Source organism: Haliotis rufescens, unplaced genomic scaffold (genome assembly GCF_023055435.1).
Source record: "Haliotis rufescens isolate VD_foot unplaced genomic scaffold, xgHalRufe1.0.p SCAF_11, whole genome shotgun sequence".
NCBI lineage: Eukaryota > Metazoa > Mollusca > Gastropoda > Lepetellida > Haliotidae > Haliotis > Haliotis rufescens.
The window spans coordinates 41,489,574-41,561,662 of NW_025963791.1; the positions used below are offsets into that span (position 1 = coordinate 41,489,574).

Below are 72,089 nucleotides of genomic sequence, written 5' to 3' on the forward strand. Positions count from 1 at the left end.
TGAAAGTTCAATGTGTTTGTTGTTATTCCCTACAGTGCTTTTGGTTGCCAATTTTGTTTTGGCCTCTCAGCACTGCTAAGCACCTTCCCAAGTTGCTGACTTTCGCTCTTCAGCGCTGTGTCACAGCGGGGTGTTGTATAGCGCAGCAATGGACAGCGATGGATAACACTAGGCCTAAGCAATGCGACTCAGAACTCTTTGTAGCCTGTGTTTATTGTGAGTTGCCTGAGTGATGCTTGTAGAATGTCCTCTGCTGCTGTTGCACGCTTGCCAAGGTCATTTATAATGTTTTTAGAATTATACTGTTGAGTGTAAATAGGCTGACACCTACACGATCCATGGCATAATCCTATTGAGTTTAACACAATAATACTTCAAACACGTCAAAAGTTGAAACGTATGAATTTAATATCATACAATGGTCCACCTTTAGAATTCAGGCGTTCGTCCCACAAAATTATCGTAGTGCTAAGGCTATCACAACTCACATAATTTAACTTAGACTAACGACTGTCGTTGCGCTAGAGTACGATCGCCTTGTGGAACGGGGCCTTGCACCTCAAAGTTTACAATGACGTCACAATACCCGATGACGTAATTTGTTGAATTTTGTTGCAAGTTCCATCGGCGAAACAATGCCATGTGACGTCAGCCTAGCAACAAGGTTGCTGGGGTCATCGAGTGTGCATAAGCTCCTCCCAGTGATCTATCATCTCCACACACAATGTCGTTGAATACGCCAAGGGATGTTGAGAGCTTTCAATATTTGTTCGTGAAACGTGTTCCGAGAGTACATAAGCACGCGTTTTGGTATTACACAATGTGTAATAAAGCTGTATGTTTATTAAACGGGTGATCTCTTCACGGGCAAGTAATAAATTGCAGTATTAAAGGATAAACATGATAAAGGTTGATATGTACTCATGTTTTGTAAACAAGTGGCAGCACAAATATTGGTAAAACAGAACACGCTCTTTTTTTCGTATTGGAAGTATCCTTGAACCATGCAAACTGCTTTAAGCCGACTGGAGACCTGAGTGTACTGATTGCCGTAATCTACGTACATATTTGCATATTTATGTTCCATATGTGTATGATTTTGCATTAAATGCAGTCAGTATTTGCATCCAGTTGGATGCAGTCAATCAGGTGTAGAAGACTGGAAATCGTCACCAGATACAGATTCCGCAGTCTGTTGATAATGCTGTTATTCACACAGTCTCATAGCAACATTTCTTTGAGCAATAGCCCTCTATTCTTCAATACTCCACTGTAGTCACTTATTAAACAGTCGACTCGTGAAAATTTCGGGGTAGAATAGGTCTTCAGCAACCCATGCTTGCCGTAAAAGGTGACCCTGCTTGTCATAAGAGGCGACTAACAGGATCGGGTGGTCAGGCTCGCTGACTTGGTTGATGCATGTCATTGATCCCAATTGCGTGGATAGATGCTCATGATATTAATCACTGGATTGTCTGGTCCAGACTCGTTTATTTACAGACCGCCGTCATATATGATATAACTGGAATATTACTGAGTGTGGCGTTAAACAACAAACAAAGAAATATTAAACAGTCATGAGTATCAATATATTCTTTACCCATCATTGTGACCCAACACAATCACACAAGACTTACACAGAATTGGGTTGGGGGATATATTTTTGAGAAGCCCTGGTTGGTAGGAGGGAAAAAATAATATAAGGACATTTCAGATTTCTTTTTTTGTTCTTAAGCTAGAGTGTTTGTGAAGCAGGTCTTGTCTGCCTTACAGCTCAACATACTGTATGCACAATTCTGTTGCAGTACAATGTACACGTCAGTTTTCAGATCATTCAGATGGTGGGGAACAAAACAATTGTGCTTTTCAGATCATGTTTTTTCTACATTTCTTTTTAGCATCAACAGATCTTTTATGTTTGGCCTTATATCAGTGTATTGTTTGACACATAACTAGTTTTAAGAAGTATACCCACTGACAAAAGAAACGCAACTACTATACATATTGGTTAATATATGAAGAATTACTCATATTCAAGATATATTAGATTGGTTCACTGCACAAACAAATATACTGTTATGTTGTGTGAACTGACGCTCATGAACGCATCACATATGATGTCATAGATCCATGACTCGAGATTAGCGTGTAAAGTTTGGAGTGAGTATAGTTTTACGCCGCTTTTAGCAATATTCCAGCAATATCACGGCGGGTGTAAAGTTTGGAAATCTCATGCAACATATAGCAATAAGAATAAAGACACTGTGGTAACACTTGTCTGATTGTTAGGTTGGAGTGAGTATGGTTTTACGCCGCTTTTAGCAATATTCCAGCAATATCACGGCGGGGGACACCAGAAATTGGCTTCACACTTTGTAACAATGTCGGGAATCGAACCCTGGTCTTCGGCATGACAAGCGAACACTTTAACCACTAGGTTACCCGACCACCCAACTTTTGGTCACATTTGAATAATTTAAGCTTGAACATTTAACTGTAGCCAATAATCAGAAAGTTATGAAACAGAGAATATTAGAAAAATACAGAGACAGATTTTCTGTCAAATAAGAAAATAAGAAAAATAAGAAAGGTATTTATCCTCGTAGTGGGGCATAATAATGTTGGACCTGCCTCATATATCATACCCAGACAATATGATCGTTGCTCCTGATATTGACCACAGGTTTGCCTGGCCCCGACCAGAATATTGTGACTGCTGCATTCAACAACATTCCTCAACTCCTCAAGAGAATGAAACAACAAGAATGTGGAAAGATATTTTATTTTTTAGCTTGAGGCCATCAAGCCATAATTTATTACATTTTGTAGAGTAACATCTACAGCAAAAATACAATCCAACATGGTGGTACAAGCAATAAAAAGAAAAATACAATTATAAATAAACAAACCTGGTAATGGCTTTCATTCCTTGACTAGATATACATACAGGATCTACTACAGAAAGCAGTCTACACTGTTTGGGGTGTCATCAATGCAGGTGTCCATGAACCATCCTGCAATCATACCATACACACCATTTCTGTCTTGCATCGATACACGAAATGTGTATTGAAGACACAGTCTTATTATGAACTGTGTTTGTCAAACGTGTACAACTTCACCAATGAACACAAACTTCAGTATCAATAATTCAAGTTTAAATTCAGATTTTTATTACCAATATTAGAAGGTATTAGTGCAGTAGTACACAAAGTTTTCAAAATCTGCACGATAATGTTTCAACTTTTTTTATGTTGCTAGACATCTTCCTGAGGTAAGGGAGTTAACTGACTTTAAAAGTCAAGTTTCCACCCTTGTCGAACCAGGATGGAACTTCCAGGCTCGATTGTAGAGCCACCAGTGACTTTTATGAGTTATGTACCTTCTTTGTCCCCACTACTGACCAATCAGATTCCACCTCTCCTATCTCTTGCACTGGCTTCAAACAAAATGACGGCGCCCAGTCAAGACGACTTCATCGATAATAAAAATCTTTATTGTAATAAAACAAGTTTTACCTCGTGAAGTGCATCAAATCACTTGAGCACCTTATAAATGAAAAGATTAGGAAAATATGTTCATGCCCAGTTGGCGGTACACATGCTCTGCAAATCCTGCAATCGAACGAATTCGGCACAGCCATTGCCATGTTGTTTATTAACTGGAGGTCAATTTCGTTACAGGATTTTGATTGGACTATGAATAGATTCGTTAGTCCAGCCAAAATATAACTCCATAATTCCAGCCTAGTTCGACAAGGGTGGAAACTGGACTAGTAAAGTCAGTAAGCTCCCTTACCTCGGGAAGATTGGTTGCTAGATACTGATATTGATGATGTGAATGGTGATGTACGTGTAGGACTATCATGACACCCCTGACATTCAGTATCAGTTCAGTATAACAGTTCAATGTTTCACTTCATCAAGACATGACAAACCCTCAACAGGAAGTTACATAATTTGTACTAGGAGCAAACTTTGGTACCCAATCTTAAAATGAAAGATGCACAGGCTTTTCAGCCAGTCACGTGTTGCCATTCCAAAACAATTAAGTCTTATTACATTCCTAATTTTGTCAATACAATCTGTTTATTTCATAGTCACTTTCTACCTTCCCTGACCCTGATGTGAAAATGTCGATCAAACCCCCCAAAAAACCCCACACAAACGTAGATGCCACAGGATTTAGAACTGATGGTTTAACATATCTACAACCATTTGTCTCCATTCAGGACATTATGTTTATGTTTGTTTTCGAGATTCAGGAATTAGACATATGGTGCTCCAAATGCTTTGCTTGGTTGTATAGAAAATTTTGAATTGACTAAGAAACCTTATGTGACTTCCTGTGAAGAGTTATCTGAATGGAAAGAAGGATAGAATCGGAATAAAAAATCTAATTTTAGTGAGATACGATAACTAAAAAGATTAACTAATATCTATGTCTTTTTAGTGTTCGAATTAGCTGCCAGTCCATTATTCTTACATGATAAATATTTTAAGAAAACTGGTAATTGTTCCAGTTTTTTTCTTCCTGCTGTCAATATGATAACAAAATATTTGTGAACCTTTTTCAATCTATGGTAAATAGCCATTTTAAGATCTCTTATTCCTTATAAGTTGGCTTACAATGTTTTTGCCTATTATTTAATGTAGGTAGCCAAAATTAATTTTAATTATTTTCAAATCCCAGATTAGTACTGCTACAAACAAGTTTTAACATTGCAAGATACCAAAAGATATGTTATTGGGTGTTTTGTTAGAATAAATATTTTCATATGAATTATTCACCATTTCGTACAAACAGCGGTGATAAATTCTCGTGGTTTCTTTCATTTCATCTAATTGTAAAACAGAGTTGAACAATTTGGGTGTCAAAAGTCATTGTTGGTCTTGTAACCAACTAAAATATGACCAGCATGCATCAAATACAACAACGGTACAAAAGGAGAAGCATTATCAGTTGTAAAAAATAGTGTTCAGCAATCAAGTCAGACCAGACACTTCCATCTTTCCAGACAGTCTGTTTTACCTTATAGTTCTTACATTATTGGAGAGAGAGGGCACGGTTGGCCCAGTCCTCTAAGGAGCTGCAATTGTCTGTGCAGAGTTGTGTCCCTTAGCCACACCAGAAACCTATAATTGTGAGTTCAAATCCCGGTTCGCCCCGATTATGTTTCTAGGTTTGTCAGCAGCATACCTGTGCTCGTGGGTTTTACGAAAGTGGTAAATGTCTGAGACCAACATCACTTTTGTCCCTCATTAAGCTGACACGCCGTGATATACCTGAATACACTTGAAAATGGCTAAAAACCCAAACTCACTCACGACTGGACACATGTTGCTGTGGAATACTACTACTGGAGAGTCTCCACCTCAACAGTAACTATGGCAACTGGAGCTAATTCGAACACTGAATGTAATGGATGATATACCACACTACTTTTCTAACTACATATATTTGAGTTAATGATTTCTTTGACCAAACTAATCACTACAACTAAATCCAATATATTGCCAAACATACGCCTACAAAATCCAGCAGAGAATGCCAGTTACATGGCCGCTCCAACTGCTACTCAATCATACCGACTGAAGTCACACCAACAACCTCCCTCCAGACACACGTCTGTCTCAACATGTCACAGGTGCTTCTACTGACACAAAAATCTCAATCTTCCATTAGATATTGAATACATATTCACACAGCTCCTGTGCATCCAAGATATCATTGTACATGCTGACATCCTGCTCCTTGTTTTACAATAATCTGAACAAAGAATCAACTTTCAAACAAAATGAAAGAAGAACCAAAGGGGCAAATAAAGCACAGAGCCAAACAATGGCCGTCTGTCCAGCTCTGCTCGCGGATTACTGGTAACAAAGAAGCAGCCTTTGAAATTCATGCTAGAGACTACTAAATGATGTGGAGGACAAGTAAAAATCCAATGATGCTTGCCCTCATCAAGAAGTAGCAATTGAAGGCTATAACTTAGACTAACATCTAGTCTCTGAAATGAACATATCAAACAGAAAAAAACAGTTGTTAAATTATCTTAATAAATATAATAAAAAGGAGCCCAGAGACCTTCAATTTCAGATACAGCAGTAATCTAGACTTGCCAAACATTATAGACTTGCATGGGCTGTATTGATATATTTGTATCGGGGTCTGTAAGACACACTAGGCTATAACTCTGAACCAGTTCTCAATGCTTAATTTTGCTACAAATCTGAACTGAATAGAACTGAGAGAAAATGTAAACAGTAAACATTTTTGTTTTGTTCAAGTAGCACTAGCGAAAAAAGGTTTATCTGAGTCCCTGGACAAATTTCAAAGGCTGGGAACGAGTGAGGTTTCGTTTGGATGGGATTGCAAAAAAACATGACATAAATGTGAGTGAGTCATCACGGACGCCAGAACTGCCACCGCGGCAAGTATCACATAGAGACGGAACTTATACTTCATACAGCTTTACAAATATGGTTATGATTCATATTCAAGTATTCATAAACTCTTTATATCACATATTGAAGAAGCAATACATGTACTGACACACACATTAGGATAGTTAGTGTTATTATTCCACCTTGCAAAATATCCATAACCATTTACTCAACAAACTATCACAAAGTTAATATTGCCAGTATAAAGAAAACAGTGAAACAAGTACTGGGAAATACAATAAGAGTATTTTGAAATTAGTAGAAGTAGCAATGGCTGTACATTCCTAATATTCTTTTGAAGAACTAATACACATCTTACATTTACACAACCTCAACACCAATACCATTGGGGACTGATACAGGTTCACTCATCACAGGGGAGGAAAACTGAATCAAGTCTTTCACAAACCAGAGGAATAATGGTAAACATTGCGACATAGAGCTGTTACTCTGAAGATTTTGTCATCAACTTCCTTTTCTACAATTTTCACGTCTTTCCTGCAAACCCAGTTAAATCATCCCAGTCTTATCCCAAGACAACCCCTTTTTGAAAAGATTTCTGAATTAGTTTCCAGATATAAACTAAACACCGCTAAACAGAGGTACCATACTCGCCATAATAAGCAGCCTGAGTGCTTAGAAAATGATAAAGGGGGTGCTTCTTAAAACCTTACAAGTCAAATTTGTGTCAGTGATCGTGCGGTAGAGAACAAACCTCGTGCAAACATTGATGAAACTAAAACATTTTTGATAATAGACACCAGGCAAATATACTCCCCTCCTGCATTGCTGTTTATTGTAAGACATGATGTAATACGCATGACAAAATAAAGACTGGCATACGATAGTGTTCGGTCTTGGTATGGGGCACTTACAAAAACTATCCTGAAAAGGTGGTCTTGAAGTTGGTCAGTTTGAAGCAGGACGCCTAATATGGCGAATACAGCATTCAACAAAACTACCAGTTCCTCCTCCTTCACTAGGGTGTGGCGCTAGCCCTGACACATGACGAGAGGCACTAGAAGACATGCAACACTAGCTATTGAGTTCATGGAATGACTTTGTCCGTGTGACGCGAGACACGTGAGCATCGTAGAGAATACTGTTGACCCGGAAGTAGTGTGGGTTCTCTCCCTCTTTCAGTTCCGGGTCATAGCCAGCGATGTCCTCCATGTTGATGGGGCACTGATCACAGACTGCACCAACATTATCTGAACTGTGTAATATATCATTATTGTTCGTTCTTGCCTCTTCTGGATTCAGCGATGGCCGTGTTTGATGGTTGGGGACTGAACACCCAGGAATGGACAACTGGCTCTGATTGGCTCCAGGACCACAGACTAGATGTTGATTGACTAGTTGAGCTTGTTGCCATGGCAACAGATGAGGATCACAGTTTGCAGAGGACGTTCCTTCTCCACTGAAGCCCTGAACATGTACAAGGAATACCTTTACTTCAACTTCAAGAGATCATCTTTGGATTATGCATAAACATGTCAACAATCTTTCCAAGTCTTGTGTTTGTCACAAACATAAGAAGTAATAATCTATGGAAGAAAGTACCATTGAATTTTCAACATACCATATACAAAATTTATAGCCAGAATATCAGATGATAAATCCTAAAGTTAATAAAAGGCCTTAAGTATATGGAGGATTTTGAACTTTTTAACAAAATGTTTCCATAATCTGCACAAAACAATTGTACCTCATACAAGTGTCTATGTAACGGAGTCTAGAATTTTCCCCCATATCAACTATTTGCGCAAACCTGAGTCGTATCTCCTTTAGCTAACCCTTCCTCCTGACTTCGTCTGGCCGATCTGAAACAAACCATCACCAGGTCAGCAGAATAACTCACATTATCGTCATGCATTCAATGGCTAGTTCTCCTTTTTTCATGATACATATGTCCCAGATAATAATACTCTCCATTCTTTAATGCAGAACCCAACATTTCCCATTTGTTTTTACATAAGCACACACTTCATGGAAACTACCGGTAAGGGAACAAGTACTTACTCAATATGGAGTTTGTTGATGCGTTTTGATATTGGAAGGCAGTCATCGCAGTCTTCCTCTAGGTCACTGCGAGGACGTTTTCGACAAACACTGAAGCGGAAAGTGATGGATGTATACAAGCTGCTACATCACGATGTGGAAACAAAGGGCTGGCATTAACAACAATTACAATCAGGTTGACAAACACAACTGAGATGTATGAAATGAAATATGCACATGATGTTTCAGCAAAATGGGCTGGGTACACCTTACAGTAAACTGGAACCTGGAGCCAAGGTACAGGTAATTGCTCATAGTGACTGACATACAGAGTCTGGGCTAAAACTTCCACAGACAAACAGCATGAAGCTGTCTACATATGTTTTAGTAGATTTTCAATCTTATTAAAAACAGATTTTTTACTCCAATGTAAACTTCTCTGTGTAAAGATTTACAAAACCTTCATATGTCTCTACCATGAGTGAACTCCAACGCCCCAATCTAAATAAAGGTTGTGGTTTCATCTCTTGACCACCGCGATTTGGAAATTTTCATTTTAACAAAAGAACACCCTCACAAACAAATATTCCCTTCATAGAAACAGTGTGTGCAAAATATCCACAACATTTGTGGCATGTCTGCTGAACTGCTGCTCATGTTTGTTTTGAAGATTAAAAATCAGATATACTTCACCTGATGTGACCTCCTATGTAGGGTTTGTGAGTGAGTTATATCTTAAGTCACGTTAGCAATATTTCAGACATAATGTGACTTGAACAGGTTATACAATATTATTAAAAACTGTCCACAAAAGACAGTACAATAACTAGCAAGATATCACAGATTGACTTAAAACTAGTTGGAAAACATTAAAAATAACTGATTATTGGGCAACAACACGATATAAAATGGGGCCATAGATCGCCAGCAACAAATGTAAAGACACCATACTAGGGACCGAGGGGACTTACGGTACCTCTGCTACCACTGCTACCTGTATGGTTCCCCAGCAGGATTCACATCTTTCCCTAGTTACTGGCGATTGTTGCCAGTTAAGCAAGAGATTAAACATGAACAAATATTCTGCAGTTAAAATTGACGTAGACATAAATATAGTTGAGTGAGGTGGTCTTACATACCCTCACAGGGGGAGAAGGGTTTGTGAAAGAGGTTTCATAATATAGCACTGGAATCAAGTCAGGGATTATTTCCTTCTCAACTAGGTATAATACAGCGCACAGTATTAGGCTGCAAAGTTCAACCAACTCTCAGAAATTCTACACTTCAGGTCCTCAGATTTGAATTTATTTCAACTATGAATCATAAACATACTAATCATTGTTTTCTGTATTCCTGTAGGATTTCTCAGTTTACTGATGGATACAGGCATCTCACACTGCATATCTCAGTGTCTGTTTCCTTGGCTTCTTTTTTAAAATGACCCTACCTTTTTGTCACAGGTGGGTCCAAAGGTCCTAACTATAATAAACATATGTCTTTTGTAACAAGAAAGAAATGGGGCTACCAAATCCCCTGCCAATTTAATAGAACACCCAAAGAAACTTTAGCATATTTACTCCATAAATATTCTCTTGTCTTTGAAAACCAAATCAATAAGCAACAATTTGAAACATGAATGTGCCATTGTCCTCAAAACAACAAATATAGTGTTCCAAAATACATACATTGCAGTCAGGGAAAAGTCCTGTCATAAAATAACGTAACTTCAACGTCATATGATACATAAACGACTGAAGTGTAAAGACAAACAAATCACAATAGACTGTGTCTGGGTCGAATCTAACAGTCACAGCAAAAGTTGTTTCTCCGAAGTTGATGGATGAGATATCTACCGAAACATTTGATGCAACTTGGAAATATTGGTTAAAATATATGACACATTGATTGAGTTACCTAGCAGCTGCCATTATAGCTGGAAAGGTTCACACCAAGTGTGTTTTCATGAGTATGCATAATTGTAAATCTTAGACGGAAGTGGCAACTGTCTGAAACCAAGGGAGGTTACTCTAATTTTATTAGCAGAATTGAGGCCAATTTAAGGTTATGAATGAAGAAACGCATTGTGTTCTAAGCTCACATCAAGGCTCACGTTTTATTGTCGTTCGTCCATCCATACATAATTTTTTAAATTCTCGAGATTTATCAAGCAACTTAAAGTTATTAACTGTACATGTATTACCAAAGTATATAATGTGCATAATAATATTTAACTAACATAACCGGTTAACGGCCTCGATCACGTAGTTGGTTACATATTACGAATATTGCTTTAATACTGGTTTTAGAAAATAAAAACTATACTACTATAGAAAATATCATCTCAAAATACAAACAAGGGTATCAACAACTGTGATGCATTGTTTCGAAATGATATTGTGAGGCTCTGCATGGGTTGCTTAATAACGAACATGGCTGGTAGGGGGTCGGCTTGGGGTGTGGAAACTATGTTACATAATTCAAACCTAAATTATGAATAAATAATTCCAAAATTCTAGATACCTTACGCAGTTCAAATCTCTTGTATTTAGGATAAATGTACAAACATCAACGCGTCATTATGTTTTGACAACAATTTTTAGAACTTATCTTTGTGCATTCATCCCACCTAGTGTTGTGTAAACACAATCATGACACACACACACACACACACACACACACACACATTGAAATCCTGTCAGTCGGACAGTCAATCTCGCGTTCGGCTATTTCCGTCAAGCGCCCCCTGTTAACAGATTGTCGGACAGTGACAACAGTCAATATAATTCCAAATGGAACCTGTCTCTTAGACAGTGGCGTAACTTATATATTGGCAAAACAACAACTGCCTACACAAATTGTTTCTACATGCCTTTCGCGGCAATCCATAGGTCTCTCCGCAAGAGTAACTGCCCTTTCTCAAAGGGATGCTACTCTAACCCTAGTCTATGAGACGTCACTTTTGTTTAGAGTCTGCCTGTCTTGTCATAACGTTACGAAGTGCAGTCAGATGGTACATACAGCGAAAAAAGCGAAACAAGGTAACAATCTGACATATTTCGACCAAACCCAACATCCAAGTCGCAGAGGTCTACAAGCACCGATCTGGAAATTGATCCCGCTAGACTAGTGTCCTTGCTAAATTGTTTTGCAATTTATATCTCCACAGTTGCCAAAACTTGTAAAACGCCCTAGCTAAGTCACATTTAGACATTGATGTTCAATACAGTAGACTATTCTTTTGATAATGATAGCCATTATCCCAGTAGGTTCTCCAGATTTCCGGTGGTTAATTCTGACTCGATCGCCGAATGTCAAGGCCAACGCCATGTTTCTTTGAAAACAATGAAAGTAGTCCCTACTTGACCTTTGATATTTGCATCTCCGCGAATGTTCCCATGTCTAACAATATTACGTCAAAAGCTAGGTAAGTGATTTGTCAGTCGGACAGTCAGTCTCACGTTCGGCTATTTCCGCCAAACGCCCCTGTTGGCGGATTGTCGGACAGTGACAACAGTCAATATAGTTCCAAATATTGGCAAAACAACAACTGCCTACACAAATTGTTTCAACATGCCTTTCGCGGCAATCCATCAGTCTGTCCGCAAGAGTAACTGCCCAAGCTCCTTTCCAGCGCGTGACACCTTCGTTACGCTCTCGGTAACATCGCTGCCACCAGTGTGGGCGCGGCCATTACAAGAATCTTGAAATTTGCCCTCTAACCCCAAATGCAGTCACGTTCATACTTTTGTTCATGTGTTTGTGAATGCCATCATTGTTCATTTTGAAAAGGTTTACGACTGACCATGTTTTCCAGATGAATTTACTTTGTTGCTTGTATAATCAGATTGGTTCGAGATTGCAGACTAACGGAAAATCAACCAACTTCTCCCTTACATTCTTACTTTATCAATTACATGATAGTTTTAATGAAATAGAAATTCAAATTGACAAACAAAGAAAGTAATTTAGCAGGGGTAAGTGTATTAAGTGTCACAACTTACAGTGTCACTTAAAATTGTTTGTAACTATAACGGTCAATCCGTTGCGAGTTCAACTCCAAGCATGGTTGTAGTCATCTATCACTGTGGGGAGTTTTGAGCTCCGCGAACGGACTATCGCTGTGAGGAGCTGGAGTAACTGTCCTTTATCAAAGGGAAGCTACTCTAACCCTAATCTATGAGACGTCACTTTTGTTTAGAGTCTGCCTGTCTTGTCATAACGTTACGAAATGCAGTCAGATGTACATACAGCGAAAAAAACGAAACAAGGTAACAATTCGGACATATTTCGACCAAATCCAACTGTTCTAGTTTGGGGATAAGGTTCCAAGCCGCAGAGGACTACAATCACCGATCTGAAAACCGATCCCGCTAGGCTAGTGTCCTTGCTAAATTGTTTCGCAATTTATAATCTCCAAAGTTGCCAAAACTTGTAAAATGTCCTAGCTACGTCACATTTAGACAACGGTTTTCAGTATAGTAGACTATTCTTTTGATAATGATAGCAATTATCCCAGTAGTTTCCCCAGATTCCCAATGGTTAATTCTGACTCGATCCCCAAATGTCAAGGGCAACGCCATGTTTCTTGGAAAACACAGAAAGTAGTCCCTACTTGACCATTGATATTTGCATCTCTATCTGCAAAAGACCCCAACGGATATCGTTTTTATCCGTTGGCTTTATCCTGTCGAGAAAACCTACCCATTATATAATATGATATCGGTTTGGAATCATCACGTTTGTGTTATGCCTTCTGTTTTGAACATAAATACATGCTAGCAATGGTGCTTTCATTCATGAATGTTCATAAACTGTCATTGTTATAAAATTGTCAAATGTCAAATGAAATATTGTTATAATATTACACGTATAAAAACAGAAACCTAAGTACTTGTTTGTTGTCTTTTTCACTGAAACTAGAGGATGCCATTACTATGACTGAGGGATTAGATTTTAGAATGGTTGTGCAATCAACCGTAGTAATTGTTCTTTTAGCGGTTCTGCGTTTTGGGAGTTCTGCATTATGACAGGATACCGAAAATACAAACTTATCTTGATAATACTAATTAATGATTTTAGATTAAAATCCACCACCAAATAAATTCAAATAGAATTGTATGTCATCTCTGCTGCTTCTACATAATTAATTGTTAGATAGAGGTTCAAATCCAAATTAGAGGTAGCAGAAGACCTACACTACTTAAAGGCAATTAAGGTCGGGCTAATCGCCACAGGTTGGCACATTACAATTTTTGTTCCTAACATGATATTTACGATACGTATACACTCACGGCAAATAATCGCTAGGTTGGTGTAATTTGTACAAACGACATCAATAAACCATCTCAATGTTTGCGATAATATTATGCTGATAACCGCGAAAGAGTGTCTCTTATATATCTTGTCGACCTAAATTAAGGACCCACCAATAATAGCATTTAAATAAGAAGACTGTATATGCTCAAACGTTGTTGTTTTTTACTTCACTCGTATACATGACAGACATTGAATCGCGTATTAGAGCTACTTCATTAGCCAACATCACGTGGGCATCCCTAAAGAAGCCTTGCAAAATATTATCGAGTGTTACAAGAAAAACAGTGGTTGATCGCAAGAGCAGCGATCCATGCAATCAGGACTCGATGACATACAGGCGAAAACAGTGACCTGTCGATGTTCATTTGTCCTCTCTTACAACAAGCATGATGCACTGGTGACCTTTTCTTATTCCAGAATTCCAAAATTCCATTGAGAACCTCAGAAAACTCTCAAGATGACTACGGTGCAATGTAGAATATATCATTACCGTTTTTCATGAAGAATTTAAATTAGGCAAGACTTATTGTGAGTGAGTGGGCTGGGTTTAACGCCGCTTTTAACAGCATGTCAGCTTGATGTGGGAGGAAAGTCCGAAGTGATGCAGGTCTTAGACCACTACCAAGAAACCAACGTAAACGGATACGGTGACAAACCCAGAAATATAATCTATTTGAACCTGGAGTATAACCAATCACAGTTTTCTGGCATGTCCGGTGACTCAGTACATTGTCCTTGTCCACCAATGATGATTAATGTTGTTTTTGTGACTGGAAATAATTCTAATTAATGTCTGAGGTTTAATCAAAATATGTTTCATACCCGCATATGAAACGGACTCTTTAACGTTTTAACTAAGAACCTTGAAGTGTGTCAGATATTCACAAGGATTTTTAACTCAGCTTGTATTGTCTTTCGTCAATGGCGTTTATGTATCTCCGACAGTAAACATGTATATACTACTCGACGTCTCTGCCAGTGACAAACATTGTTTGGTTACGAATTGGCACTGCCTTTCCTTGATTCATTTATAATTTGTACATCATGTACAGCACAAATGCAGCAATGTAGTTCAAGTTACAGCGAATAGGAGGATCATACACAATTCAAAGTTTGCTAAGGATCACCACTTTGAATATAAAAGATAATACGTCAAATTGTGTGCATCTGTTGTAATAGTCGAAGACAATATTGCGTGAAGACATGTTTAATTAACAAGTCCGCTGTCACAGACGTCGTCTCACGCTCCCAATAAGTGTCTGGATGGTTGCCAAGGGAAGATTGTTTCACTCTTCAGTAAGAGCATTGCCGAGTTCATGTAGAGTTGCCGGAAGGTCAGGGCGTCTTGAGAGGGCGATCTGCAGCTCGTTCCACACGTTCTATCGGGTTGAGGTCTGGTGACCGGGCTGGCCACTCCATGCGGACAGTGGTCTCCTGCCGTAACAATTCCACACTCGGGAAATGACGCTATTTCAGTCCTCGAGTGTTCTGGCAACCTGTGACAGTGGAGTGGTCATGTATGTGACTATCGCTCATCTCAAGGACTCTCCGCTGCCCTCGCTCACAACGATACGGCCTTGGAGGCAGTGTGCGTTAATATAACCACCTGACTGAACTTCGTTTCTGTTCAGTAGCATTCCACTGTGACACAAATGAACGCATACATACGACGACTCACTTGATCTGCAGGGCGCATTTCGTCACAGTGGTACAGTGAACACTTCTAGAATCTTAACATATTTCAAAACTAAATTCTGTCGTTCCCTTAATTTTGTTAAGTCTACATGCAAATTGAATTGATATTATTATTCCACACTCTACACCTTAGTTTCCTTCTTGTGTCTTGTTGACAATGTACCAAGATGGAGTGTTATTCATGTACTGATTATGTAATCATCTGATTATACGACCCCGACCTGAAAGGGATGGAGGTATATAGTTATACCAAAGACGTATCTATATACAGTTTTGAGTGTGACCACTATCTATACCAATAGGGGAGGTACAGTGCGATGTTTGATTTCAATATTTGGATTTTCTGAAAACAAATACTGCTATTTTTCATTTTTTTTACTCAGACATTTGTGCGACCTATAACTTGAAAACGACTGCATTGATCCTTTAAGATTAAGGGAACAATTTCCATACTAATAGAAGAGGTGCAGTGCAAATAACGATTTTGATATGGGGATTTTCTGAGAAAATATGAATGTTTACGTTTTGAACTTAGAATGGTTTTTTTCTTCAATATTTTTAAGACCTATAACTTGAAAACTACTACATGGATTTTTTTCAAATTTAAGAAACACTTTATATACTTATAGGAGAGATGCAGTGCAAAGTCTGATTTCGATAAGTGGATTTTCTGAACAATATTGTTCTTCAGCTGATGTTGGAGTCGAGGTCGTGGGTATGAGTGAGTCGAGGTCGTGGGTATGAGTGAGTCCTGCTCATTGTTGGCCTTGTTTCTATACATTTAATGAATATACAACATGAACAAATATACGTCCAATTCTATATATTTGTTTCATTTACAATACACAACAAATATGTATAAAAGTAATACAAATGCTTCTTCTTGAGTCATGTCAATACCTTCAGGGTAAACTCAACAAATCTCTAAGGCCGGCAATCTGTTGACAGCCCTTGAAAGGTATGAAGCTCAAAAATGAAAGATAAACAAATGACAAGCCATTTCTGGGAGTGTGTGAGAGGTATTGCTCCACTCTCAGGAGGGAACATCAGAAAACGGTTTTACACTGTAGACCTATGTGTAGCATCAAATCCAGGTCCTTGGTATAATGAGAGATCATTTAACCACTGGGCTGCCCTGCGCACAAACACAGCTTTGTACAGGGACAAGCCAGATATGCCATTAAAGGATACATCAGACACATTCTCACTGTTAAAAGAAACGCGAATACCATACATGTTGGTTCATATGTGAAGAATTACTCATATTTAGGAGATATTAGATTGGTTCAATGGACAAACAAACATTGTTATGGTGTGTGAACTGACGCTCTTAAACGCATCACATGACGTCATAGATCCTTGACTTGAGATGCACCATTTGTCTCGTGGGGGATTAGCCTGTAAACTTTGGAAATCACGTGCAGCATATCGTGATAAGAATAAAGATACTGTGGTATCACTTGACTGATGGTTAGTTTTGTCATTAAGCGGTACACACTGGAAACATGTCTTCTTAACATACATACTTCTCTCTATGTTTCTATGGTTTGCGTTTCTTTTGGCAGTGAGTATACAATAAATAGAGGCCAAAAATATAAGATATTCTTCAAATGGATATCACATAAACATGAATTTCAAAAACATACAAGTACAAGTATGTTAACAATTCTGTGACCGTTAACTAAACTTGAAAGTAACAGAAAAATAAAACTATACTAAATCTGAGGGACTGGTTCAGCATGTGCGTTTGTTGTTTAACACCGCACTCAGCAATATTCCAGCTATATAACAGCACCTAGTAAATAATCAAATCTTGAGCAGATAATCCAGTGATTTCTGTAACGAGCAACAATCCATGCCGGGCTTGTTGACATGCCATCAACCAAGTCACTGAGTCTCACCACCTGATCCCTAGAGTTGCCTCTTACGACCAGCATACGTTGCAAGGGCTGATTTCTAACCGGAATCCCCATGGGTTGATTTGGCTCAGAATGTACAATCATGACATAAGTAAATGTGAAGGATGCAAACATGTTTATCTGTTAAATTCTGACATAATAAATATCCAATCATATCCTAGTTTCAGAAAGCCATAGTTTCAAACACCTGTAAGTATACATAATGAGTGTTCGACACCATTGTTCATTACCAACTGGTCCACAGCATATTCCAGACTAGTGGTTTGTGTAAAATATCTAGATATTGGGGAAAAAACAAGCAATCCCTCTATACTTAACTAGTCTTGAACTGTTGCAGGCTAGCAGCTGTGCTTAAGCCTGATAATACAGTAGCATTTGCTTTAGGATTGTGGCTTAACCTGCCGCCCCCAAACAAGCACACACACCTATAACAAGCATATACACAGAGTTTCCTATTTGGTCATGTTAGAATCATGTTAATGGTGACAGGGGTCTTCTTGTCCTTGATGTTTTGGGCCACAGAAACAGTGTTGCAGCACATTAGTATGTGTAATAAACACTGATTTTGGACACTAGAAAGTTTGGATCAGGTCTTCTGAGTGCTAGATTTAGACACTTTCATATACTGTTAGCAGAATATTACATATGTTATGAAAGAGCATTAAACAGTGTGATAGCACAGGTTTTCTCCTGGCTCCGAAATTGAGAAATTATACTTTTCAAAAATTGGGATTTTTTTTTTTAATTCAGCAACATTTTTTAATTGCATGCAATAAAATAATGCACAACTACGAATAAATCTTTTTATTCATTTCTGTGATCAGTCACCTTTGCAAAGTTAAAATAATTAATATTAGTAGTTTATAATTTCAAATTGGACATTTATTGTAGACCTTGGCCAAATATTGTCCTCTGTGATTATCTAGATCAATCACTGCATGTGTTCATGAATATGGCTGCCCAGTAGTGCAAAAACCAATACTTATGGTCAGATGGTATTTCAACTCAACTATTGACATACATGTATTGATATGCATGGTCCTGTGACAAATGCGTCACAAAGCCTGTTTAACATATGGTCGTGTTACCACTCATCTCATGCTCTCTCACACGCAGACACACATGCATGTGCACAAGCATATGCACCTGCACATACTTGTGCACATGCGCACACACACACACAGGCACATACCTGCACACACACATACACACGAGTATCATCCCATATCATTAAAATCAGATCTTACTTTTCGCTAACGCTAAACAAAGACCTGAGAACCACCTCTTACAGATCACATCAAGACAAACTTTCATTTGACAAAGCAGAACTTCGTTTACCAGATCAGGAAAGTGACTGTCGGAATGTGTTTCCTAATCATGCAACCTCAAAAAGGTTAACATTGGGTATTCTGAACGACAGTCTATCTCTTGCTTCACTGGGATAAATATTTTAAGGGAAGAGACTTTGCATAGCCCATGGGAAGTATTGCCTTACAACCTTGACCATATATTAGACATTCCAGAAAATTCTTTAGTTCAGTTTTCAAATTTTGAATCAAGAATTTTGTTAACATATTTTTCAAGTGAAGTCTGGAATGGAAGTCACCAGTTTGAAACTAATGCTGTAAGCTGCTCTCTGATTGGCTAATGTCAACTTCTTCTTAGCTGCTCTCTGATTGGCTAATGTCAACTTCTTATTAGCTGCTCTCTGATTAGCTAATGTCAACTTCTTCTTAGTGATTTCATTGGTCAAAGTTGTGAAAGGTTGTTACGATGTGACCTGTAATGATCTTTGTTTAGCAGTAGTGAGCACTAGGATCTGCCTTTAATGAGATTGGCATCATCCTGGGTGCTGGTCACTCTTCTGTAATGTCATGCTGGTAAAGTCTGCAAGGAGGGAGCTGATGTTGTCCACCTGTTCTCGTGTTGACGTTCGTTGTAGCTGCTGACACAGTTCATCTACTTGCTCCGACTCCGACTTTAATCCTGATATATCCAAGTAGGTCTTCATCATCTCGGACACCTGAAATATTGGTTCATACATGAGCAGTCACTACATACACGTATACAACTCCATCAGTGTGGTAGGATACCCATTTGTAAATAGAAACATAGTGAACTTAGTAGGCCAAAAAAACTTAATGCTTTCTTTATTGAATTAGTTTGTTAAGGACAGCAACAGTTTAAACATTCAATCTTTCAAATTAGTCGGGAGACACATGGGCAAAGGGCAAGTGCACACAAATCAATTTTATTCCATGGTTTCAAATTATTCTTCAATAATGGAACTGTACTTTTTCAATTACAGTGTACATGAGGACAGAGAGAAGTTATTGCTCTTGTTTAGAGTGAGTGAGTGAGAGAGAGAGTGAGTGAGAGTGAGAGTGAGTGAGTGAGTGAGTGAGTGAGTGAGTGAGTGAGTGAGTGAGTGAGAGAGTGAGTGAGTGAGTGAGTGAGTGAGTGAGTGAGGGTGAGTGAGTGAGTGAGTGAGTGAGTTAGTGAGAGTGAGTGAGTGAGAGAGTGAGAGAGTGAGTGAGTGAGTGAGTGAGAGAGTGAGAGTGAGTGAGTGAGAGAGTGAGAGTGAGTGAGTGAGTGAGTGAGTGAGTGAGTGAGTGAGTGAGAGTGAGCGAGTGTGGTCTTACACTGCTTTAAGCAATATTCCAGCAACACACATTCTACCAACTTGGGGTATCGAACCCGGGTCTTAGGAGTGACGAGCGAAGGCTTTCGTTTACATTGAGAAATACTTTAATGTAGGGGATGATATTTCATATCACAGCTAACTGTAGACGACAGCCCAAAGTGGCAAAGGTCTTGGATGTTTACGACCTTGGTGAAACCAGTATGCATGGGCATGGGTCTGAGTCAGTGATATGGAACCACAATCAGCAGATCCTGCAATGGTCATGGTGAACAACAAGGCCTTAGACCAGTGTGCCCCCTTTTCAAGGGGAATATAGACAAAAATTAGACACACCCTTTTAGAGTCATCTTTGCCAATATTACATTCACTTACTAGCAACAAAACAGTACTGTTTACACATTACACTGAATACATCCATCAACCTTGAAAACAAATGAACCTTCCCTACATGCACAACTTCATCTCGGATCTGCTTGGAAGAATAGGTCTTGTTCTCGGCCAAGCACTTCAGCTTGGCTTTTGCCAGTGTCACTGGCGTTGTGCCATATTTGTTCACGAGCTCCAGGTCTGGACCTTAGACAGGAAAACATTTTAGTAAAAACTTTGTACTTTCAACAAGAAAAAGGTGAGGTGAAATGGGGTTTAATGCCCCATTCAAGATTATTGCACTTACATAGCAACATGCATGACGGTTTTATACTGCTAGCCCACTTAGATACCGTACTGCAGTTGTAAAGTGGATTCCTCCATACAGGCACAGGATAATGACTTTGAGCCAACCAGTACCTGTTTTATTCCCTTAATGCCCCAAACCAGGCAGGGTAACAATAAGCAACATCTTTTAACGTCTTTTGGTATGATGAAGCCAGGGTTTGAAGCAATAACCTTCCACTCTCCTGGCAGATGCTCTATCCACTAGACCAGGGAGAGGGTCTCCGGGCAGATGCTCTATCCAATAGATCAGGGAGAGGGTCTCTGGACAGATGCTCTATCCACTAGATCACGGAGAGGGTCTCCGGACAGATGCTCTATCCACTAGACCAGGGAGAGGGTCTCCGGGCAGATGTTCTATCCACTAGACCAGGGAGAGGGTCTCCGGGCAGATGCTCTATCCACTAGACCAGGGAGAGGGTCTCCGGGCAGATGCTCTATCCACTAGACCAGGGAGAGGGTCTCCGAGCAGATGCTCTATCCACTAGACCAGGGAGAGGGTCTCCGGGTAGATGCTCTATCCACTAGACCACGGAGACGGTCTCCGGACAGATGCTCTATCCACTAGACCACGGAGACGGTCTCTGGGCAGATGCTCTATCCACTAGACCAGGGAGACGGTCTCCGGACAGATGCTCTATCCACTAGACCAGGGAGAGGGTCTCCCGACAGATGCTCTATCCACTAGACCACGGAGAGGGTCTCTGGACAGATGCTCTATCCACTAGACCAGGGAGACGGTCTCCGGACAGATGCCCTATCCACTAGACCAGGGAGAGCGTCTCCCGGCAGATGCTCTATCCACTAGACCACGGAGAGGGTCTCCGGACAGATGCTCTATGCACTAGACCATGGAGAGGGTCCCCGGGCAGATGCTCTATCCACTAGACCAGGGAGAGGGTCTCCGGGCAGATGCTCTATCCACTAGACCAGGGAGAGGGTCTCCGGGCAGACGCTCTATCCACTAGACCAGGGAGAGGGTCTCCGAGCAGATGCTCTATCCACTAGACCAGGGAGAGGGTCTCCGGGTTGATGCTCTATCCACTAGACCATGGAGACGGTCTCCGGACAGATGCTCTATCCACTAGACCACGGAGACGGTCTCTGGGCAGATGCATTATCCACTAGACCAGGGAGACGGTCTCCGGGCAGATGCTCTATCCACTAGACCACGGAGGCGGTCTCAACCAGAACAAAGGTATTTGACTACATCTTTATCATTATCATCATTTGCCATTCCATACATGGTGAGATCAATGTTCTACTTAACATACTTAACTAAGACTGGAAGCAGAGTGTTTTCAAATTGATTTAAGTCTATTAAATCTATTAAAGGTAGCTTTATTTAAGGCTTGGCAACAAGCTGTCTGATGGCTTGAAATAAAGACAATGTATAAATTGAGCCTAAAGGTGTGATATGCATCCTGTGACTCAACTGGATACTCACCTGCCTTGAGGAGGAGTGAGACGACTGGCACCTGGCAGGTACAGGCAGCTGGAAGAACAAGAGGCTGTCAGTTTCAAACAACAAGAAGACATCCAAAATATTTGTCCCTACATTTTTAGAACTAGCCACTAAATGTTAAAATAAATATTCAAATATTCATGCAGTAATCAAAATTAACCTATCTTGTTATAATTTCAGTGGTGAAATAGACACACTATATTGGACCTATATTGTCCTTGAATCTCAGTGGGGAACAGACACAGGCTATATGGGGACCTATCTTGTCCTTGAATCTCAGTGGGGGACAGACACAGGCTATATTGGACCTATCTTGTCCTGGAATCTCAATGGGGAGACAAAGTGCAGGCTATATGGGGACCTATCGTGTCCTGGAATCTCAATGGGGAGACAAAGCACAGGCTATATGGGGACCTATCTTGTCCTGGAATCTCAATGGGGAGACAGACACATGCTATATGGGGACCTATCTTGTCCTGGAATCTCAATAGGGAGACAAAGCACAGGCTATATGGGGACCTATCTTGTCCTGGAATCTCAATGGGGAGACAAAGCACAGGCTATATGGGGACCTATCTTGTCCTGGAATCTCAATAGGGAGACAAAGCACAGGCTATATGGGGACCTATCTTGTCCTGGAATCTCAATGGGGAGACAAAGGACAGGCTATATGGGGACCTATCTTGTCCTGGAATCTCAATGGGGAGACAAAGCACAGGCTATATGGGGACCTATCTTGTCCTGGAATCTCAATGGGGAGACAAAGTACAGGCTATATGGGGACCTATCTTGTCCTGGAATCTCAATGGGGAGACAAAGCACAGGCTATATGGGGACCTATCTTGTCCTGGAATCTCAATGGGGAGACAAAGCACAGGCTATATGGGGACCTTTGCAGTCTCGCACAGGGTTTACTGAGGACTGATTCTAGTTTATACAGTGATCCTTCGACTGTTTGTTTAAAAAAGATTTAGATTTCAATGACAACTTGTACCTGTCTTCAAACCATAACACAGTTAAATGCATTTGGGATATGATAGCCCTTTAACTCCTGCTCATGCATAGAAGCGTCATCATGTGACATAGTACAGTGGTTTATCATGACACATATTGACAGCAATGATCATGAGGATGCCTGCCTTACGTACAATGGTGTCATTATGATGCCTTTCTAAGTACAATGGTATCATTTTGACGCCTACCTGAGTACCATGGTATTGCAATGCCTACCTGAGTACAATGGTATCATTGTGATGTCTATCTGAGTACAATGGTATCATTGTGACGCCTACCTCAGTACCATGGTATTGCAATGCCTACCTGAGTACAATGGTATCATTGTGATGCCTATCTGTGTACAATGGTATCATTATGATGCCTATCTGACTACAACGGTATCATTGTGATGCCTATCTGAGTACAATGGTATCATTGTGATGCCTATCTGACTACAACGGTATCATTGTGATGCCTATCTGAGTACAATGGCATCATTGTGATGCCTATCTGAGAACAATGGTCTCATTGTGATGCCTACCTCAGTACAATGTTATCATTGTGATGCCTATCTGAGTACAATGGCATCATTGTGATGCCTACCTAAATACAATGGTATCATTGTGATGCCTATCTGAGTACAATGGCATCATTGTGATGCCTATCTGAGTACAATGGTCTCATTGTGATGCCTACCTCAGTACAATGGCATCATTGTGATGCCTATCTGAGTAAAATGGCATCATTGTGATGCCTACCTAAATACAATGGTATCATTGTGATGCCTACCTCAGTACAATGGCATCATTATGATGTCTATCTGAGTACAATGGTATCATTGTGATGCCTACCTCAGTACCATGGTATTGCAATGCCTACCTGAGTACAACGGTATCATTGTGATGCCTATCTGAGTACAATGGTATCATTGTGATGCCTATCTGAGTACAATGGTCTCATTGTGATGCCTACCTCAATACAATGGCATCATTGTGATGCCTATCTGAGTACAATGGCATCATTGTGATGCCTACCTAAATACAATGGTATCATTGTGATGCCTATCTGAATACAATGGTATCATTGTGATGCCTACCTGAGTAAAATGGCATCATTGTGATGCCTATCTGAGTACAATGGTATCATTATGATGTCTATCTGAGTACAACAGTATCATTGTGATGCCTATCTGAGTAAAATGGTATCATTGTGATGCCTATCAGAGGACATTGGTATCATTATGATGTCTATCTGAGTACAATGGTATCATTGTGATGCCTACCTGAGTAAAATGGTATCATTATGACAACTACCTCAGTGCAATGATATCATTGTGATGCCTATCTGAGTACAATAGTATCATTATGATGCCTACCTGAGTACAATAGTATCATTGTGATGCCTATCTGAGTACAATGGCTTCATTATGACAACTACCTCAGTGCAATGATATCATTGCGATGCCTACCTACATGCAATGTCATGTTATGGCTCCTACCTAGGTGCAGTGGAGTGTTTCCCAGTATGTCCTTCTGGTTGACGTCTGCTCCTTTGTCCAGCAACACCTTCACAATCAGCTCGTGACCCTGACAGGAAGCAAAGTGAAGGGCAGTCCTCCTCTTCTCATCATGGCAGCATGGATCAACCCCATTGTCTAGCAACTCAATCACTGTACACAAAGAATCCTAATCTCACTCACAAGACAGAAAACAAACATTTAAACATTTCAATTCCTTCTGAAAAGAAGTGTTAATTTCTTATGGTACCCAATAAGGTCATTTCTGTTCTTCCTATAAACATATAATAGTCACAAGTGGCATGTAGACACTATCTTGGCCAGTAGAAAATATACAAGAAGGTGTCCACTTACATTTGTAACAAACACTCAACAACACTTTGGACATTCAATATCAGCGTTGACAATATTCATGAATTCCAAAATACATACCTGTACTATATTCATTTTTTGAAGCTGCGTTTCTTAATTTTTTCTCATCTGAAAAAAAATAACATAGGTAAACAAATATACTTAAACTCTTATTTTTCCATAAATACAGGATTGCCCATTATCTATCGGTGTCATCAAGGAAAGCACTTGCCATCTTATCATGCTTGATGATAAAACATTGAGCAGTAGAGTGTGGGCACTGAAAACGTCTTACCTTTTTCACAATTATGATTTTCAAATTAGCAATTTGTGATAGTTTATTGCATCTAAGACTAATTTCTAAATTCCATTCTAAAGTCACTAATATATAACAATCTTTTAACAACTTTTAAGTTTTACTGCTTATTTTTACATTAAATTGTGTGCAAGCTAGGACATAACACAGTTCTGACAAAATAGGATAACTTAAGATTGTAGTTTTATATCTTTAATGTGGAAGGACAGATATTTGAATGAAAGTCTAAAAGGAAACAGCTTAAACAAACAAGTATCAGATCATAATCAGGGGGAATCTGAACAGAATCTGACCATGAATATTTCTTCCAGTGGTCCTTCCAGTTTGATGCATCTTCATGCGTTTCCGACGATGTGTTTGTGATACTCGGATCTTTCCGGTGGCCTTCCTCTGCTGAGAGTTGGTGCATGAATGGGAAAGAGGCACCAGGCACATGAACTGAAGCCCAGCAGGGGGCTCCGGGTTCCAGCTGGTGAAGTCAAACTTGGGCAGGTCAAACCCTGCTACCTGCAAACAGCAATTCCATAATAACAAACAAGAAATGGTGCCATTATAGAATCAGTCAGTTTCGTAAAAACTATATGTCTTAAGACAAAATATTTAGCATTGGAAAATACACTTTTACGTATACATAATACATATTAACGATCCTTAAGGTTAGTTTGGGTTAGGGTAGGTTACCCCCAACTCTACCCTTAGCCCTTTGATACTTGAATGAAAATAGTGGTGAACATATTCTATTGCAGCTCCAAACAGAACTTATAAACCAATTTCAAGGGTCCCTTGGAGTTCGTTATGACCATGTTTTGGTGGATTAAGAGACAGGGCCTCCAAGTCGTGGTGGTCATGGCTGCATTCCACTGAATTCTGACACATCATAAATTTGGATATTGACACTCTATACAAGAAGCCAACATCCAAAGAGCAGCACAGCAATGTGGTTACTTCAGCTAAAACCATAAATGGCATGGAGTAAGCAGTCAGGATTTGGTGAAAACATGAAAAATGAGATGACAAAAATCATATCTTAACAGTACTTCAGATATATAAAATATTTGGGTTAGGGGTAACTTCAGGAACTAAAAAGAACTTTTGACAATCCTAGCTGGCAGACACTGACAGCTATTTTGAGCACTGTCAGCTATTTTGAGCACTGTCATTCACTTTCTGTATCTTCAGTTTCGTCACACTGTCAGTTCCCGAACACAAATTAGTTACCGTATATTCGCCTTCAGTACTGGTTCCATCACTTTCGCTTTCGTCAGTATCTTTGTTCATTCCTGCTAATAACTAACTGGTTCTAAATTTAATAATAATATTGTAGCCCCAGGTCTTCGGAATAGTTGTCACATATATGAACAGCGCTTATCTCCCCTTGAATTCTTTTGTCGCTTACAAAAATAAAGCGAACTAAATGTATGTAATAAGCTGTTACTATGCAAAAATGGTACACAATGTGAACATAAGTCTATACGACTCGGTAGTTCTATTGTTCAAATGCAACCTATCTGCTGTTATGTATAAGAAATAAATTTGAATTGATGTAAGGAACACCCGGAAGTTTACATTCTGAAGTTGACACGTGTTTTCGTGCAATCACGTTGTTGAAAGATTTATGGGTCTGGGACTTTGACGTTATGTTCAGTTTCTGAATAATGTTATATACGTTCCAACTTTTGTTTTGGTTTCCGTTTATATTGGTATTTCTATACCTACTACTAAATTATGTTGTTAAAGGGAAAAAAGCAGCTTGCGTTGTTGTACTTGGGGACATCGGACGTAGCCCACGGATTCAGTACCATGCAATATCACTCGCAAAGGAAGGATACATGGTGGACATCGTGGGCTATGGAGGTAGATCACAAACAGATCATTTGTTTTTGCTTATATTTGACTTCGATTCTATCATGTCTATCATTATGTGTTTGTCGATCCATATAACTATCGATTAATTCAATTAAATCATAATGTATAGATTTTGCATTAAAACGAACATTTATAATGATTTTGAGTTTCATATTTTAAGTATGTTTGCAAGATTTACCTTGCAGTTTATGAACACAATAAAAATATATAAATCGTCTGTTACCAGTTTGAGCGTAAGGCAGATCACAGGACCATGTAATTAATAATAATAATAAACAAATTCGCAAAAAACTCGTAGACAAGCACTTTGGCCTTGTCTGCAAGTTTGTTTGTTATTAGTATTCGTTACATGGTCCTGTGGGTTGATGCATATTTCATAGCTAGGAATGCCAACATAACATGTAGGTGGCCTAGGGGCATAATCATGATAATTGGACCGCTTTGGCAGATTATGCAGTGGATTCTTTTGGGAAAAAACAATTCCCCTGGACACTTTGGGTAAAATTTCTGATGTACCCTTTCATTAGTAGACCCTTTGGGTATTATAAACTCTAGGACATGGACTGATTGTTATCTAAAATGTTCTGAAAGGTTTGTTTTTTTCAAATTTGGTCATGATATAGAAGCATGTCCCAGCCAAAGTTGATAAAAACTGAACATGTCCTAATAGTAGTACCAATCATCTCTTGCAAAATACTGCTTTCACTTCAGTATACTGCAGTATATATGTTACAGGAAACAAGTATAATCAGTGATTAAGTCTAATGACTGAAAATTTCAGTGATTATGTCTAATAACTGATTCACTCGGTGGTTATGTCTAATTACTGAAATCTTCAGTAATTAGACATAATCACTGAAATGAACCAAGGGATTTTATACTTGTTTACTGAAAGCATATTCCTGCCTTGTTTTTATAATGTGTGCTAGTTTTGAAATTAGATTAGCTATCAAAGTAAATACAACCTCCTGTAACCAGATACCTTACACAAAAATCACAGAAATAAGCTTAAACAGTTCAATCTTTTATTTCATAAAATGGTATGACGTGAATGGTATGACAAATAGCAGTCAGATGGACACTCAGGAATGTTTGTTTGCACATGAAAGACTTGAATGACATCTAGAATTACATTGCATCTTGGCCTTAAAACATTTGCAGCGATTGGTCTGACACCGTTTAGTTCCAACACAATTACACCTTACAAAGCCTTGACCACCACAGACTGAGTCAAGTTGAACCGCTTGACGCAAAGAGAGTGTTCAATCGGTATTGAAATCGTCAGCATTATACAGTTTGGTTTGGTTCAGTAATTAGACATAACCACCGAGTGAATCAGTTATTAAAATAATCACTGAAATGTCCAGTTATTAGACTTAATCAATGATTATACTTGTTTCCTGTAACATATGTTTTGATTTCTATGGACAACTAGCGAAGCCTTCTCAAATGTTGTTACAACACATGATTCTGTTTGTTTACAGGAGATTGGCTTAGGACAAGATTATGAAGCCTTCTCACAAGTTATTATAAAAAGGCAGGGATATGCTTTCAGTAAACAAGTATAAAATCCCTTGGTTCATTTCAGTGATTATGTCTAATTACTGAAGATTTCAGTAATTAGACATAACCACCGAGTGAATCAGTTATTAGACATAATCACTGAAATTTCCAGTTATTAGACTTAATCACTGATTATACTTGTTTCCTGTAACATATATACTGCAGTATTACTACATTATGTATGTAGCTCAGTACTTGTAACTTCATTTTTTTAAACATGAAGGTTCGGATCCACATAAACAAGTAACAGATGAAAAGAACATATCAGTTCACACAATGATGGAACCTCCCGCTCTATTCAGAGGTAAGGCATGCCTTTGTCATTCTCATCATCATGATATGCATATGTGCTGCAGTGATACTATTGATCTTGTCATTGTTTCCATGATGAGTTTGAAAGTAATGAGTGAGTTAAAATTATATATAGCAAAGGCAATGTAAGAGAGCAATCTAGCAAGTAGTTCCTGCTTTTCTTCATATGAAGACAGTCAGTAAGCCAATTATGCATTAAAAGAAATAGATAGAAGGATATTTGTGACAATTCGTTCCACAAGACTTACCAATGATAGAGTGCCATGAATATGTCGAAGCTGACATATTGCACTAATTTGCAAAGTTTACAAAACATAATACAGAGTATTCGAAGAACTGTATAAATCCTGCTTTTTCACTGTGGATGTGACCCATGAAGATATGGATTAGAATAACGCAATTTGTCTACTGCATCCCATGCTTGTCGTAAGAGGCGACTAACGGGATTGGTTGTCAGACTCACTGACTTGGTCGATTCATGTATCGTATCCCAATTGCATAAATCGATACTCATGATGTCTATCACTGTATTGTCTGGTCCAGACTTGATTATTTACAATATTGCAGACAGCTGTCACATAGCTGGAATATTGCAGAGTGCAGCGTTTAACAATAAGCAAACAAACTGTGGATGCTCACTGGATGAACCATTATGACATGGAATTTGTTTCTTTCAGTGTTTCCAAGAATCATAGGCTATTTTCTGAAAGTCATCTGGCAGTCAGGTGTTCTAGGATTTACTCTTCTCTTGTTGCCCAAGTCTGGATATACACTGCTTCAGGTAAACAGCTTACCCATCGTTGTTTGCTTGGACAACACACGTACTATATGTTAATCTATTATCTGGTTCCACATGTCTTGAACTCAGTTAACTGTAACGTCAGTGAACACATTCAGTGAAAGTACATTTGTTATGGTAAGGGTGTAAACAACTACATTTTTTAATCAAATTGATTACATTACTCTTGTCATGCAGGGTCATGGAACTGTAGTTTATATTGGTTGGAATATTTAAGGAATAACTTAAATATTTGTTTTGCATTTTGTGTTATAAATAATATTAATGAAAATTCTTATATATATTAGTCAACACCTATATCCACACAGACTGCTTATTACATCAAAAACATAAGATAACTGTAGATAACAACATGGAATCCGTGACAATGTTCAGCCCAATAAAGCAATACAAACCATGGCTGATATATTATCAGCCAATCAGGAGACTGTAGTCTGTTAGTGGGCATGGCCTATTTTATGTTAGTTTTATTGAAACATAAATGCACAGGAAAATACTTGGTTTGCCAATCACATGCCATGAAATCACTTGCGAGTTACTTATTGTACTATGAATCATAATACTTCAAACTTAGTCTTTTCAATTTGCCATTTAAAGTGACAGTTTGATGGTTACTTTGCAATCAGAAGTCAGGTTAGTGAAAGTAGATTCCTTCTGAGTAGCAAGACCCGTTGAAACTAACTTGCCAACATCGGATAAGTTTTCTAAAACATGGAGCTTTCTCACTTCTCATATTTTAGATGGAACAGTGCCGTCAGTCTTGAGATGGACAGGTTACTATCTATGGCACACAACTTTTCATGGTACTGATTACTGATAACGACAATACGACTGAATATCTACCCGAGGCAAGGGAGTTAACAGACTGTAATGCTCCAGTTTCCACCCTTGCCGAACTAGGTTTCTTGGTTTGATTGTAGCGCAACCAGTGGCTATTATGAGTTATGTCCCTTCTATGTACCCCTTATTGACCAGTCAGAGTCCACCTCTCATATCACTTGCATTTGCTTCAAACAAAATGGTGTCACCACATGAAGGATTCTGATCGATAATCAAGATCTATATTGTAGTAACATGGGTCTTACTTCGCGTATTGCATCAAATCATGAAAAGATGTGGAAAATATCTGTAGACGCTATTTTGACGGATACATGCTTTGCAAATCCTGCAGCCGACCGAAATGTGCACGGTAGTTTACGAACCGGATGTCGATTTGGATTGAAGAATGCATAGAGTCGTTAGTCAGGTCAAAATGTAACTCCATAATTCCAGCCTATTTCTGCAAGGGTGGAAACTGAACTTTTATAGTCGGTTAACTCCCTTGCCTAGGGAAGATGACAGCTGAATAACCCATAGCCCTCCAGCAGCATCTGTGGAATGCTGTCTGTGATGTCTCTGAAGGTTTGGTGTAACAACTTATGGACAGACACTGTTCATGGAGATAACAGTCATTCTTCTGTTATGGTATGGCAGCCTACAGTCGGTTCTTGAGATGAGGTGTGTGTTTAACTGTTCTTCCTAGAACCCCCCGGCCATCCCAACTATTGCCGTCTGCTGGCTGGTGTCGCTGCTGAGATCCAGCCACCTGGTGGTGGACTGGCATAACTATGGGTACACCATCCTCAGCCTTAGTCTGGGCAGGTCCCATCCACTGGTGGCCTTCTCCAAGTGGTGAGCAGGTTTGGTTGTTTTCGACTTACATTCATGTCAAATGTGGCAGTCTTTTGTTCAAGTTGGAAACATTTCAAATTTGCATGATTTAGGCTACAACTTGTTGTTAGGTATTAAGTGACCACAATCTTTTTTTATTAATGTAGTTAGCACACAAGGTTAAAACTTCCATTAAGCACATTTTTACACCCAAACACAACATGGCTGCTTGAATGACAGATTTCCCCAAAGTCATTTCCTTTAACGTGTTAGAGCAATAGGTTGTCTTTTGTTATTTCTTAGTAGTCTTTATGTATAATAATGGGAAAGATCAGTTATATCTATATTTCTCTTACAATTATATCCAGTGTTTGACATAGAAAATAATTGCCAGGCTGCCATCAGGACTTTAGAAGCTGTAGGCCCGGACTGAACTCTCCAGGCCCTCATTTAGAAAACTGCAGCTTACTGTGACAGAGAAATACGCACACAAATTTACTGCAGGACATAAGGACCCAGGCTTGTTGTCAAGCAAGACAAGGTGACAACGGTATAAGGATCTATACCGAAACGTCACTTTTCACAGTATTAAAGAAGTTGTTATCCATAATATTGTGTCTATCTTGTCATCCGTCAACTTCTAAGTAATGCCTATCAAACAATTTAACAGACACGAGATGTACATGTACCTGCCACAGGCTTACGGACAGGTGCTTATTTCAAACACTGGTTATCTCTATAGGTTTTACTGGCAATCGAATTGGGATTACACTTTAGAATAAAACAATCCTTTCTTTGTCTCAGGTATGAAAGATTCTTTGGAAGATTTGCACACTCCAATCTGTGTGTGACGGACGCCATGAGGAAGGACCTCCACGATAACTGGGGTGTGAAGTGAGTGGGGGGAATCTCCGAGTGTGGGATGCTGGTTGTGAGGGCCACTGCCATAAATTTACAAATCTGCATAAAAAAAGTGTAATCAATTTATGATGTAAGGATCTTTAGAAATTGAGTACTGGAATTATTAATTTGTGAATGGATGTCTGTTTTTGCATAATAATTGGTAAATTACAGTATCTATAAAATATGTATTATAATCCATTGGTAAACTAAACCTTTGTGCGTATTCATTTCCTTCGAAATTCACTCTAGCCTCACTCTAACTGACAGGAAATGTAAACAAGCTAAACATTTAAGTTACTCAAGGAGGACTAGCTTCAAACTCTGAGGATGAGTGAAATAAGGTTTATACTAGTTTACACTAGTCCTCTGGACTGGTATTAAAAAGGGCCATTAACACCAGGCTTGATAACCCGTTGATGAAGGTCTGTGTAATTCTCACAGAGCAGTGACGCTGTATGATCGAGCACCACAGAGATTCCAAGCAACCTCTGTCTCCACTAAGCATGACCTCTTCTCCAGACTGTGTCGAGAATACCCTGTATTTGCTGCGGAGTAAGTAAAATGTCCGTTTCCAGATGTGAATGAGATTTTGCGAATGCTGATGTTCCTAGGTTGAAGAGTGACACTTTTATCCATGTTAACACAGTTAACACATATTCCAATTTACTTTCCCAAATTGTCTGTTTTCAATTACCGTTTGACAAACAAGAAGACCTGACTGGGCTCTGTCTAGTCTTTATGTGGCAGTAGCATAACACAAAGATAAAAATAGTTTGCTTTGTTATGAAAATTATAAAGGGATTAAGAGATGAGCGTTCATCTAATATCAATATTTATCATTTAACTTAAGCATTTATCCATGACATAAGCTTATGACATAAAAACATGTATGTCATACCCCAATGACATAAGTATGCAAATTAGATATGCAAATTAGATAACCGGAAGAGCGAGCGGTTTGATTTGAAACTATATATTATAAGTTAAGTTACACCAGAGATATAATCAGATTACACAGAATCGTTGTTGTTACCGTTATTAAAGTTTCAATTATTCTGCAAAAGTCTGTTCAAGTATTTTGTTTAAAATAATCCGAGGAACTTTTTTTCTCAGCGAATTGTTTATTTTGGTTTACATGGCTATGGAAAACATGTATCACTACGCACGATCTATACGTAAGATTTCGACAAGTTGCTGATGTTAATGTTTAATGCAATTATTCCTTAATTTGGAAGCAAAAATGTGAAAATGATAAATAGAATTCATCACTCGTGTTTTTTAATATGGGAAATATCAACCTCGTCCCGTTAATCGGTATTTGCCTCGCCAAAGCCTCGGCAAATACCGATTAACTAAGACTCGGTTGATATTTCCCATATTAAAAAATACTCGTGATGAATCCTCTATGAACATTATTGATTAACAAATTTCAGGAAAGCCTTAACATATTCAACCAGTCACAACTGAAACAACTCGACTGACAAATGACAATGTGCAAAGAAATTCTTAGAAAACACATGGAGATCATAAGTCAGTCATTGCACTGTGCAGGTCACCAGAGGGTCCAGTATTTACCAGCAGAGGCGAGTTGGGTGTGGAGGAGCGGAGGTCAAGGCCGGCACTTCTTGTCAGTAGTACGAGCTGGACAGGTGAGTAGCTGTACCTGCCCATGTGTGTTTGTTGCCAGGGTTTGGGGGAAATATTATTTTTTGACTGACTGTTGAACTGCGATATATTTTAACCATCGCTGTGTCAGAATCTGTCAATACCTATGATTGTGGGCTCGCTTTCCCGTGCTTGTAGGTTTCACCAAAGTGGTAAACTTCTGAGACCTGCATCACTTCAAGCTTTCCTCCCAAATTATGCTGTCAAGCTGTGATATAATTGGAATACTGTTCAAAGCACTGTTAAACCAAACTCACTCACTCTCATAATCTCTCAAAATTAAGACATCAGATATCAGCTTAATGAAGTTTTACTTCGACCTTTGTTTATTGCATGCCAAGTTTATTGCTCATAAAGGAAGTATGTTATAATGGTGTGATATTTCTTATTGCAGAGGATGAAGATTTTGGTATCCTGCTCAGTGCTTTAGAAAGTAAGTCATTACCTTACTTTATCATACTTTATCTCCTATCGTGATTCAATAAATATGCAAATGAGGTAACCTAGAAGAAACTACTTCTAGAAAACTTCATACAACCTGCCTTGATAAACTATTGCTGAATGCTATCCATTCATTGAGACAGGGATGTGCATATTTCCTCAAGAAACATAGATGCAAAGTCAGTTGTTACTATATCCTAAATAGGGCAGTTCATGCTAACATTGTATTCATAGGTGGTTTCTAAATTTACAGCAGTAAGTGAAAATTGATTATAATAATGTCATTATTATCCCTTGTCCGTCCGTCCGTCAAATTTTCGCAAAACTATTTAAGTCAGAGAAATAAAATTTTACACAATGAGTTAGAAAATTGGTGTAAATATATTTTTAACAGAGTTGTGGCCCTTGCTCCATGTTTTTTAACTTTGTGGAAACTGCATGAAATGGGGACAAGTTTTCTCAGAAACAACTGAAGTTACATGAATGAAAGCTTGCATGCTTATCTAAAACATACTTGTCAAAACTGTGTTTGAAAAATGGTGCTGTAAATTTTGTGTGTGCAGAGTTATGGCCCTTGCTGCATGCTTTTCAACTAAGTGCATAGTGTCTGCCATTAATTGTTTTCCAGAGAAGGCCCGTGTATTGTGTGTATTAATTTCACATGGAATCATTTTTTTCTGATGACAGCCCAAGTGCCTTTCTCTTCTTAAGGCTTTATAGGATTCGTTTTTTTATAGTTTATATTCACTATTTTAATGATGGGCATAGTTTTCTTGTTTAATAAAGAGACTACGCTTGTGTGTTTGGTATCATAACATCCGATATTCAAAATATATAGATGAGGAACTTAAGAACAACCTGAGAAAAGTTACGATATTGAAACAATTTGGCTAATATCCATGTTTTAAGAAAAATATATTTGCTTAATGTTTCCAAATACATTTAAAAAACCCTCCCAAGTAATTAGTCATTAGGGGAATCCAGAAAGCATGAAGTTGGCAAATACTCCAGAACTGTTATTTGCCACTTGTAAACAAACATCATATGTTCTGAATGATCTTAATTATGACATTGTAAAATTGAAAAAAAAGTGAATTTCTATGCCTGTTGTCAATTCTAAATGCAGAATACGAAGAGGCCGTATCAACGAGGTCCTTGCCCTTACCTGACCTGATCTGTGTGATAACAGGTGAGCTGGTCCTATTGTCACATTATCATGACTAATGTCTGTAGGGTTTACTCCAGTGTCCACCTGTTCAATGGCCTGTCTATGTGTAAGACACGTGAAAGCAGTGGGCACTACATCTTCTCGAGGCAAGGGAGTCAACTGACTATGAAAGTCCAGTTTCCACCCTTGCCGTCCTGGAATTATGGAGTTATATTTCGGCTGGAATAACGAGTCTATGCATAATCTAATCAAAATCGTGTAACGAAATCGACATCCAGTTCATAAACTGCTGTGCAGATTTCGGTCGATTGCTGGATTTGCAAAGCATGTGTATGGGTAGCTCGGCATCAACAGATATTTTCCAAATCTTTTCATGTTTTAATCAAGGAGCTCACATGATTTGATGCACTTCGCAAAGTAAAACCTGTTTAATCACAATATTGATGTTGATTATCGATCCGATCATCTTGACTGGGCGCCACCATTTTGTTTGAAGCAAATGCAAGTGATATGAGAGGTGGAATCTGATTGGTCAATAGGAGCGACATAGAAGGGATATAACCAGTAATAGAAACTGGTGGCGCCCAGAAATTCCAGCCTAGTTTGCCAGGAACTGGACTTTTGCAGTAAACAGCCTTGCATCGGGAAGATGTGGGCACAAAGGGTCCACCTGTGATGGTAGTAGCTTACGTTTCTAAATGGAATTTCTCCAAAGTCAGGCTATGTATTATTTTTCTTCAAATTTCCATTTTTTTGACATCCTGGTAATCTTCTTGATGTAGCAGTTGAAGCAGAGTAGAGCATGTCGAGTTGTATATAACATGGAGATGTCAGAAGCATAGAACACTATGCTAAACACTTCTCAAGTTCAGAAATTTACACACATGATGTATGTTATCTGTCCAATCTCATTAAAATCAGATTGTTGTGCTCGCTACTGCTTAACAAATATCTGAAGACATCCCATGACGGGTCACATCAGACCAAACTTTATCCGACCAATGGGATGACTGACAACAAGTCTACATTAGCCCATCAGAAAGCTGCTTTCTCATGCTCTACAGCACTAGATTCAAATTGGCGACTACGCTTCCGAATTCTCGATTAGAAAATAACATTCTGGAGTGGGTAATACATGGCCTATTATGGATTTAGTCGTAAAGCCTGTGTTGTTCGGAATAAATTTGTGTTACATTTTTCATGGTTTCATCATTAGAAAACATTCTGACTGTCACTTCCTGATTTGGTAAGCGATGCACTGATTGACCGGATGAAAGGTTGTCCTAACGTGCCCTGTAATGGAATGTCCATCTTTGTATAGCAGTAGCGAGAACAAAGATCTAATTTTTATGAGATTCGTTATCTGTCCCCTAAGGCAAAGGTCCTCAGAAAGACTTTTATATGAAGAAGATATCGGAGATGACTTTCTCTCACATCAAGTTCTGTCTCCCATGGCTGACATCGGAGGACTATCCACTCCTGCTCGGTGAGTAGAACCTGTGACGTGTCCTTGGTAAAATCAATGATCATACTGAGCAAGCATACAATGCAGCTGTAACAGAAAACAGGCTTGGAGCATGATGACGTTTATTCACAAAACCACATATTGACACACCTATGTTTTGTACAATATTTACAATGAGCACTATATGTCCTTTGGCTTGATGCAGTCAGATACTCCTAATTTGATCGCTGGAACGCACAACACTCCATACTAAGTCCACGAGCAATCTTGGTAACCTCATGGTCATGTGACTCGTCCAAATCAGCTGCTGAAAGGTCGTCGTGGTTCTCAAAGTTTTGTTTGATGAAGTTGTAGCACTGCCTGACTTGTCTCCACTTCTGTGTGGCCAGTCGTAGGTAGACCTGACGGACACCTTCAGCTACACACTTCCTGTTAAGCAGGAGTAACCCATGGCCAACATGGCTGCCATTGGCTGCATCTCTCACGATCTTCTCGGTCAGTTCCAGGATGTAGGCATCTGAAAGGAGTATAAGAACTGTTTATATTTCTGTGTAAAGAAAAAGAATATTACGCCTTACAGTATAAATGTTTTGGAAGGATTTGCTCAATTTTTGAATGAAATACTTGAGGACAACACATGTACATACCTATGGCCTGGACTTGTTCGAGGAATCTATCCTGCATTTCAATGAGACTGAAGAGCTGGAAGGAGGCAGACACTGGGTCGTCCTGCCATGAGACAGCAGCAGACGACAATTTAGTGGCAGACGTTGAACAGATCTGGTCAGCACAGGTGGTTGAAGTGGATGTCGCCATGGTTTCAAAGTTAGAATATAGGATGGATTTTCAAGGAGAGCCAATTGACAATGCAAATCCAAAGCTTGAATGTGAATAGTGTGCATCAGACATCCTGCCTCTTATACCTGCCTGTGTGACACTGAGGCATGGAGTAGCCTGTTGGAGTAGTGGCAAGCTCAGTTCTCCCATAAGTTGGATTGACAAGGATTATCCTGGCTAACCCTGCTAATTTGACCTAATCTCATTGTCTTGTCTCATTGAGAGTGCTGGGCAGGAACTGCTTGATTGGCTGGAAGTCGGGTAGATTGAAGAGATTTATTACGTGTTGTTACAGCTATGTACTCTCCACACCATGTTGTTAGTGATTGCTTGATTGGATGTCAGCCTACCCAATGGCTGCAATGCATTGCTATAGGAAGGACTTTTTGGTGATTGCCTGATTGGCAGTAAATTGGTGGTGCGTATGTCACAGTATTGTGAATATATATTGTTGATATTGTGCTGCCACATTACTGCTGGTAATTTAAACAGGCAGGCCAAATTTGACTGCAAAGAAACAGATGTAAACTTGGATACACTTTTTTACCAACCATGATGTAAAATATTGTGAAGTTAGCAAACATTCATTATAAAATTTGAAGTCATGATAACGTATTGTTCCGGAATGTTTAGATAACAGACATATGTATCATGATGTATTAATTTTCTTCTTTGAAAATACAATGACACAACATTACCACTATCACTAAGATTTGTACAAACTCTCATTGCTAGTCAGTTGTTTGTTTTGTCTGATTGTTGACACACAGAGAGTAGTTTTAATTACAGTAATTTACACAGGTGACAGAGCTTAATTAGCTAGTGTTTAATGGGTGAAATGTTTCACTAATCAGCAGTAGTTTAGTTGAAGTGAAGTGTGATGACAACTTCTTCCTATTCACTCAGGCTGTATATAACCATGGTCAGTGCAGGGACTTCTTCAGAATGTTTACTGGCAGGCTTTTGTGTTTGCTGTGCAGTGTTGTGTATCAGGGTGCAGTGACCACACCTAATGATTCATTAACATTAATCAGCGCCTTCAACCAACAACTGGTCTGCTATATCAACCATCGCTGTGAATAGCTGTAATATTGCTGAGGCCCCAAAGCAGAATGTATCCCATCCTTCTATATCAACCAGGCCATGAAGCTATATTGAACCTAAAAGGAAACAGCACTTCCTGAAAATCCTTCATGAAAGTTTCCCTTTGAAATACCAATGCATTTTTTTTTGTATCTCATTTTTGGCATAGTCTGTATCCAAATTTTATGTCAACGTCCGAAAAGTAACACACATATGGATATAATGACAAAATGCAGCTTAACAAACAACCATGGTACAAATTCCCGAATGCTTTCCATGAGAATCAAAATTCACTTGCATTTCCTTGTGCCTTTTCTGATGAATGGCACCACATACAGTAAACTGGGGTTATAACGAACTGAAAGGGACCACTACCGGGTAATTCTAGTTCGTTATAACCATAATTCATTATAAGCTTACATACAACATATAGACAGAAAATGTCCGGGAATAAAAAAAACAGTTTGTTATATCCGTCAGTTCATTATAAGCGTGTTCCTTATAGACAAAGTTGACTGTACGTGTATCCAACATTCTTGTATTGATACTAGCAACATGCCAAGACTTACAAAGTATCAGAGAAACCAGGCTGTAAGAAGACGGTACGCTGTTGGTGACCTGGTGTCTTTGCTGCAATCTGTAGATGGTTCTCAGGTGGACAATAAAAACGTTTGCAATCATTTTTGCAGGCATGCAGTCGTCCGAAAGCCTGGTTTTCCCCGATCCTTCTATAACATTCCAAATAGGAAATTCCAGGCGAGCTTTGAAAAAAAGCCATGGCTGAATTTTGCTGTTGACTCTTGTCTTTTTCAGTCAAGAAGAAATCTTTGCAATAGTCTTGATTAACAACAGTATGAGGATCTAAACCGAAATGTCGCCATTACAGTAAAATAGGGAAGTTGTTATACGTTATTATGTCTACAATAGTCTTTATGTTTCCCTTTCTCCCACAGGCTCAGCGGACATAGGCGTGTGTCTTCATAAGTCATCCAGTGGGCTGGATCTACCAATGAAAGTGGTTGACATGTTTGGCTGTGGCCTTCCAGTTTGTGCTGTGGATTTTAATTGGTCAGTGAATACAAATAATTGATTGGGGACTCTGGGTTAGAATAGGTCCCCAGCAACCTATACTTGTCTCCCCAGGGGTTCTCTGGGTTAGAATAGGTCCCCAGCAACCTATGCTTGTCTCCCCACGGGTACTCTGGGTTAGAATAGGTCCCCAGCAACCTATGCTTGTCTCCCCACGGGTACTCTGGGTTAGAATAGGTCCCCAGCAACCTATGCTTGTCTCCCCACGGGTACTCTGGGTTAGAATAGGTCCCCAGCAACCTATGCTTGTCTCCCCACGGGTACTCTGGGTTAGAATAGGTCCCCAGCAACCTATACTTGTCTCCCCAGGGGTACTCTAGGTTAGAATAGGTCCCCAGCAACCTATGCTTGTCTCCCCAGGGGTACTCTGGGTTAGAATAGGTCCCCAGCAACCTATGCTTGTCTCCCCAGGGGTACTCTGGGTTAGAATAGGTCCCCAGCAACCTATGCTTGTCTCCCCAGGGGTACTCTGGGTTAGAATAGGTCCCCAGCAACCTATGCTTGTCACCCCACGGGTACTCTCGGTTAGAATTGGTCCCCAGCAACCTATGCTGGTTGTACAAGGTGACTTAATGGGTAAATGTACAGTGACTTTGTTTATAGCATGTCATCCTACTCCGATAGTAGGGGTGACTATTGAGGCATTTTTGACTATTGCGATACTATTGCGATAGTTAAAACAACCTATTGCGATACTATTGCGATAGTGGCCCTACTATTGCGATACTATTGCGATAGTTTTCACTTGCAATTATAGCAGGCTTTAGCAGCATATATTTCAGCATTTTGACTGACACCATCAAAATAATTATAACTTTCTGATACTATTTGCAAAGAAAACAAGAAATGAGAAGAAAACAAGTTCAAACAGACCTCAAAAATATTTTAATATAAAATTTCACTTCATGTAACTGGCAGAGTTTTAGCGCCAATGTGAATGAATGTGATTGAATGACTAGTATTTGACTATACAAACTGTCAAACTCTTTAATTGTCACATTGGCATTCACTGAATGACTAAATGCGATTCAACATATCAATTAGGAAACAAAGTTGACAAAACTGACATGTGGCATCCGCCATCTTGTCAATGTTGCCTAGCGACGAGTAGCTAAGGGACGTAATTCTAAATCAAGCAGACAAAGAAGTGCAATCCAATCGAAAGCATGACAGAGGTTAGATGATCATAGGAGTTGTTTCTATGTTTTTTAAGAAAGTAAATGTACCAAACAAATTAACTATCGAAACTATCAATAGTTAGACAAACTATCGGCAATAGTATCGATTGTTTCAAGTTGCAATCGATAGTGTACTATCGTGAGACAAGCAATCGCAATCAATCGATAGTTCCATGTATCGTTACACCACTATCTGATAGCGTGGATTGTTGCCAATCATTGGTTCACCAGAATCACCAGATTCAACTTCATGTAGGTGGAACATTGCTGAGTGCTGAATTAAATAACAAACCCAGTGGTAAACATCAAGGGCCACACTAGGCTGACATACCACGATAGGACTGAGGTAGTGTGTAGTTGGGTTTCCTCTCACACTAAGCTGACATACCACGATAGCACTAAGGTAGTGTGTAGTTGGGTTTCCTCTCACACTAAGCTGACATACCACGATAGCACTAAGGTAGTGTGTAGTTGGGTTTCCTCTCACACTAAGCTGACATACCACGATAGGACTAAGGTAGTGTGTAGTTGGGTTTTACTCTCACACTAAGCTGACATACCACGATAGGACTGAGATAGTGTGTAGTTGGGTTTTCCTCTCACACTAAGCTGACATACCACGATAGGACTGAGATAGTGTGTAGTAGGGTTTTCCTCTCACACTAAGCTGACATACCAGGATAGGACTAAGGTAGTGTGTAGTTGGGTTTTCCTCTCACACTAAGCTGACATACCACGATAGGACTGAGATAGTGTGTAGTTGGGTTTTCCTCTCACACTAAGCTGACATACCACGATAGGACTGAGATAGTGTGTAGTGGGGTTTTCCTCTCACACTAAGCTGACATACCAGGATAGGACTAAGGTAGTGTGTAGTTGGGTTTTCCTCTCACACTAGGCTGACATACCACGATAGGACTGAGATAGTGTGTAGTTGGGTTTTCCTCTCACACTAAGCTGACATACCAGGATAGGACTAAGGTAGTGTGTAGTTTGGTTTTCCTCTCACACTAGGCTGACATACCACGATAGCACTAAGGTAGTGTGTAGTTGGGTTTCCTCTCACACTAAGCTGACATACCACGATAGGACTGAGATAGTGTGTAGTGGGGTTTTCCTCTCACACTAGGCTGACATACCACGATAGGACTGAGATAGTGTGTAGTTGGGTTTTCCTCTCACACTAAGCTGACATACCACGACAGGACTGAGATAGTGTGTAGTTGGGTTTCCTCTCACACTAAGCTGACATACCACGATAGCACTAAGGTAGTGTGTAGTTGGGTTTTCCTCTCACACTAAGCTGACATACCACGACAGGACTGAGATAGTGTGTAGTTGGGTTTCCTCTCACACTAAGCTGACATACCACGATAGCACTAAGGTAGTGTGTAGTTGGGTTTTCCTCTCACACTAAGCTGACATACCACGACAGGACTGAGATAGTGTGTAGTTGGGTTTCCTCTCACACTAAGCTGACATACCACGATAGGACTGAGATAGTGTGTAGTTGGGTTTTCCTCTCACACTAGGCTGACGTGCCACGATAGGACTGAGGTGTGTAGTTGGGTTTTCCTCTCACACTAAGCTGACATACCACAATAGGACTGAGATAGTGTGTGAACAGGCATCCTACTCCAACTTGCATCTCATCAAATATATCTCGGTAGCCCTAATTAAACTCCCAACATGATACTACTAGCATACACAGAGAGTATCTGTTGGAGTGTTTCACCGTCTTGTGTTCCCAGTCTGCCCGAGTTGGTGAAGCACAGAGAGAATGGGCTGGTGTTCCACGACAGCGAGCAGTTGTCCGATCAACTGCAGGTAGGTAACATTATAACATGTACCTAGTACAGCACTTCTATTTCAAACCTAAACGGCTTCCAGTTTCAGAAGCGGACTCTCCCTGATTAGCACTGCTAGTTATCGTAACATGTCATGGCTCATGGAAGATATAAAGTTGGCAGTACTTTTGGACAGAAATCTCTCACAGGAAATACAACTTAATGTATTATAAATTGTAAATTGAGTCCCATGGGAAGGGTTTAACATTGGTTCTCCTCTGTCACGTTCTGTCTCAAGCATCCCACTGCTTCCACCTGTTTGTCTGTTGATCAGAATAACCCCCCAGAAACTGGTGTGCACTTTAGAACGCCCGAAGTGATGCAGGTCTAAGACGTTTACCACTTCAGTGAAACCCACGAGCACGGGTATGGTGCTGACAAACCTAGAAACATAATTGGGGCGAACCGGGATTCGAACTCATGATCATAGGTTTCTGGCGCGCCCAAGGGACGCAACTCTACACAGCGAATCGCAGCGCCTTAGACAACTGGGCCACCCGTGCCCCCGTAGACAGTAATAAGCAGTGTCTTAAGCGTAAAAAGTACAGCTAACAGCTTCAGTAGCAGAGCCATTAGTGATGTCATTTGATTGTGATGTCATGGTAACCAATGACGTCACAATGGTCTGCAAAGCAATGTAGATATTGCTTGATCTCACCCAAGCAATGTCTCCTTTCTACTACAAAGTTCATCAAGCATGTATTCAAGGGAAGTTTACAGGTATTAAATCTGTTTGGATGGCTCAAAATAAATGAACACTTCTCTTCACAGGATCTCTTGAAGGGTTTTCCAGACAACCAATCAGCATTGAGGAAACTGAGAAACAATGTGAAGTCCTTTCAGTCGGTGCGATGGCACGACCAGTGGGTCCGACTGGCCCTCCCACTGTTTCAGGACAAAGTGAAGACAGACTGACGTTCATCATTTACCTCTGTTTTAATGTATTATTAAACAAGTTGTTATCAAAGCATGTTCCTTATTTTTCTCCTCATCCCGTATATAGATCAACTTCCTCAGATTATGGATGATCTCTTGTGTGAGTGAGTTAATATTTGTCAATTCATTGGTATAGTCAAAATCAGTTAGTGTTGCAAGACCTAACCCCGCTCTATCCAGAGTTACTTACGGGCATCAAAGTACAATGGTAAGTCATCACTGTGCCAGGAAGTGGACCCAACCCCTGGCAAGGAAGGACACAATATTTGTCCAGAACTGACTGACACATTATATTTGGGATAATGCTTTCTTAGTAAAGTACAGAGTGAGGCACCTAGTCACCAGCACAAACTCAGCGATCTAATCCACTCAGCCTCCGAGACTTCCCCTCTGACAAGTGTAAACTGGCATTGGCAATGGCATTTGTGTGTTCATAGCTTTTGGCCATGGGGTACATGCCAATTTACACTTGTCAGAGGGGTACCTCATTCTGGCAGTGTGGGTTCGAATCCCGGATGGGACTAAACCCAAAAATGTATGAGAATCTGTACTTTACTAAGAAAGTCTTATCCCAAATATAACATTTGTTACATTTGTTACATTTTTCTAAATGGCATTTGTGTGTTCATGACTGACTGACATTTTGGCAAGACCTCCCCGTGGGCCCCAGTTGGGCTCCCCTTCTTGCTGATCTGTTTCTTTATGCATGTAAATCAGGTTTTCTCCTCAAACTGGCAAAGTCGAAACAAGGTAACTTGGCCAAGAATTTTAACATGAGCGTCAGGTGTATCGAGGATGTCATATCGTTCATGTACCATCAAAAAGCCAATTCCCCTCCACTTCCCTTCTACTCACCGGAACTCACCTGTATATTATTTTCATTTCACAGACAGATGTTTCAATGATCCTTTCAGATAAGTTTCACCACTATTTTTACCTTTTTTGCCCAATCTGTTCGGCGGATAATGGACACTGATTATTCTCTGGGCTTTACGTTTAATACTTTCATTTGAATAGAGTCCGGGTAACATAACAGGAAAATTTATCAAATAACCTTTAGACTGAATTTGTAATCATTTGATATACATATCATCTTGGTTTTGGATGACTAGCCTCTAGGACTGCCAATTGGCTCAAGTATGGCGTCCTGTTCTATTTACACTAAAGGTCCTGACTGGCTTTTACTTCATCGTCTGAAGGATCTGAGGAGAACTTAAGTGTGGTGCTGTAAGTCAACAACAAGACTCTCAATGTTCAGCAGTTTATTTACAAAGCTCCAGATGAGTTTCTTGACAGCATGTGTCATGGCATCACTTGGCATTAACAATATCAACAAAAACACTAGATTTCAAACAATGAAGACAGAATCTTCAACATAAGTTTAAGAGTGTTTTCATCCTGCTAGCATGATCGTCACGTCACATGTTAACAATATTTACATGAGCACTGGATGTTCATCAGTGAAGACATATCTTCAATTCAAGTCATTTTAAGAGTGTTGTCATCCTGCTAGCATGATCGCTGGAACGCACAACACTCCATACTAAGTCCACGAGCAATCTGGGTGACCTCGTGGTCATGTGACTCCTCCAAATCAGCAGCTGAAAGATCGTCGTCATCGAAGTTTTGTCTGATGAAGTTGTAGCACTGCCTGACTTGTCTCCACTTCTGTGTGGCCAGTCGTAGGTAGACCTGACGGACACCTTCAGCTACACACTTCCTGTTGAGCAGAAGTAACCCATGGCCAACATGGCTGCCATTGGCTGCATCTCTCACGATTTTCTCGGTCAGTTCCAGGATGTAGGCATCTGAAATGAGAGACAGGAGCTTATTAGTAAATTGTAAATTAGTAAATTGTGTATGTAAATAATAGTTCATAAATGAAGACAGTGATATATATGCATAGGCCAATCAGCTAGTTATTTAGGTTATCATGTTAAAAATAGCATTTCTTTACGGATGTGACCTAATGGCCAACTTAATCAAAGAATTTCATTTAAGAAAGAATTACTTTAGATGAACACATGTACATACCTATTGCCTGGACTTGTACGAGGAATCTATCCTGCATTTCAATGAGACTGAAGAGTTGGAAGGAGGCAGACACTGGGTCGTCCTTCCATGAGGCAGCAGCAGACGACAATTTAGTGGCAGACGGTGAACAGATCTGGTCGGCACAGGAGGATGCCATGGTTTTAAGTTTCAATTACGATTTAACCAGAAAACAGATGAATTTAGGACTCGTAGCTTGCTTTAGTGGAGGTTATGAATGGTATGCATCAGACATTCTGCCTCTATATATCTGCCTGTGTACACTGAGGCATGGAGTAGTCTGTCGGAGAAGTGGCAAGCTCAGTTCTCCCATAAATGGGAATGACAAGGATTATTCTGGCTAATCCTACCACTTTGACCAAATCTCACAATTCTTGTCTCACTGAGAGTGCTGGGCAGGAAACTGTTTGATTGACAGGGAGACTAAAGCGATTTATAACATGTTGTTACAGTTATACAGCTATCCACTGTCAACACTAAAGTCTTAATAGTAACTGATTGTTTGATTGGATAACACCACCTCAGTAATAGTAACGCATTATCATAGGAAAGGAATTGTTGCCGATTTATAAGCAATAGATTGTTAGGATATTGTTGATATTATCACACCAATGATGATATAATTGATCAAAGGAATTAATGTATGCTGTGAATTAATGGAAAAAGATTACGTATGTAAAGATGATGATTATATCAGTTTCGTTGAAAGTAAAGTGCAACTACGATGATTTAAGGCACCTGCACATAACTTCCTGCGTGTCAACAAAGAAGTTGTCAATCATGCTTTTGTGTTCGATTAACAAATCACATCTTGTACTCTATTACTGTTTAGTGTTACGCCATTTTCACCTGATGTCAGGTAATTAACGGGGTGTTAATCAACATCGCCACCCGTGTAACCACAATACACTTTGTGTGCCCACATTGCGACCATTAAAACAGCTTACCAGCTGATGGATGTTTGGAGAAGGTCCTCAAGCCCCAATACAACAGCCAATTGTGCATTCTTAATATATAACCACGAGACAGGGACAATGAAAAGTCTTGCTCAATGATGTATATGTCAACAACGTGAGCTGACCAACTAACCATGCAGACCTGTCTATAATAACATCTTCATATCCGACCTGTGAAAATCCCGGGTTAGAAGAGGTCTTCACAAACCCATGCTTGCCGCAAAGGCGACTCTACTTATCGTAAGAGGCGACTAACTGGATTGAATGGTCAGGCTTGTTGTCTAGGCTTCCATCAGAACTATTGTGTAAATTGGCCTTGGAAATATATGGATAAAATCAAAATGAATTTGGAAATGAAGGATGTATGTGAGTAAATACTATCAAAATTATATAATAATTTGGTTTATAGAGTAATTAGGGTGATATGTATTGGTATAATTTTTATTTTCGTATTGAAATGATTTCTATTTTCATATTGCTTTGATTTTTATTTTCGTATTGAAAAGATTTGTTGTTATAACAAGTGTGCGTGAAAATTGGTTGTTGTATTGGGGCTTCAGGACGTTGTCTAAACATCCATCAGCTGGTAAGCTGTTTTAATTGTCGCAATGAGGGCACACAAAGTGTATTGTGATTACACAGGTGGCGATGTTGATTAACACTCCGTTAATTACCTGACATCAGGTGAAAATGGCGAAACGCTAAACAGAAATAGAGTACAAGATGTGATTTGTTGATCGAACACAAAAGCATGAATGACAACTTCTTTGTTAACACGCAGGAAGTTATGTGCAGGTGCCTTAAATCATCGTAGTTGCACTTTACTTTCAACGAAACTGATATAATCATCATCTTTACATACGTAATCTATTTCCATTAATTCACAGCATACATTAAATCCTTTGATCAATTATATCATCATTGGTGTGATAATATCAACAATATCCTAACAATCCATTTCTAATAAATCGGCAACAATTCCTTTCCTATGAAAATGCGTTACTATTATTGAGGTGGTGTTATCCAATCAAACAATCAGTGACTACAAAGTGTCGACAGTGGATAGCTGTATAACTGTAACAACATGTTATAAATAACTTTAGTCTCCCTGTCAATCAAACAATCAGTGACTACAAAGTGTCGACAGTGAATAGCTGTATAACTGTAACAACATGTTATAAATCACTTTAGTCTCCCTGTCAATTAAACAATCAGTGACTACAAAGTGTCCATAGTGAATAGCTGTATAACTGTAACAACATGTTATAAATCACTTTAGTCTCCCTGTCAATCAAACAGTTTCCTGCCCAGCACTCTCAGTGAGACAAGAATTGTGAGATTTGGTCAAAGTGGTAGGATTAGCCAGGATAATCCTTGTCATTCCCATTAATGGGAGAACTGAGCTTGCCACTACTTCGACAGGCTACTCCATGCCTCAGTGCACACAGGCACATATATAGAGGCAGAATGTCTGATGCATACCAAATTTATTTATTCTTCAATTTATTCCAAATTTTAAAATTTCAAAAATCGATATAAGCAACCCCTAAAAGCCCCCCTCTTGTGTTGCACACACCACTTTCACCCTTCTCGGAATACACTAAATGGTCTGGCCAGGCCCGTGTGCGAAATACGCTGCAGTCGGAAAGCGCACGTTAAATCTTCTATATCAGTCAGTCAGTCAGATGCATACCATTCATAATCTCCACTAAAGCAAGCTACGAGTCCTAAATTCATCTGTTTTCTGGTTAAATCATAATTGAAACTTCCAAACATGGCATCCTCCTGTGCCGACCAGATCTGTTCACCGTCTGCCACTAAATTGTCGTCTGCTGCTGCCTCATGGAAGGACGACCCAATGTCTGCCTCCTTCCAACTCTTCAGTCTCATTGAAATGCAGGATAGATTCCTCGAACAAGTCCAGGCCATAGGTATGTACATGTGTTCATTTAAAGGAATTGTTTCTTAAATGAAATTCTTTGGTTAAAATGGTCATTTCGTCATATCCGTACCACATAAATTAACATAGCTATACTATTTATAAAGAACTGCTATTGTCATCATGATAACCTATACAACTAGCTGACTGATCAATGCATATATATCACTGTCTTCATTTATGATATAACTATTATTTACACACACAAAAGTACTAATAAGCTCCTGTCTCTCATTTCAGATGCCCACATCCTGGAACTGACCGAGAAAATCATGAGAGATGCAGTCAATGGCGGCCATGTTGGCCATGGGTTACTTCTGCTCAACAGGAAGTGTGTAGCTGAAGGTGTCCGTCAGGTGTACCTACGACTGGCCACACAGAAGTGGAGACAAGTCAGGCAGTGCTACAACTTCATCAGACAAAATTTTGAGGACCAGGACCACCTTTCAGCTGCTGATTTGGAGGAGTCACATAACCACGAGGTCACCCAGATTGCTCGTGGACTTAGTATGGAGTGTTTTGCGTTCCAGCGATCATGCTAGCAGGATGACAACACTCTTAAAATGACTTGAATTGAAGATATGTCTTCACTGATGAACATCCAGTGCTCATTGTAAATATTGTTAACACGTGACGACATGACATGCTGTCGATGCGTGGTTTTGTAAATAAACTTTGAGAGTCAGTTGAGTTCTTTCTGTACCCAGAGCCATGTCCTATAGAAAACAGTGACATTAATGACTGCTCTCTTTACGTATAAGCCTGGGTAGAGAAAGCTTCCCGTCCCGGATACCATCTTCAAATGGCAGATTTTTAAAACGTTTTTTTTCAATTGATAGAAAACATATGACAATCCAACAATGCATTTCTATTCCCAACTTACTAAACACCAACTGATCTCCAGCGGAATACAAACTGCTGGCGACATTCTACCAACTCATTGCAACAATTATATGGGCAATTCTATGTTTTGCTGTATAAGCGGCATACACTTTTCGGAGGAGCAAGTATGGCAGCTTACAGATGAATAAGGTATCAAAGTTTTTGAAATACCTGAGGAAAATTAATAAAATATTGAATTTTCAGACTCCGCATTGCACAGTGCAAATATATATTGGCATCATATCTAATTATGAATTGTCAGTGCAAGAGACTAACCAATAACTATATTTTCAGCCGAAACAGATACTATTTGGCGTAAAGGGCAAATAGTTCTGGTAAGGGAATCGACCACTGAAAATCAGTGATGACTTCAGGTGATTGCGAAAAAGGTAAGCATGTCCTGCCCTACCAGTAGCACCCGCCATTCAAACAATTTGCATAAAAAAATGTGTTTAGTGCCTGACGCAGCACAGCAGTACTCCTGCCATGCGACGTCAGCCTGTAAACCAATCAGACAATCAAGTGATCGGCGAACCAGAAAATCCAGTGACACGAGAGTACCATTACTTTGTTAATTTTGAATTACGTCTGCTGTGTACAAGTGCAGATCTTTTGCTGTTAATATAGGTGAAGAAAAATGTTAAGAAATATATTCGTTTTGTAATTTTTTTTCAAACGATTTACGTAAGAGGGGTGAAAACATATCCCTCCTCCCTGTGCTATGCCATAAGCCCTACTCATCGAGTATACAGGGTGGGTATACAGTAGTCTAGTGGGTAAAGCGTTCGCTCGTCACACCGAAGACCCGGATTCGATTCCCAACAAGGGTTCCCCGCCGTGATATTGCTTGAATATTGGTAAAAGCGGCGTAAAATCAAACTCACTCACTCACTCGAGTATACAGGGCACACAATTTGACCAGCTGTCAAATACGCCGCAATTCGCTGTGTACAGTTGCCTCCCTTAGCTGTACCAGGATGTGTTATTCGTGGGTTAGAATCCCAGGATTGAAATGGTCCTTGATTTGTCAGCCCCTGCTCGTGGGATTTCACCAACCTGCATAACTTTGGAGTGACAGAAATACTGTTCAAAGAGACTTTATAAGTAACTAACTCACTACACAATACAGCGGATTACTAAACTCACTCGGGGGCACGGGTGGCCCAGTCGTCTAAGGCACCGCGACTCGCTGAGTTGCGTCCCTTGGGCACGCCAGAAACCTATGATTGTGGGTTCGAATCCCGGTTGGCCCCGATTAAGTTTCTAGGTTTGTTAGCACCATACGCGTGCTCGTGGGTTTCACCGAAGTGGTAAACGTCTAAGACCTGCATCACTTCGGGCTTTCCTCCCACATTAAGCTGACACGCAATGATATAACTGTCATACTGTCAAAAGCGGCGTTTAACCCAACTCACTCACTAAACTCACTCACTCACTCACTCATGTGGCAGGTTAGACGGACATGTTGCACCAACGTTAATAATTCACATCTCTAGTGATACACACAGATACCAAACTATGTAAGTTGCCGGACTTGCCGATTGACAATGTCTTTGTCAAATTTGGGGATAGACCATTACGGCCAGTAGTAGGTATCCCCATGGGTACCAGCTATGCCCGTCTGATAGCTGATCTGTTTCTCTTTACATATGAATCGGAATCTGGCACCTTGGTCGGAACCTGGACCATAACGGCGCAGAATGGAAAGACATTAGGTAACTGTAGTAGGGTTCAGTGAACCCTAGAAAGCAGTTACGACACCACCGATAGTGCAGGATACACTCACCTTTGGCGAAAACCTGGTGTCACCACTTATTTAATAGTGATTCATAAACACATGCTGATGATGTAGTCGGAGTCATACAATGGTGGAGATTTCTTAAGAATATGGAAAGGATATATGTCGCTTTTATTTCACCAGAAAATCTAGGGTTCACAGGCGGAATGTAAACAACACAGGTCACTATTAAAAATCGACTACCTATTTTCATGGCATACTGTAGAATGTTTAATGCTGATAACAACATCCTAATTCTCAGTTTCGGTTTCTCGTAAATCTACAATATCACACGAACTGAAAAAAAACCTAATGAAACTCCAAGCTACTTACTACATAATATACAAACACTCAAAGATAAAACGACCCGCGAAGTTCCGGGGTAGAGAATAGGTCCTCAGCAACCCATGCTTGCCTTGAAAGGCGACTATGCTTGTCATAAGAGGAGACTAACGGGATCGGGTGGTCAAGCTTGCTGACTTGGTTGATCCATGTCATCATATCCCAATTTCGTGGATCAATGCTCATGATGTCAGTCACTGGATTGTCTGGTCCAGACTCGATTATTTACAGACCGCCGTCATATAGCTGGAATATTGCGGAGTGCGGCGTTAAACAACAAACAACAACATACCAAATGGTTATTGGTGGTTGTTTGCAGACATGTTTCCTCGGGGTTAGCTTGTGTGTGATGTGATGGGGAAACACAGTCGGTGAGTCTCCACTGCTTGGTAGTGCCGAGCTATTGGACGGCATGTTGTGTTTCTGTTGAGACTCGATGTTCGATGAGGCCGAAGGTATTTTCCGTTTGATCCTTCTTTTTCGTTGGGTTAGATGCTAAAGCTGTACTCATTCAAACATCTGGATTACATTAGAATTCTTTCTTTATTTCTCCATAAATCACCGACGGTGGTTCAAGAGTATATATACAGTAAATTACGCCCGGGGGCGTCCGGGCAATGCCAGGGAGCGTCCGGGAGAATGATACTAAAAAATAAAGTGTATTCTATATAATTGTGTTCTTGTATTAATTATACAAAATAACATATAGCTAGAAAATAATTACATACACCCCTATTCTTTTCAAATGGTGAATCTGCGAAGCAAATACGATTTCATTTTATTCGAACTGACGAGATAGTCGTAACGTAGGCTTTGGTTCATCTGGGGCTTTCAGTATTACTTATGAAATAGTATACAGAATATGACACTATAAATGTACATTATTTTTGTTCCATAAGCAAAATTACACTGTATCCTTCAAAGCCTACGTTACGACTATCTCGTCAGTTCGAATAAAATAAAATCGTATTGAAAAGAATAGGGGTGTATGTAATTATTTTCTAGCTATATGTTATTTCCGGATAATTATTATTATTGTTATATTTAAAAAGTAAATACTAATACAAATAAAAACGTTTTACTTTTTAAATATAACAATAATAATAATTAAAGCTGCAAGCAGCAATGGCGGGCTTCAAGTAACACTGCGCACAAACGTCCATGTTCGAATCCCAAACGGGTTTCCTTGTACCAAATCCGTCAAATGTAGGCACCACTTACAGGGTATCGCCGCTACGAAATTGTCGTGTGCAGGGTTGTCCAAGTCTGTTCTAAACCCATTTCCAACCTTGAAAAATTAAAGCTTGTACATCCAGCCTTATTAGGCTTATGAGACACATTAAAATAACTATGTATTTTCACAATGAATACATAGTTATTTTAATGTGTCTCATAAGCCTAATAAGGCTGGATGTACAAGCTTTTATTTTGAACCTTTAAGATGTCAGATTTTGACCGCTTGTGCATGTGACAGGAAAATAAACATTTCTCTCACTCTCTGTATTATCTTTTATTCCATTATTATTCATTTCCACCACTGTTGTGCCTCTTGCACACTATGGAATCTGTTCAGATGATATTTGAGACTGATCTTTCTCTGGGGTTGAATGTTTCAATAGTTATACCTTGAACACATCCTACACCGGGATCCCCGGGACTTATGTTGTTACATTAATTGTGGCATTTAGGGGATATTCTCGTCTACCTATCATTTTAGAAAATTGCTTTTTTTTATCAATGGGATTTTAGCAAAAGTAAACAAAAAAATGTCCCTTAGCTGGCATGGAGACAAACTGTTTCATATAACGTCACTCAGGTGGCATGGAGACAAACTGTTTCATATAACGTCACTCAGGTGGCAAGGAGACAAACTGTTTCATATAACGTCACTCAGGTGGCAAGGAGACAAACTGTTTCATAAAACGTCACTCGGGTGGCAAGGAGACAAACTGTTTCATATAACGTCACTCAGGTGGCAAGGAGACAAACTGTTTCATATAAGATCACTCAGGTGGCAAGGAGACAAACTGTTTCATATAACGTCACTCAGGTGGCAAGGAGACAAACTGTTTCATATAACGTCACTCAGGTGGCAAGGAGACAAACTGTTTCATATAACGTCACTCAGGTGGCATGGAGACAAACTGTTTCATATAACGTCACTCAGGTGGCAAGGAGACAAACTGTTTCATATAACGTCACTCAGGTGGCATGGAGACAAACTGTTTCATATAACGTCACTCAGGTGGCATGGAGACAAACTGTTTCATATAACGTCACTCAGGTGGCAAGGAGACAAACTGTTTCATATAACGTCACTCGGGTGGCAAGGAGACAAACTGTTTCATATAACGTCACTCAGGTGGCAAGGAGACAAACTGTTTCATATAACGTCACTCAGGTGGCAAGGAGACAAACTGTTTCATATAACGTCACTCAGGTGGCAAGGAGACAAACTGTTTCATATAACGTCACTCAGGGGGCAAGGAGACAAACTATTTCATATAACGTCACTCAGGGGGCAAGGAGACAAACTGTTTCATATAACGTCACTCAGGTGGCAAGGAGGCAAACTGTTTCATATAACGTCACTCAGGTGGCATGGAGACAAACTGTTTCATATAACGTCACTCAGGTGGCAAGGAGGCAAACTATTTCATATAACGTCACTCAGGTGGCATGGAGACAAACTGTTTCATATAACGTCACTCAGGTGGCAAGGAGACAAACTGTTTCATATAACGTCACTCAGGTGGCAAGGAGACAAACTGTTTCATATAACGTCACTCAGGTGGCAAGGAGACAAACTGTTTCATATAACGTCACTCAGGTGGCAAGGAGACAAACTGTTTCATATAACGTCACTCAGGTGGCAAGGAGACAAACTGTTTCATATAACGTCACTCAGGTGGCAAGGAGACAAACTGTTTCATATAACGTCACTCAGTGGCAAGGAGACAAACTGTTTCATATAACGTCACTCAGGTGGCAAGGAGACAAACTGTTTCATATAACGTCACTCAGGTGGCAAGGAGACAAACTGTTTCATATAAGATCACTCAGGTGGCAAGGAGACAAACTGTTTCATATAACTTAACTCAGGTGGCATGGAGACAAACTGTTTCATATAAAGTCATATGATTAATCAAGGCGTGATACATGTCTTGTCACGTCAGGCGGTAAATACGTATGTTGTTGAAATAGTACAATGTGAATGTTGGTGATGTAAACTATTGGAATTCCACCAGCATGAGTAACTAAACGAGTAAGTGAACGTGCCTGGTGGTATGCTGTGAATCATAATAATATATATAGTTGGGTGTTGTATTCACCTCCCCTGAGTGTTCAAGATATGAGTCGGAAGATTTATTCCACCTGTTGGAAACAATTAATTCAGATGTCGTGTGACTCAGTTAACGTGAATGTACTTGTGCATCTTAACGCTAAAAGGGGCAAATTACTATATTAATATATACTTGATATAAAATGTTTAAATGAGTGATTGGTTTGTTGTTTAACGCCGCACTCAGCAACATCCCAGCTATATGACGGCGGTCTGTAAATAATCGAGTCTGGACCAGACAATCCAGTGATTGACATCAAGAGCATCGATCCACGCAATTGAGATACGGTGACATGTGTCTACCACGTCAGCGAGCCTGGCCACACGATCCCGTTAGTCGCCTCTTACGACAAGCATAGTCACCTTTTACGGCAAGCATGGGTTGCTGAAGACCTATTTTAACCCGGATCTTCACGGGTCCACTTGATAAAAATATTCCAAAGAATTTGATATCAATGTGTACGAAATAAGACATGAATTAGACCCAGAATATGTTTTATGTTATTTAAATTTACCAAGAGAGTGGAAAAATCACGATACTAGAAGAGGTAACAATTATAGTCATTACTTAGATTATGTAAGAATATGAATTTATGCATCTGTAATTGACGTATACGGAAAAAAATAAATAAATTTTTTTGGCAAAACAACGTGTGAGGATAAGAGTTTAATTGACTATGTTATTGCATATCTCCCTCATCCCAGCCTCCGTTTTGAAATTTAATCCTCTATTCTAGGATGTGCAGTGTCCTATTCTGTATACATTGAAATTGTGTAATGTTAAAATTCATTTAACCTCTGTCACAGATGATGTTACTGCTGGTCGAATAGATATTAAAGATCAGCCAAAACAGGACCAGTCAGAGCACTCTGTAAAATTGTATGGAGACATCGATATTGAGAAAATTAAACATTTGACCCAGTTAGCCGAATGAGTTGAGGAAGGTCAAACAGACTCAGTTGGTTTAATGAATCGGCTAACTGACGACACAACGCACGTGCTGATAGCTGTTGCCCGTGCAACATTTGGAGTTAGGACAAGCCGTACTGACGCACACCACAAGGAAAACGTTATTACTATGCTCAACAGAAATCCTTGCTTTGGTAAAAGAATGCAAAGAAACTATATCAAAGCCAAACGTAATTTCAAAAGAAGAAAAGATGCAGTAGATAAGCTTTCCTTTTACCAACAGTCAAGGGCTTGTAAAAATATTTATAAACAGAAACAGAAATAAATCTAAAAATAAATCTAGTAAAGAATTAAAATTTAAAATGACAAATTCGCCAAAAGACTTTTGGAAGTTATTTAACCCGTAATCTAATGTGAACTCTAAAGAAGAAAATGCCCCAATATTTTTTCAAAAGCCTAAATGGAACTATTCATAGTGATAACTTACATGCAGTAGATTAAATAAAAGTATCGATTCACTCCGATGATGATGTACTAATTGCAGGACCTGTGAAGATTCCGGGGTAGAATAGGTCTTCAGCAACCCATGCTTGCCGTAAAAGGTGACTATGCTTGTCGTAAAAGGCGACTAACGGGATCGGGTGGTCAGGTTCGCTGACTTGGTTGATGCATGTCATCGATCCCAATTGCGTGGATCGATGCTCATGATATTAATCACTGGATTGTCTGGTCCAGACTCGATTATTTACAGACCGCCGTCATATAGCTGGAATATTGCTGAATAATTGCTGTTAAACAACAAACCAATCAACCAACTAGTTGCAGGTGTATCCAAAGTTGAGATTAAAAGACGCCATACAAATCGTTGAAACGTAATAAGTCTGCTGGAATAGATGTTATAGTGAATAATGAATATTTAAAAAAAGATCCTTTGATATTAAGGGTAGCCTATATGTAATCTTATTTAACCATATATATAACTAAGGTGTTATATCAGACGCATGGGTCACGGGGATAATCAGACCAATATACAAGGAAAAGGGGGATGTTTGAGATCCAGACTAGCATAGGTCAGTTAACAATTTCAGCTGTTGTGAGAAACTCTTCACAAGACTTACGAAATTTGTTAACAGTAACAATATAACTACATCAGCTCAATCCGACGTTCGAAAGGGTTTCTTAACCATTGATAACATTTTTGTAATGCAAATGCTCCTGCAAATTATGAATGTTGCCCAAATAATTAATTTGTGCTTTTATTGACTTATCTGAGGCATTGGAAAACGTTTGGCGAGTTGGATTATGTTATAAACTTTTAAATTCTGGAGTTAAAGGAAAACCTTCAAACAGTTATATTTGACTATAACCCCAAATCTTTACAAAAGTCGTTGTATGCATTTGAATGTTACTGCTGTTATTAGTTAATCTACCAAAAACAAAAGTACTTATATTTGGTGGAGGGCCAGCCCAAAATAGCCGTTTGACCTTTGGCCTTGGCGAAAATAAATTTGAAAGAGAAGATTTTTATGATTTCTTTAGGTTTAAAATTACATGGGAACAGATTATTAACGCTGGTATTCACAGTTTAAAAGGTAAACCATCATCACAGAAGTTACCGATCACGTCTGCTATTCTTCTGAAGATACGTCAAAATTTAGACCTGACCTCACCGTTCAATATAGCTTTCTGTACGCCGTTAACCTCCAATTTGAAAAATCAAAGCCCTGACAAGCAGTTGTGTATTCGTGACTTCACATGGTATAGTGATGAAGTGCTCTTAACAATTAGACAAGCAAAACTATTCAGTTTGGTCAAAGGATTCTGCAAGTTCCCTTGTGTAACATGGCCGGCTCAATCATGTGTCCGGTAACAGCTTTACAATCTCTTCGGCAGGTGCAGAGCATGACACCGGTTAACTGTGTGACTCACGATATATTTGTCAAGGCGTTGCGCAGTGTGCTAGCGACGTGTGGGTTATCACCTCAAAACTACAGTGGACATTCTTTCCGGTGTGGTGATTGTACTTTTGCTTTGAATATCGGCATGCCACAAGTGCTGATAAAATTACACGTGACTGGAAGTCAAACGCCTTTGAGAGTTATATCACAGTTGTAAAGAACTTGCACTGTAAATTCGCACGAGCTTTAGTTGTAGCAGCTAGCTTAAAGTAATAAAACCCAAACAAATAAAATCAAACATAGACTAGGGTATTATTATTATTATTATTATTCTTATTAACTTGGTATTTATATAGCGCTAGTTTCCAGACTGACTGCTCAAAAGCGCGCTTGAAGCTCGCACAGTTGGTTTGGCCGTATATATTTTGCTGAAGAAGTGTGTTTTCAGATTTTTTTTTGAAACTGTTAAGTTCACTGAGCATTCTGAGTTCTTTGGGCAGGGCGTTCCAAAGAAGAGGACCAGCCCTCGCAAAGCAGCGATCCCCGTAGGAGATTGTTCTTGATGGTGGCACTTCAAGCAACAACTGATCACAAGATCGTAGGGTTCTTGTTGGCTGGTATGATGAGATCCTCCAGATAGCTTGGAGCAAGACCATGCTGTGCCTTTAACACAAGAACGAGAACCTTGAACCGTATTCTCTGTTCTACTTTAAGCCAGTGTAGACCTTTGAGAATCGGTGTGATGTGCTTACAGCGTTTGGCTCTTGTGATAAGTCTGGCAGTTTTGTACCCGCTGAAGCTTTTGGATCAAGTGTTTTGGTAATCCTACCAGGAGGGCATTGCAATAGTCAAGGTGTGATAGCACGCACGCTTGTACAATAGTAGTGGCTGTCTTGGTGTTAAGATAGCGTCGCACTTGACTGATATTCCTGATGTTAAGAAATGCTTTTTTGCAGACTTTGTTGATGTGTGTCTCGTAGGTCAGGTTTGAATCAAAGATAACCCCAGGGTTTCTTGCTTGGTTGCTTGGCTCAATAACAATTATGACAACAGTTTTCGGGATTTGGAGGTATTTTTACATTTTTACATTGTTTTAACACATAAATAATTTATTGTCAATTAGATATTGACCTATTCCCCAACGCGGTTGTTTGTCTTTTCTTGATAAGAGTTAAACTAAAAATGGTTTTATGGGTCTGACTTTTATCATGTGTTATTATGTCCATAATAGTAAATACCCTGTAAATAAAGCGACAAAACCCTTTCCATATCCAATAGAAGTCTCTGCATAAAGCAGAGTCGATTGTACGATTCCGACTATATCATAAGCATGTGTTTATGAATCACCATCAAATAGTGATGATACCAGGTGTTCGCGAAAAGGTAAGGTAGTCTGACCCACCAGGGGCACCCGTTATTAACACATGCAAAGGCAAGTCAATTGTTCACCTGAAAAAACACGGAAACATAGGTACAAGTCAAAATAGGGAATTGCATCGGACATAATTTTGGTAACTGATATGTCAAATTTGGAAATGTCCTCCACATGTCTACAATAAAACTTTTTGAAAGCTTTACTGGTGCCTTGAATGTTTTAACCTTGGTCAAACAACTTCTGACCAAGAGTCGTATAACTCTCTTTAAAATCTTTGTAAAAAGGGCATGCTCGATTGTATCTCAAAAGTTGTGAAATATAAACACCAAAGGCTATAGCTGCTGGAATATTGCTCGACATGAAGGGAAAGTTGACTATTGGAAAGTTGAAGTCATCCCTCTTGTCATACAGTCTTGTGGAGAGTGTTTTGCAACTCTGAATCTTTAGGGTTGGTTGGTTGGTTGGTTGGTTGGTTTGTTGTTTAACGCCGCACTCAGCAATATTCCAGCTATATGACGGCGGTCTGTAAATAATCGACTCTGGACCAGACAATCCAGTGATTGACATCATAAGCATCGATCCACGCAATTGGGATCGATGACATGCATCAACCAAGTCAGCGAGCCTGACCACCCGATCCCGTTAGTCGCCTTTTACGACATGCATAGTCGCCTTTTACGGCAAGTATCGGTTGCTGAAGACCTATTCTACCCCGGAATCTTCACGGGTCAGATCTAAATATGAAACAGATGAGGCGGTCTCACTGGTCTCCGTTATTTCTAGTTCAGATGGATAAATCAGTGGAAAGGAATTGCCTATTTGATGGTTATTGAACGACACCAGAACTTCAACTTACCTGAAGCTTAATTTAAACTTCTTGGCCAAATTACCTTGTTTTGACTTTGCCAATCCGAGCAGAAATTCCGATTCATATACCTAAAGAAACAGATCCGCAAGAAGGGGAGCACTATTGGTGCTCATCGGGATGCCTACTTCTTGCCTCAAGGTCCTACCCCAAAATTTTACGTAGATGTTATCAATGTTGAAGTCCAGCATTTCACATATTGTCTTGATAAACTTCAGTAGGCATTCGCTTTCGTTTTTCACAAATTGTCCTGAACCTCTGATATAGATACGTAACTGTATCTGTGTTCACCGAGTTTTGTAACAAAAACCCCATGAATCAAGGAGTGCGTTTTCGCTTAAATGTGTCATGTGAGATAGTGGTGTACAGTTGAAAAATCAAATATTTTGACAGAATGGAACTTGGTTCTTTACTGAGATTGCAAAAGGTTAAGCCAATCCTTTGAGCTTTTAAGAATCCACATGGTATTAATTCCACTGGTCTCAACATATATCTCTTTGTACAGAATTTATGGAGCTTTGGAATCCAGTACAAAAGAGGAATGGACATGTCTTCAGGTTTTAGAGTCAAGTCAAAAAGTAGACCGTATTGATTTATGGTTTTGGCAGATTTCTTCCTCAGTTAAAATGCTGTCCTTATATGTAGCATTATTTGATATGTCATCTATACCAAGTTCTTTGATTAAACAGTCAATGAAGTGACGCTTACATATAAGGGTATGTTATTTGAGGCCTTGTCAGTGTGAACAACTACAGACGTTTCCTGTAGGGCAGTCACACTTTGGATGACACCTGGCTGGGACAACAATAGCTCTTGTGCCACATGTTCACACGTTCCTGTTATGTTGCTAAGTAACACATTATTGTGACGGAACTAGAAGAAACAACATCTTCGTCATCAATGTATTAGCTGTGTAGATATATTCACATACACATTTACGCATGAGATGTGGTCTCGGGCATTATTCTTATAGTTGCCAGTGTTGAGAGATAATAACCCCCCCCAAAAAAACAACAACAAAAAACAAAAAAAACACACCAAAAAAACACCCAACATGTTTTCGTTTCATGTAACATAAACAATTCATATAAACGTCGCATACTTCACGGAAATCATGTGGCATTCGTTGCACGTGCAGTCGTCAGTGTAGGCTTTGCGTTCGTTGGAGGAAGACACACTTAACCTTCATGGTCGAAGACCAACATTCGCCGTCTTTATAGATACCAGTTGGACCAAAATTCGTGGTCTTTATAGAAACTTGTTGGACCAATATTCGTGGTCCTTGTGAATGTAAAGTGTGTAAAATATTGTACGATGAGTATATGGACAGTGGATTGTTATTAATGAGAGACGGTCTGCATCACTCGCCTTCACGTATGCCACCCCTCCTGACCCCCGGTGATGGGTGGTATAAATACAGCTGTTTTTGCAGAAGACAAGAAAACCGTCATGAATACTTTCAATGAATGACATGGTTTGTTCATCAAGCCCACGTTCACTTACAACGAATATAACAGTGCTATCTAGTCTGGCGCACAGTTCGCTTGTTCCATACATTATACCGAGTATGTCCAAGGTTGCAAGGCTAAGCATGAATACGAGTAGGATGAGTACATTTGATTCACATGTCATGTTTAGTAGTAGTCCTTTCTATCAGCTCCATTTGTATCATAGGTGTAACGAGACCTTGTTGGTATCATTCTCTGCAGTTAACGCTTTGAGGCCAGATAGTTTCATCAGTGAATATCACCTTTGCACGTTGGTTGGGGACATTGATACGTATAGTGTGTGGGGGGATACGTCCTTCCCAGTGTTTGATATAGCTGAATGATACACGTCCTTTTTTTTGAATTATCAATGATGGCATCCTTCACTTTCGCCACGAATGACGCTAATCCTGCCATTTGGTTATCTATCGAGCCTAACTATGCATCAATGGGACCCTTCTCATTAAGTGGCGACTCTGACATATTAGCAAGTATTGTTGACAGGCTCCTGTGATTGATACTGACTTAAGATCAACACGATTATTGTAGAAACCCACTTGGCCCCATGGGGACTTTTTCTTTATTACTTTATATTTTTTAATGACATAATTGACAGTTCTCCTCCCTCTTAACACAACGAAATACACAACAGATTGGGATACTGACTGACCGCTGTTTATTCTTCAATACATATCCACATTATCATCAACGTCGTCAGCATCATGACCATCAACACATTGTAATTCGTGTGCGCAAACTCATCAGAGTATGTCTCACATCCATACTGTCACAACTGGAGTGATCGAGATTTGAACTATGGATACCGATCCTTCTCACAACGTATTATCATGGCTGGACAGCACAACTTGCAAACAACGCATAACATCCTGATCATCATATGCTCAGCAGCAGCTACTTCACACATAAAAAATAATATTTTTTTTATCCGTCTTGTCTTTCAATCGGCATCATACATAACTGAACATGTTTAATATAGCCAGTCCCGAGTGCACCGCACCTGAGAATGAAGTTTCGACTTCGCGCCTTTACTTATATACCTTTGGGACCAAGTTACCTCCCTTTGTTGTGCTTTCCGACGTTAGGAGAAAATAATTTCGTTCTAATTCGTCCCTTAAATGAAAGAAATTATATTTTTATTTTCTAGTTTCTCAACCTGAATATGTCCTTATGTTACAGTATGATAACGTTAAATGTAGCATCAACACAAGGGGCGGTGGCGTAGCCTAGTGGTTAAAACGTTGGTTCGTCACGCCGAAGACCCGGGTTTGATTTCCTACATTGGTACAATATGTGAAGCCCATTTGTTGTGTCCCCCGAAATATTGCTAAAAGCGGCGTAAAACCATTCTCAATCACTCACTCAAAACAATTTGTCAGAGATGACGAGCTAGACAACATAGAAAAGTGAGCACATCAAATTTTTTGCATCGATGTCACAGCAGGTAGTGAACAGAATATTGCATCGCTTAAGATATACATAGTGATGTCACTGATATACTTTTGTTACTATATATGTGCTGCTGATATCTACGAAAGATAGAATAATTGTGAACACACGTCATGATCACTGATCTTTCTGACATACAACACAATTGTCCAATTGACATTCTTGAAATATACTTATAAGTCAAAAGTAAAGAAACTCTATATCTATTGCAGACAGACAGATACTTTATTCAAGTCACACCGCAATAAAATACAACATTATTCATATACAAAATACAACAGGCAGGGCCACTCTATATGGAGTGAAATATTGATGGAATTCTACTGCTACCTCGACCTTTGCTGTTTGATATGCTCCTGTGTATAATAGCGATACAATCGAGCGGTGGACGGGGCAGGATCCGCACGCGGAACTTATGGTATCATTGCTACTTGATAGTGATTCATAAACACTAGAAGTAGGAATCGTACAATGGACACTGCTTTTAGCAAAGGTTCTTAGGATTATGGAAAGAAAAAGATGCGTTTCTGAAGAACAAAAACAGTGTGATCACGTTGGACGCGACGTTAAACCCAATTTCACCTCACCTCATATTCCTTTGTTTATTTTATATAAAACAAAACAGTTTAGAAATCTGTACATCATAAAAAATTGTGATGTATTCACCTTGGTTTACCCATAGTTGATGAGTATTTGATTTGCTATGACTGTACAGCGATAAACAGTGATGGACCTCCAGCTAGTATGTAGATTGTTGTCATGCGTCATACGCACGTCAAAATCAGGTCATTAACACTTGAATGTTGTGAATGGAGATTTCCTACCATATATATAAGACGGCTGGTTTACTGTTTTCTCAGACAAACTGATATTGTCTTTGAAGTTCTTTTGATGATGGCTAATAGAGGAAAGTCGTTTCACGTCGCTGGCAATCAGGAGAAGGAAGAGAACCTGTGCCTTGTAGTCCTTGGAGCCTCTGGAGTAGGCAAGACAACCATTATCTCTCAATTCCTGGACCACAATTCTATTACAGAGTATAAAGGAACGTTCGAGGAGATCCACAGGTGCAAATACGACTCATCAGGATTGGACTTGACAGTAGAAATCGTGGAAATAATCAATGGGGATGCAGTTCCAACTGTAAGGAAGCAGGCTATTGCAAAAGGGGATGCCTTTGTTCTCGTTTATTCCGTGGATGATGCCGACTCTTTTGAGCAAATTTACACCTTGCGAGATCTCATTCTGGAAGAAAAGAAGGAAATAAATGTTCCAATTTATGTGGTTGCCAATAAAATAGACATTGCAGAAGAAAGGAAGACACCCATCTGGCAGGTCGCTGATGCTATTGTGACAATAGATTGGGAGCACAAGTACTCTGAAGTGTCAGCTGAACACCCATCGCAGATTGCTGAACTATTTGGAAATGTTATTGCTTATGCTGTCTCAGTTTATAAGGAAAGGTTTGTAATGCAACCGAGACGAATGACAACGCCTGCGTATCTCTTCTCACTGATGAGGAAGAAGCTCTCTGCCAGGAGACAAAAATCAGCTTTTTGAACATGTTTAAATGAACATTTGAATGAGTGTGGTTCATGGGGCTTCCAATGTACATTCTCATGTTAAGATGTCTTTCAAGCATTTGTTATTTTAACTCTTGTACTTATGTATCTCTGTGTAAATATAATCCAGAGGAGTAAATGATGTGATTCTTAACACTGTTTTCATTTTGATTTTTATGTTTCTTATCATTATTGTGAATTACTTCAGGATGTGTCTCAATTTTATTATACATTGACCCCGTTTATATCAGGAAGGCAACATTCTAGCTGTTATTAACCGTTTGAAACATTTATCCAATGTGTGAAGCCAATTTCTTGTGTCCCGCGAAATATTGCTAAAAGCGGCATAAAACCATTCTCAATCACTCACTTACTCAAAACAATTTGTCAGAGATGACGATCTAGACAACATAGAAAAGTGAGCACATCAAATGTTTTTGCCTCAATATCACGGCAGGTAGTGAACAGAATATTGCATCCCTTAAGATATACATAGTGATGTCACTGATATACTTTTATTACTATATATGTGCTGCTGATATCTACGAAAGATAGAATAATTGTGAACACACGTCATGATCACTGATCTTTCTGACATACAACACAATTGTTCCAATTGACATTCTTGAAATATACTTATAAGACAAAAGTAAAGAAACTCTATATCTATTGCAGACAGACAGATACTTTATTCAAGTCACACCGCAATAAAATACAACATTATTCATATACAAAATACAACAGGCAGGGCCACTCTATATGGAGTGAAATATTGATGGAATTCTACTGCTACCTCGACCTTTGCTGTTTGATATGCTCCTGTGTACAATAGCGATACAATCGAGCGGTGGACGGGGCAGGATCCGCACATGGAACTTATGGTATCATTGCTACTTGATAGTGATTCATAAACACTAGAAGTAGGAATCGTACAATGGACCCTGCTTTTAGCAGAGGTTCTTAGGATTATGGAAAGAAAAAGATGCGTTTCTGAAGAACAAAAACAGTGTGATCACAGGTCACGCACAGCAAATACGGACACATTTTAAATCTTATTTGAATAAGTGAAAAGTACTGCCTTTGGAAGAAATTGAAGTTTTCTTTCGTCTGCCGGTCATTATCAAGAAGTGTACGAGAAAACAGTTTATGATAACCGAGAAGGTGATAGAAAGGTTCATGACAGCCAAAGATAGTTCGATCCAGTATAATCGAGTATGTTACGAACAAATAACAGCCATTTGTAATTTCTACCAATATCTCTCGCGTCTCTAAAATTCATGGAATAAAAAAATATGAAAACTGTGTACATTCGTCAAATACAATTTTGAACAAAATTCAAACACATATGTTTTAATATATACTCACACGCAAAAGAAACGCAAGTCGAGTTTGCAGTAAACATGTTATTTATTTAACAGTGAAGACAAGAAATACTAATGGGGCAAGATTGACAATAATTTGACTGAAGACAGTTTAATGGATTAAAAGGCAGATGACATAATTGTTTTTTTCAAATGTTAAAGGCTTACACAGTTTCGGGTCAATACCCAAAATGTCAGTCAGTACCTGGTGTGACCACCATTAGCACTGATCACTGCCACACATCTCCTGTACATTGAGTGAATCAGACGATTTGTTAAGGCCCTAGGGATCCTCCTGCACACACCCAGAGCAGCTGTGCGTAGTTCATCGGCAGTTGTAGGGACTGGGCGCACATTGTGCAGACGCCTTTGAACCTCATCCCACAAGTGTTCGATGGGGTTCAGATCAGAGCTGAGGGCTGGCCACGGTAGAACACGGATGTTGTGTTGTTGCAGAAAGACCATGGTAGCTCTGGCAACATGGGGACGAGCGTTGTCCTGCTGGAAAATGCGTTGTTGATGTTGTGCAAAAAATGGAACAACGTGGGGTCTGATCACTTGGTCGATATACTGCTGAGCAGTGACGCCGTGTCCCCGACCTTGACCAAAATTCAGAAAGCACATGGGTCCAAGTCTCGCATTAAGTCCAATCCCTGCCCATATCATGACGCTAGGTCCACTCCATGGAGCTCTTTCCACAACGTTTCTGTCAGCGAAACGATCACCTCCACGCCGCCAAATTCTGACTCTTCCGTCTGCATGGGAGACACAAAAGCGACTTTCATCAGCGAAGATGACACCACTCCACTGACGATGAAGTCGTGCTTGTCGATGCCGGGACGACAGGACGACGTGCTGGTCGGCGACATCTTAGGTTGTTGGAACGGAGACGTCGGATCACAGTGTCCCGGCTAATGTGTCGATTATGTGTTCCTATGGTCTGTCGATCACTTTCACTTGCAGTTAGGAACTGATGTCGCTGGTGTTGACGGGTAATCTGCCGATATTGTCGAGGTGTGGTTAGCCTAGGACGACCGCTCCGAGGAAGGTCATCTGTGGTCTGTGTAGCATTGTATCGATGCAGGAGACGGTAAATTGTGGTTATGTTAACGTTGAAATGACGGACAACATCTTGGACAGAATCTCCAGCTTCCAAACGTCCGATAGCCTGGTTTCTCTGAATTTGAGTTAGGCGTGGCATTGTTGACAAAGGAGTGGTAGGTCCAAGAATCGGCCACAGTTTTATACCCACTACAGTTCGTGACAGTTCGTGCATTTTCGATTTGGCGAGAAATGGGTGCATGATACCCACATATTCCAAAATGCAACCAAACATATCAATTTATTGTTTCGTGTTTGTTACCTATTTGCTTAAAACCACTTGCGTTTCTTTTTCGTGTGAGTATATATATCCACATGCTTGCTTCTCCCAAGTTCCCCATATATAACATCGAAAGAGAAGTACTCTTCTTAACTGGTAAGTTATAGGGTCAGTATTCTGTGTCTGGGTGGAGTATCCATGTTAATGGTCGAGTACTGGTATTTGTAAGTTTGAAAGTGACATATTTTCTATGTAAGGAAATATCGAGATGTTAATCAATTTATTGTCAATCAATAAACGTTACGATACAATTCCTCACAGTTATCGAACCTGGCGTCGTGCACTACGTTGCTGGGATGCATGCGGTGCCAGCTGTAACATGCGGAACCTGAGTGGACATGGACATTAGGCATCTGGCAGCCACATAAACACATTGTTGTGATCTGTCTCAAGACGCACGAGAAAAACAGTATCTGCTCAACTGTTTCAACGATCTCACCCCATGTATCAGACACTTTAAAGTCACAACTTCCACGGATGAGTTCTCCCTCTAACAATTGCTTGTTACCCAAGTGATGAAATGGATTAGTCCCGTTCATACCCATTTGTCAGATACATGAGAATATTAGACTTATAATAACTGTCCCTGACTAAAACATGCTATTCTCTTGTGTTTTTATGAAACGTTTTTCATTTCTGTACTGCAACACTATCAATAACATAAGGAAGAAAATTCATGTAAGTCAACTTCTTTATTATGAGGAACACAACGTTCTGGAATGTATGCTCACTCCTTCATCGGATGAATATTCCTCAAAATACAGAAATTGACATCCATAAATTCTGTTCCTCGTGTGTATCACTTTTAGATGCCTTTCAAATGCTATTGATAAGGTATATAAGATAATAGAAGCCTATTGTTTTCATGTTGGTATTGCCTCTTACTTTGGATGTAATTGGATGTTCATTCTGCTTTAAACACATTTCTTTGTTGCCGCCTCCGTAGTCTTGTGGTAGAGCGTCCGCCCGGAGAGCGGAAGGTCTGGGGTTCGATCCCCGGCCGCGTCATACCAAAAGATGTTTAAAGATTGTACTTGTTGTTACCCTGTCTGGGGCTCGGCATTAAGGAGCTAAAACAAGGACTGGTCGGTTCGGAGTCAGTATACTGTGTCTGAGTGGGGTATTCATGTTAAACTGCGGCATGGTATCTCAGTGAGCTAGCACCATAAATTGGCATCTGTCCGGACTAGTACAAGCGGCCACGCAAACACGTGCATGCACGTCGCTTTATAAGTGCAATAATATCGTTGGACGCGACGTTAAACCCAATTTCACCTCAACACATATTCCTTTGTTTATTTTATATAAAACAAAACAGTTTAGAAATCTGTACATCATCAAAAATTGTGATGTATTCACCTTGGTTTACCCATAGTTGATGAGTATTTGATTTTCTATGACTGTACAGCGATAAACAGTGATGGACCTCCAGCTAGTATGTAGATTGTTGTCATGCGTCATACGCACGTCAAAATCAGGTAATTGACACTTGAATGTTGTGAATGGAGATTTCCTACAATATATATAAGACGGCTGGTTTACTGTTTTCTCAGACAAACTGATATTGTCTTTGAAGTTCTTTTGATGATGGCTAATAGAGGACAGTCGTTTCACGTCGCTGGCAATCAGGAGAAGGAAGATAACCTGTGCCTTGTAGTCCTTGGAGCCTCTGGAGTAGGCAAGACAACCATTATCTCTCAATTCCTGGACCACAATTCTATTACAGAGTATAAAGGAACGTTCGAGGAGATCCACAGGTGCAAATACGACTCATCAGGATTGGACTTGACAGTAGAAATCGTGGAAATAATCAATGGGGATGCAGTTCCAACTGTAAGGAAGCAGGCTATTGCAAAAGGGGATGCCTTTGTTCTCGTTTATTCCGTGGATGATGCCGACTCTTTTGAGCAAATTTACACCTTGCGAGATCTCATTCTGGAAGAAAAGAAGGAAATAAATGTTCCCATTTACGTGGTTGCCAATAAAATAGACATTGCAGAAGAAAGGAAGACACCCATCTGGCAGGTCGCTGATGCTATTGTGACAATAGATTGGGAGCACAAGTACTCTGAAGTGTCAGCTGAACACCCATCGCAGATTGCTGAACTATTTGGAAATGTTATTGCTTATGCTGTCTCAGTTTATAAGGAAAGGTTTGTAATGCAACCGAGACGAATGACAACGCCTGCGTATCTCTTCTCACTGATGAGGAAGAAGCTCTCTGCCAGGAGACAAAAATCAGCTTTTTGAACATGTTTAAATGAACATTTGAATGAGTGTGGTTCATGGGGCTTCCAATGTACATTCTCATGTTAAGATGTCTTTCAAGCATTTGTTATTTTAACTCTTGTACTTATGTATCTCTGTGTAAATATAATCCAGAGGAGTAAATGATGTGATTCTTAACACTGTTTCCATTTTGATTTATATGTTTCTTATCATTATTGTGAATTACTTCAGGATGTGTCTCAATTTTATTATACATTGACCCCGTTTATATCAGGAAGGCAACATTCTAGCTGTTATTTACCGTTTGAATCATTTATCCAATGTGTGAAGCCAATTTCTTGTGTCCCGCGAAATATTGCTAAAAGCGGCATAAAACCATTCTCAATCACTCACTTACTCAAAACAATTTGTCAGAGATGACGATCTAGACAACATAGAAAAGTGAGCACATCAAATGTTTTTGCCTCAATATCACGGCAGGTAGTGAACAGAATATTGCATCGCTTAAGATATACATAGTGATGTCACTGATATACTTTTATTACTATATATGTGCTGCTGATATCTACGAAAGATAGAATAATTGTGAACACACGTCATGATCACTGATCTTTCTGACATACAACACAATTGTTCCAATTGACATTCTTGAAATATACTTATAAGACAAAAGTAAAGAAACTCTATATCTATTGCAGACAGACAGATACTTTATTCAAGTCACACCGCAATAAAATACAACATTATTCATATACAAAATACAACAGGCAGGGCCACTCTATATGGAGTGAAATATTGATGGAATTCTACTGCTACCTCGACCTTTTGCTGTTTGATATGCTCCTGTGTACAATAGCGATACAATCGAGTGGTGGACGGGGCAGGATCCGCACACGGAACTTATGGTATCATTGCTACTTGATAGTGATTCATAAACACTAGAAGTAGGAATCGTACAATGGACCCTGCTTTTAGCAGAGGTTCTTAGGATTATGGAAAGAAAAAGATGCGTTTCTGAAGAACAAAAACAGTGTGATCACAGGTCACGCACAGCAAATACGGACACATTTTAAATCTTATTTGAATAAGTGAAAAGTACTGCCTTTGGAAGAAATTGAAGTTTTCTTTCGTCTGCCGGTCATTATCAAGAAGTGTACGAGAAACAGTTTATGATAACCGAGAAGGTGATAGAAAGGTTCATGACAGCCAAAGATAGTTCGATCCAGTATAATCGAGTATGTTACGAACAAATAACAGCCATTTGTAATTTCTACCAATATCTCTCGCGTCTCTAAAATTCATGGAATAAAAAAATATGAAAACTGTGTACATTCGTCAAATACAATTTTGAACAAAATTCAAACGCATATGTTTTAATATATGCTCACACGCATAAGAAACGCAAGTCGAGTTTGCAGTAAACATGTTATTTATTTAACAGTAAAGACAAGAAATACTAATGGGGCAAGATTGACAATAATTTGACTGAAGACAGTTTAATGGATTAAAAGGCAGATGACATAATTGTTTTTTTCAAATGTTAAAGGCTTACACAGTTTCGGGTCAATACCCAAAATGTCAGTCAATACCTGGTGTGACCACCATTAGCACTGATCACTGCCACACATCTCCTGTACATTGAGTGAATCAGACGATTTGTTAAGGCCCTAGGGATCCTCCTGCACACACCCAGAGCAGCTGTGCGTAGTTCATCGGCAGTTGTAGGGACTGGGCGCACATTGTGCAGACGCCTTTGAACCTCATCCCACAAGTGTTCAATGGGGCTCAGATCAGAGCTGAGGGCTGGCCACGGTAGAACACGGATGTTGTGTTGTTGCAGAAAGGCCATGGTAGCTCTGGCAACATGGGGACGAGCGTTGTCCTGCTGGAAAATGTGTTGTTGATGTTGTGCAAAAAATGGAACAACGTGGGGTCTGATCACTTGGTCGATATACTGCTGAGCAGTGACGCCGTGTCCCCGACCTTGACCAAAATTCAGAAAGCACATGGGTCCAAGTCTCGCATTAAGTCCAATCCCTGATCATATCATGACGCTAGGTCCACTCCATGGAGCTCTTTCCACAACGT

General features: G+C 39.6%; 6 protein-coding genes across 6 annotated transcripts; 3 read left to right on the forward strand and 3 right to left on the reverse strand.

Annotated features, from left to right (window-relative positions):
• Positions 1-7,002: 7,002 nt before the first annotated feature.
• On the reverse strand, positions 7,003-10,483 carry LOC124142284. The gene is made up of 4 exons (XM_046510668.2): positions 10,362-10,483; positions 8,469-8,558; positions 8,218-8,269; positions 7,003-7,874 (listed from the first exon to the last, which is right to left on the reverse strand). Exons 1-4 carry the CDS (start codon positions 10,373-10,375, stop codon positions 7,482-7,484), a joined length of 549 nt encoding a protein of 182 aa, XP_046366624.1. The 5' UTR covers positions 10,376-10,483; the 3' UTR covers positions 7,003-7,481.
• A 5,783-nt stretch (positions 10,484-16,266) lies between these two features.
• On the reverse strand, positions 16,267-26,751 carry LOC124142283 (ankyrin repeat domain-containing protein 54-like). The gene is made up of 7 exons (XM_046510667.2): positions 26,595-26,751; positions 25,670-25,883; positions 25,142-25,189; positions 24,692-24,862; positions 22,180-22,227; positions 20,470-20,594; positions 16,267-19,400 (listed from the first exon to the last, which is right to left on the reverse strand). Exons 1-7 carry the CDS (start codon positions 26,652-26,654, stop codon positions 19,218-19,220), a joined length of 849 nt encoding a protein of 282 aa, XP_046366623.2. The 5' UTR covers positions 26,655-26,751; the 3' UTR covers positions 16,267-19,217.
• Positions 26,752-26,946: 195 nt separating this feature from the next.
• Positions 26,947-44,209, forward strand: LOC124142282 (chitobiosyldiphosphodolichol beta-mannosyltransferase-like). The gene is made up of 13 exons (XM_046510666.2): positions 26,947-27,230; positions 29,029-29,109; positions 29,795-29,898; positions 31,439-31,587; positions 32,371-32,460; positions 32,911-33,021; positions 34,021-34,118; positions 34,529-34,567; positions 35,702-35,764; positions 37,119-37,229; positions 40,082-40,196; positions 43,147-43,222; positions 44,014-44,209. The coding sequence occupies exons 1-13, from the start codon at positions 27,032-27,034 to the stop codon at positions 44,155-44,157; spliced, it is 1,380 nt and encodes a 459-aa protein (XP_046366622.2). The 5' UTR covers positions 26,947-27,031; the 3' UTR covers positions 44,158-44,209.
• Positions 44,210-45,505: 1,296 nt separating this feature from the next.
• LOC124142365 lies at positions 45,506-46,434 on the reverse strand. The gene is made up of 2 exons (XM_046510786.2): positions 46,213-46,434; positions 45,506-45,986 (listed from the first exon to the last, which is right to left on the reverse strand). Exons 1-2 carry the CDS (start codon positions 46,367-46,369, stop codon positions 45,688-45,690), a joined length of 456 nt encoding a protein of 151 aa, XP_046366742.2. The 5' UTR covers positions 46,370-46,434; the 3' UTR covers positions 45,506-45,687.
• A 17,931-nt stretch (positions 46,435-64,365) lies between these two features.
• Positions 64,366-65,028, forward strand: LOC124142358 (ras-related protein Rap-2c-like). Its single transcript, XM_046510778.2, has one exon. It carries the CDS (start codon positions 64,366-64,368, stop codon positions 65,026-65,028), a length of 663 nt encoding a protein of 220 aa, XP_046366734.2.
• Positions 65,029-69,359: 4,331 nt separating this feature from the next.
• LOC124115716 (ras-related protein Rap-2c-like) lies at positions 69,360-70,022 on the forward strand. The gene has a single exon (XM_046476817.2). It carries the CDS (start codon positions 69,360-69,362, stop codon positions 70,020-70,022), a length of 663 nt encoding a protein of 220 aa, XP_046332773.2.
• The last annotated feature ends 2,067 nt before the right edge of the window (positions 70,023-72,089 follow it).

Coding starts and splice junctions, on each gene's coding strand:
- LOC124142283 (XM_046510667.2), bottom strand. CDS start 26,654: ATGAACAAAGATACTGACGAAAGCGAAAGTGATGGAACCAGTACTGAA. Junction 25,884..26,594: donor GTACTGAAGGCGAATATACG/GTAACTAATTTG, acceptor TGCTGTTTGCAG/GTAGCAGGGTTTGACCTGCC. Junction 19,401..20,469: donor TCCGAGATGAAGTTGTGCAT/GTAGGGAAGGTT, acceptor CCAATATTTCAG/GTGTCCGAGATGATGAAGAC.
- LOC124142365 (XM_046510786.2), bottom strand. CDS start 46,369: ATGGCATCCTCCTGTGCCGACCAGATCTGTTCACCGTCTGCCACTAAA. Junction 45,987..46,212: donor CGTACAAGTCCAGGCAATAG/GTATGTACATGT, acceptor CTCTCATTTCAG/ATGCCTACATCCTGGAACTG.
- LOC124115716 (XM_046476817.2), top strand. CDS start 69,360: ATGGCTAATAGAGGACAGTCGTTTCACGTCGCTGGCAATCAGGAGAAG.
- LOC124142282 (XM_046510666.2), top strand. CDS start 27,032: ATGTTATATACGTTCCAACTTTTGTTTTGGTTTCCGTTTATATTGGTA. Junction 31,588..32,370: donor CTGGTGGCCTTCTCCAAGTG/GTGAGCAGGTTT, acceptor TCTTTGTCTCAG/GTATGAAAGATTCTTTGGAA. Junction 37,230..40,081: donor GGACTATCCACTCCTGCTCG/GTGAGTAGAACC, acceptor TTTCTCCCACAG/GCTCAGCGGACATAGGCGTG.
- LOC124142358 (XM_046510778.2), top strand. CDS start 64,366: ATGGCTAATAGAGGAAAGTCGTTTCACGTCGCTGGCAATCAGGAGAAG.
- LOC124142284 (XM_046510668.2), bottom strand. Junction 8,270..8,468: donor ATCAACAAACTCCATATTGA/GTAAGTACTTGT, acceptor GGTTTGTTTCAG/ATCGGCCAGACGAAGTCAGG. Junction 7,875..8,217: donor CTAAAGGAGATACGACTCAG/GTTTGCGCAAAT, acceptor GTACATGTTCAG/GGCTTCAGTGGAGAAGGAAC.